We start from the raw sequence: 63,840 nt of genomic DNA, 5'->3' as shown, positions 1-63,840 counted from the left end.
AAGTTCAGAATGAGGGTGACACAAGCAACCAGGCAAGTGGAGAAGAAGCTGCATCTATAGCAAGATTTCAAGATCTATTTCAAAGATTGAATTTAGAAAACAATTGTGCATCTACTTCAGGACAACATAATGATGAAGCACCAGAATTTCATGATGCAGAAACTGATTTGATCATTGAAGAACCAGATCTCAATGAAACAAATCTTGACACAAATTTGTCTACAGATATGATTGTACAAACTCCTTATGTGGAAAAGAATCATCCTTCTGAAAAACATCATTGGAGATATGCATGAAATATTTACAAGAAGTCATTCTGAAATTGCAAACATCTATCTTTACTCCTGCTTTCTTTCCCAAATAGAGCCAAAGAACATTTCTCAAGCACTAAAAGACAATAGTTGGGTGGAAGCAATGCAAGAGGAACTGGCACAGTTCAGAGACCTACATGTGTGGGATCTTGTTGAGAGGCCAATTGACAGATATGCAATAGGAACCAAATGGGTTTTTAGAAACAAAAGGGATGAAAGGGGTTTGGTGATTAAGAATAAAGCTAGACTTGTAGCACTGGGATGTCTTCAAGAATAAGGAATAGACTTTGAGGAAGTCTTTTCACCTGTTGCAAGACTTGAAGCTATCAGGATTTTTCTTGCATATGCTGCCTCAAAGAACGTTAAAGTGTTCCAGCTTGATGTTAAGTCTGCATTTCTAAATGGAAAGATTGATGAAGAGGTGTATGTAGCTCAACCTCCAGGTTTTGAGGATCCAATGTATCCAAACAGGGTGTATAATCTAAAAAAAGCCCTTTATGGATTGCATCAGGCTCCTAGAGCTTGGTATGATGAGCTTTCAAATCATCTTCTTGAAAATGGTTTTAAAAGAAGAGCCATTGACAAGACACTCTTCTACAAAAGAAAGAGATCAGACTTGCTTCTGTTACAAGTGTATGTGGATGACATCATCTTTGGATCTACAAATGAACAAATGTGCATGGAGTTTGAAGGGGTAATGAACTCCAAGTACAGCATGAGTTCTATGGGAGAAATGAACTTCTTTCTTGGTTTACAAGTTCAATAGAAAGCTGAAGGGATATTCATTCACCAAAATAAATATGTGCAGGACATCTTGAACAAGTTCAACTGTCATGAGTACAAGACTGCTTCAACTCCAATGGACACCAAAGAAAAGATGATTGCAGATGAAAGGGGGAGCCTGTGGATGAACATGAATATAGAGCCAAAATTGGATCTCTGATATATCTGACTGCAACAAGACCAGATATCATGTTTGCTGTATGTGTGTGTGCAAGATTCCAGTCAAGTCCTAAAGTCTCCCACATGAATGTTGTTAAAAGAATATTCAGATATTTGAAGGGAAGACCTGATTTAGGGATTTGGTATCCAAAGAACCAATCTTTTGATCTGATTGCCTATATAGACAGTGATTATGATGGCTGTAACATGAGCAGAAAGTCAACCTCAGGAGGATGTCAATTTTTGGGTGAAAGGCTAGTGTCATGGCAATGCAAAAAGCAGACTATTGTCTCAATCTCTACTGCAGAAGCTGAATATGTTGCTTGCATCTGCCTGTTGTGCACAAGTTCTATGGATTCAAAATCAGATGCTAGACTATGGTTTGAATTTTCTGAACACCCCTATTCTTATTGATAATACTGCTGCATACTTTACTGTTAAGAATCCAGTTCAACATTCTAAGACTAAGTACATTGAAATCAGACATTACTTCATCAGAGATTGCAGTGAAAAAGGTTTAATTGAAATGCAAAGAGTTAATACAAGTGATAATTTGGCTGACCTATTCACCAAACCACTTGATAGAACCAGGTTCAACTTTCTTCTAAAAGCCCTGGGAATGATCAACTCTGATGAAATCTGATTAAGGATGTGTGCTTGGTTGTGTATCTCTATGTGCTAACTGATTACTTTATTTAGAGGTTTCACAAATTGAATGTTATGTGAATATGCTTGAGTATGATACTGATTATTCTACTGAATATGTTAACTGTTATGTGCCTTAACTGATTTAGTGTGCAAAGTTTTAACATGATTGATTTGATTGATATGTTTGCATGTTTATCAGTGGATGTGCATGTGTGATGTTAGGTTAAGTGTTATTGTTATGGTCTACTTGTTAGAACAAGCTTATCTGACATCATTGCTTAATTGCTTGAATATGTGTTTTATCTGATCTTCTGATGTTATTAAGATAGGTTAGACTTTGAATGTTAGTATTGTCTACTTTCTTGATGATATCAGGTTTGATTGAGATTTGATTATGTTACAACTGTTTATGTCAAAATGAGTCTTATATCAAAATTAAGTATTAAAAATAAAATTTTCCAATGAATTTTGCATAAATACTTTATTTTGATCAAAACATGAGCATGTTGTTAATGGTGAAGAGATATGATAAGATTATTCAGTTCAAGCTTTATAGAAGCTTAAAGGAAGGATTTTTAAAGAAAAGTCTCAAGTAGTTGTTTTTGCTGAAAATTATGTCATTTACCCAGTTGGAAGGACATGCACCTATGTATGTTTGGTCCTTAAATCTTTACAGATTCAAAGGATAGCCATTGACCTGAAAAACTGAATGCATTTGGGGCAATATGACCTGTTTCTTATTCCTTCACTTAAAACTATGTCAATAGCTCTGAAGTTGAAAAGGACATATATTCACATGTATGTTTGGTCCTGTTGACCACTTTTTGGTCAAACATGATAGCTATTTATCTGCCAATTATGAGATATTGGGGTGATTGAATATTAGGCTGTATTTAATATGAGAAATGATAGTACATTGACTACTTAGCCAATCATATGGATTTAATAGGCTAAAAAGACCTTAGTATAGTCATTAACATGTATGATTGCTTTCCCATGATGATGTAAAATCTAAGGTGATATAAACATAATGAATATGCTAATCTTTATGTGGAGATACATAGTTGTCTTTGCATGTCTCAAGATAAATCTCTCCACATGATAGGAGAAAAGTGATTACTCAGTCATACACAAGCCTGTTGTTATTTGGTCAACCAAAAATGAAACATCTTTAAATATGACAAAGAACATGTGTTAGAAAATTTGAGAAAATATCAAAAACAAGGGGAAGAATAAATAAATCAACCAAAAGTTGATAAGTGTTTTAAATATTTTATCAAACAAGAGGGTTACAACAAGAACTACAAAGATGCTGACAAAATCTGTCTCATCTTGAATGAAAGGCCTGTTATTTAACTGTAAGTCCAACGTTCAACCTCTATACATGTTTGAAAATCAAAAATACAAAAAGATCCAATAAGTTCTGTCATACAAAAACAATTTTTGACCAAATACAGGAGGTTGGAGTCAAATTGGGGTGATCTGGGGAAAGCCAAATAAGCTTTGAGAAGAGATATGAGGCATCATAGCACAGTGTTGACCATTAATGCATTATGCTTCTAAATGAACGTTAATCATATCACCAAAGAGACGAAATTCATGCTAAGTTTATACCTGCTGTTAACCTATCTATGTTGTCATAATAATGCTGAAAATGAAGTATTGAGAAAGCTACTTAGTCAATATGATCTCATTCTTGAGATCTTTTCAGAAAATGAAACAAACTGTTTTGAAGAGAATTACAACTGAAATTTGATCTCTAAATGCACCATTTGCTCTTAAACTATGATCTTTAATGAAAAATCGATTTTGACAAAGTGGTTTAAGTCAAAAAGTGTTGCATTTTGCCTTTAATAGGTTGAATATATAAGTTCGGGTAAGGTTTGATGTTTTATAACCTTTCCGAACACAAAACAGTTGAATATGTTTGAATATGTTATTTCAGGTAAGGTTTGATGTTTTATAACCTTTCCGAACACAAAACAGTTGAATATGTCTGAATATGTATTTTCGGGTAAGGTTTGATGCTTTATGACCTTTCCGAGCAAGCTTAGTCAACTTAGACTAAGTTTATTATTTTCGGGCATGCTTTAAAGTGTTTATACTTTCCGGGTAGAGTACACTGCTGTACTTATTTCCCGAGCAAGCTTGAAGTCTTGAGATGATTATGTGATATAGCTAGCTTTTAACAAGAAATTCTTGTTTCGAGCAAGCTTTGCATTTTAAATTCTGAGTGTTAGTTCAAGCAAACTTTGTGAACTTAGGATTAGTACACCAAGTAAGCTTTGTGATTTGTGTGAATATGTTGTAAGGAAAGATTTATTAACCTTTCCGGGCACACTTAGATATTATTATTTAAGTTTTTCATTTTCAGGTATAGTTTGACATGATGAAGTCTCTCGGGTAAACTAAACTGTTTAGATTAGTTCTTAGGCATACCTGATGATTGAATATGTGTATCCTAGCAAGCTTAGTGCTAACATAGGGTATTCGGGCAAGCTTTTTGAAATTTTAGACTATAGCACACTTAACTGTTTATGTGTTTTAATTTCATTCCTAGCATGCTCTGAGATATTTGTGTTTATGTTTTCTTTGAAATTACAAGTGTTTTCGGGCAAACTTTGTTTTCCGGTTACACTTTATATTTCGGGTACACTTCTGTTACCTCAATACACTTGGTAATTTCAAAACTTGACTTTCCGAGTACACTGTCTGTTAGAAGTCCTTTTACGGGCACACTTTGTACTCTAGGAAGGTTATTCGGGTATACTTTGCATAAGAAGGTTGTTCGGGCACGTTAAAACATTGTGAAGATTGCTCGGGCACACTATGCTTCCAAGTATACTTGATTGAATATTCTTTAGTATGATTAATTGAATATGATTCTTATTCTGATAAAGTTTATGCTAGATTAAGTCAATTAATTTGAATTCAAGAAATTTATATGGGGATCTTAATTGATTCCTAGTGAGAATGATTATTTGATATATTATACTTGATTATTTGCCTTGTGATTAATTTCTCAAGAAATCTAGTATTCGGGTAAGCTTTCTTCATAGTGTCTTGACTTTAAATTACTTAGCTTAACCAAATAAGGTTTGTGAAAGGGATCGGGCAAGCTTTGTGTTTTTAAATGAAAATTTTACCAAGCAAGGTTTGATTCTTATATTCGAGTAAGCTTTGTGTAAGTGGAAGTATACCGAGTAGACTTTGGATATATTAAAATTTTCCGAGTAAGGTTTGCTAAAAGGGTAAAGAAATGTTTTAATATATCAAGTGGATAATGTTACTGTGTGACAGCTAATAACTCACTAAATGACAAAAAACATTTAAAACCCACTTTCAGAAGGTATATAAGAGGGAGTTAGGCAAAATTTTCAAAATTACTTTTCCCTCTCTCTCCTTACACTGCAACTGCTTACTCGCAAAGAAACCTAAACCGACTTATCGCATTCAACTTTAATCCAAACCCTAACTTGATTTAGCCCTCTAATTCCGACTCGGTAAGCAATAGTAATGTGTTTTTCGATCACAATTAGACTATAATGGGCTTTGATTATGTATTTGATTACTAATACTCTGTTTATGTGTTTAGGTTATAAACTTGTCGAAGAACAGGTTCTTGATGATTTTCTCTCTCTTTCTTCTTCATTTTTATAACTTGAAATTACCTAAAGTTGAGAACTTTATGACTAATTTCACTTTGAATATGTTTATTTATGTGATTCAGATATGGCAGAAGATCAACCCAAATATGTCTTCGAACCAAAACATAACATGTGTGCACTGTTACAAGTCACACCTGACAATGAGCCGATGGCGAGGATGATAACATGGATGGCTCGGTCAAATGTCAGCTTTTCGTTGACTGAATGCCCTGTCATCTACATAAATCATTCATTGGATTTCTGGAGATCTACAAAACTCGTTGAGGACATCAATGGAAAGATAATCGAAGCAACCGTTGCAAGATAAGAAATACACATAACAGAGAGGTTGATAAGAAGATGTTTACGGTTAAATGATGATGATCATAATTCTATAAACTTCAGCACACCTCACTTGATGAAGATATTTGAAGAAACGATGGGGTATCAAGGAACTATACATGATGGATAGTTTCAAAAGGGAATGTTCCCTATGTTGTATAGGTTTCTTATCCATCATGTGATACATGGATTTGCCCCAAGGAAGGGATCATGGACCTTGATGAGTCATGATTTGGCAAATTCCACGGTTGGAATTATGTATGATCTACCCTTCAATTTTTCAAAGATGATATTTGAAGGATTAGTAGGAAACTTGAAGAAGGTAGAGAAGAACAGATTCTTACAATATCCAAGGTTCCTACAGATAATCTTCAATAGTGAACTCCAAGATCTACCCACTGTTGGAATTACACATCTACTGCAAAACCCTGACACATACAGAAGAATCAGAAATCCAGGTGTTTCTAATATGTATAACTCAAATGTCCCATTTGAGATCTTGCCATGGTTGTTGGACCATGACTTGAATGTGATGCCAGTGCCTGAGTTAAGCTCAGAGGAGGAAGGAGGAGATGATGTTGAAGATGATGATGATGGTTCTGATGATGATATTGATGGAGATGAAGGAGGGGCTGGAGGAGCCATGATTGCTGGTGCACCTGATCAGGGGGAGCAACTTGAGCAACCAGAACAACCTATTCCAACACCACCACAATTACAACCACACATTGACCAACTCATTATACCATCACCACCACAAACTCCACCACATCAAACCACTCAATCCCCACCTCAAACCCTAACCATAAGCCAACCAGAAACATCAACACATACATCCCCAACACCACAAACACCACCAACATATAGCCCAACTCACACAGATCCATTCATTCCAAGCCCACCTCATACACAATCACCACCACTATCCATATTTCAAACCCACACCACAAGGCAAGAACATCCTGAATATGAACAATTCACTACATCACCACCTACAACACCACCCACTGACACTGACCTATTGACCTTGTTAAAAGAAAATGCTGAACTGAAGAGAAGGAATGAGGAGGTGACAGAGGAGAATGTGATGTTGTTAGAGAAGTTGGTACAAGCAAATTTGAAAATTCAATCCCTGGAGCAGGAGGTTGAGAATACCTCAGCTGCCCCAAAACAGGGGGAGAATGAGAATATGCCAACTGCCTCTGGTGTAAACGTTGCTGAAACTGTAACAGTTGTGGAGACTGTAGACAGTTTATTATTGATTATGAATGTTTATGATGATGGAGAGGAGAGGAGAGCTGAGGACGATGAGTATGATGGTGATAGATCAGATGTTGGAGAACAAAACTATGATTATAATGATGAAATAGTGAATGTGGAGAGGGATGATGAGAATGTTGAGACAGAGGATAGGAATGAAAAGACAAATGTTGAAGAAAATGTAGCTGCTACTGATACAGCTACTAATGTCCTAACTGACTTTCAGACTGGAGTAGAGACTGAAGTAATGAATGAAGGGAATACTGCTGCTGAGGAGCCCATCACTCAAACTGAACAACCAGAAAGCTCCAAGAGGGCAGAGTATGACCCTGAGTTAGAAGCACTTGAGAAGGAGATTGATGACTATAGACAATCTGATGAAGATGAGGAAGAAAGGCTTAAAAGGATGGATAAAGGCAAAGAGAAGGTTACAGAAGAAGAGCCTGTTAAGGCATATCCAGAAAAGGATGTATTGTTTAGAGATGATGCTATTGTTGCTGCTGCTGCCTTAAGAGAACAAGAAAATATTATTAGAGAGACAATGGAGAGGGAGAAACTGGCCCAATCCTTGACTCCAGAAGAAATGGCAGAACAGGAAATCTTGATCAAACAAGCCAAACTTGCAAAAGAAATTATTGATGATGTGGTTGATCAAGAAGTAATTAAAACACTGATTATGATGAACAGAGCTGAGGAAGCTGACAATTCCTTAGCTATGGTGGTTAGCATGTTTCAACCACAGAGCCAACCTGAAAAGGAATCTGTAAAGGAGTGTGAATCTGAAGAAATGCCCCAAAGGAACCTGAAAGGGAACCTGAGAGGTCAACTGGTGAAACTGTAGAAGAAATAATGGCTAACATCACCAGAATCAGGATGGAAAGAGCCAAAAGATTTGAGCAAGTGTATACAAGAAAGAGGAAGTTTGATGAACAGAAAATGAATGATAAGAGGAAAACAAAGAGGGGGGAGATGGGATGAAAAGAATAACTGCTATATTGAAACTCCTGATGATGATGGTGATAATGATGGTAGCCCAATTAGGGCAATTCCACTGCAGACACTACAACCAGGTCAACAGATTCCAGGTGTTCCTGATGTGCTTGCTAGTTCTGAGCAAAATCCAGATCATCCACCCTCAGATGAGCCAAAGATAGATGCAGTAAATGTATCAACCGAAGAGGATGATGAAACTGATGATTCTGATGAAAACAATGATGATCAAGGGAAAGGAGGAGAAGCTGTAAATGTTGAATCTCCACAAGTTGAAATGACAGATGAGCAGAGAGCCAACATTGAGTTAAGCATGAGAGAAGCAAAAAGAAGTTATCCATTGGTTATGAAGTTGAGGAGATATGGCATAAGCTTTGAAACTTTGGCTGATCTTGATGATGATCAGTTGCAAAAGAGACTTGATAAGAGGAGAGATGGCCTCAAGAAAAAGATGGAAGAAAATAACAGGGAAAGCCAGAAATTCAGAGAATATCTCAGAAGGCACAATTGTTCAGAAAAAGATCTGACTCACTTCAACTTTGATCAACTTCAACATCTGTATAACAGTGAAAGAGAAAAAGTGATTGAGAAGTGTGTAAGAGAAAATAAGAAACTTGAGAAGATGGAAACTTTGAAGAAAAAGTATGGAGGTATGTGTGGATATTTGCTGGAAAGAGGATTAAAGCCTGAAATTTTTGAAAATCTGTCAAGAGAATCAGTGTTGGACCAGTACAATAAACTAAAAAGAAAAGAAAAACTGAAGAGGGTCCAAACAGAGAGCTCCACCAAACAATCTGAACTAACTGATGAACCTCAGGCAAAGAAGAGAAGAATTCAAACTATGAGGGAGAAATTAAAAGAATAAATCAGATCAGTTGAAACCCCTACCCCATAAGAAGAGAAACCAGAACCTGAAGATGAACCCATTATTCCTTTGGAAAATGAAGAAATGGTCAATATTCTGAGGAACATAATGATTAATCAAAGGGGTATGGATGAAGCCTCTTTTAATGCATTGGAGAATGAGAATTTGAAAAACCATTTCTATATGCAAAAGGCAGAGTGGGAGAAAGCTCTAAGGGAAGGAGAAAACCCTAGAAGCTTTGTAGATGGAAAGTTTGTACCTGCTGGTCTGTCAGACAGACCTGGTATGGCAAAGATGCTGCTTGATCTTAAGGAACTAGCAGGACTAGACATTGTTGATCTTGCCAACCTTCCACCAGAAATGTAGAGGCCATCTACATTAAAGTTTTCAACTTAAGGCCTGTAAAACCAAAGAAGTCTATCCCCTTTAGGCCTCCAATCTCAAGAAGACAACCACAAGGAGGAAGAGGTGAATCTAGTAGATCTGCACAACAAAGAACAATAAGACCACAATCTGATGTAGATCTTCCAAGAGAACTCTACTATGATTCTGTCACTGAATCTTTGAAGGTGATTATCGAAAGTAGACAATTGAGAGAAATTGTTGTTAGAAGTGACTTCCGTGAATATACTGAAGAACAATTGGAAAGGATGGCCACTCTCAACTTGAATGATTACAGAAACAGAAACAGAATGGCTGGAAGGCAGATGAATGATCTGTCAAAATTTTTGAAAGATGAAGCTAACAAAGGATTCAAATTCTTAAAGGAAAAGAGAAGCTGGAGATTGATTCAACTTCACAGGTCAAAGAGGACAGAAAAATTGAAAAGAATGGACATTGCTGAACGAGACTTTATGATGAATGTCAGAGACAGGAATCCATTGTCAAATATGAATACATGCATAAGTCTTGGAAGAAGAATGATCCGCCCCAACTACACAGTACAAAAGAATGGCATTATAGCTGAGATTGAGTACAAAGAAAATGCTGATTATTATGTACTGAGAAACTCAAATGGAAAAATACTGGGGATTATTAAGAAAGATGAAGACTTGACCTGCCTGCATGATGAGAATCTAATGGATATAAGAGATTTGGTCATACAAGAAAGTCATACTCATTACCGAATCCTTAATATCTTCAAAATGAAAGCTGCATCTGAGATAATCAATAGAAGACAAGCCGCCCATAATGCAAGAAAGAGACAAGACTAATAGAATAGGCTTTGTGATGTAATGTCTTCGGACAGCTTTTGAATATGTAATTTGTTTATGTTATTTGGATATGTAATTTTGAATTTTAATTGATGTGTATTTTGACTAAGTGTAAGTAACCTTAGAAATGTTTTGGGTCAGCTGAGGTGTTCCAATCTAGGGGGAGATTGTTGAGTCAAAGATTTGACCAAAACGAAGTATATGGAAGATTGGAATCTTCTCAACCTCCTCAGAATTCGCTAAGTATGAATCCGGGCACACCTTAGACCTCCGAGCAAGCTTTTACTTAGCCAGGTACAATATTTTGTCTATCGGGCAAGGTTATCTTCAAATAGTCTTCTTTAGTGGATATCCGAGCAGGGTTTGCAAATTAGTGCATTGCCGGGCAAGGTTCACTAGTTTATGTAAATCCGGGCAAGGTTCACTTTATCAAGCAAGTCTGTTCTTCATAGCCAAGTAAAGTTCACTTCCGAGTAAGCATTTGACTAAGCAAGTCCATGAAGCCAAGAGATTGGAAGACCGGGCAAGGTATTCATTAATAATAGTGGTCCGAACAAGCTTGATGATTTATTGGAATATCTTTAAGATTATATCGAGCAAGGTTCAACTCAAGCAAGGAACAGTGCTGCCGAGTACACTTTGCTAAATAAGTTATTTTATAGCAAGGAGTTGAATGGACCATTGAAGAACAAGGTTGCTCGTAAGGGTTTGTCGGGCAAAGTCTGGCAAAGTCAAGAAGACTGAAGTCTACCCGGTGAGTATTTTACTTGGTAAAATACTCTTCAAGTAAAGTCTAAGCGGAAACTGATCCCGGGCACACTTCTATGTTACCAAGTCGTGAAGGATGGCAGAGTACACAGCGTACTCGGAAAATGAAGATTGATGCAAAGCCTACCCGGAAGATTTTTTTTACACTTAGAATATTTTCTGACTATGTAATTTGAATATGTATTTACGTTTGGGGTTTCTAGAAGGAATGACAGCTGTCCTAGGATGACAGGCCTATAAATAGAATGTTTTAGGGCACGCCGCCTACAGAGAACGGACAAGGCAGACAGACACATTAATTAAGAAAAGAATATTGTGTGTGACGGCTGTCTTTGTACGGATAAACCCTCCTTCAAGAAACCCTAAATCGATTATCCAATTTGTATGATGAATGTTATATGAATAGAAATCTTTTGAGTGAATCTTGTTTGTGTTGGTTACCTTTTAATACTAATTAAGCAACCGTATGTTTGTTATTGATTCCGTCTTTAACAAACGGTCATCTTTCTAAATATAGCAACCCTTCATTAACTCCCTTGTCGACACATCTATTTGTGTGAGTTATGACATGATTAAGTAAGATCCAGCTGAAATCAGGGACCAGACAAGTGGTATCAGAGCTTGTTGCTGCTAATTTGAAAAGATCGTTGCCGATTGAAGATTTGAAGAAGAATGACGCAAGCAGACCACTATTTTTTTAGAGATGACATTAGTCACTAGAGGAACCACCTTGCTTCCCTCGAAACCAATCTGTATACTAATCTAATACATAGATCAAACGTACCGCTAAACAGACATATGAAGACCATGGATACTTCAATTTCAGTTAAAATTGAAAAGAGCAAATGGTACCTCATACTAGTACTAAACCAGTTCCGGAACAAATCGTACCGAAATGAGCATTATGGCACCGGTACCGATACTAGGTTTTTATGAGAATCGAGATTGGTACCGGTATCGGTATTTATTAGTAATTTTTTCCTACGTTACTGTAATTGTACTATTCCAGTACCGAACTAGGCATTTTTTGAACTTGGGATCGAAAAATTCGAGATTTATACACGTTTGGTACCAAACTCCTCCCTAAGTTAAAATAAAAATAAAGAAAAGAATGAAAACAAGAAAGAGGGGAAAAAAATCTAATAAAAAAGATGACATGCTATAATTTTAGGTTGACAAAATGTAATAGATTTCAGTTATTGATAAAACACCGGTCGAACCTATTATCCTTATTTACGCCCTCACTTTATTGGTAAATTAATACAGCTAGCTAGGTTGTTCACGTAAAATCGTTTAAATTTCTTTATGGACTCCATACTTTAAGAAGACATAATTGTGTCAGGAGGGACATATTTTCGGTTTGGAATTGTGTGTAAACAAGTAATAAATTATTATGCACGTTTTAAAATTTTGTATAATGCTCAGGTTATCTATTAAAAATAATAGAGGGAAAAAAGTTATTATCATTTCACGAGATAGTCGGGAAAGAAGTATGTGATAGCATTGTGTTAAAAGAAAATAATGCACTGGGAAAGCAGATAGTCTTTTTGATCTTTAAACTATTTCAGTCTTCTTTAGTTTAATTTCCAACTTTATAATTTGATTAAAAAAATATTAAATAAATAGAACTTTCTATATCATGGCCCCGCCATCCACTCAATCTCCTCTATATAAATCATCTACTGCATCATTTCTCATCACCACCATCAGCAGCAGCAGCATCATCATCATCAGTTCACTGTAACTGGTTGATTTTAGTGTCTGATTTCAAGAGCATAAGCTGTAAAAATGGTGGTTGCTGGTCAATACCATCACCTCTTGACTTTTGGATTTGGCCTTATGGGTACTCTCTCTCATTAATAATATCATATGTGTGTGTGTGTTTTACTTTTTCTTTCATTAATAATATTATATATAAATAAAAGCATGCATGATGCATGGAATATATAGAGGTTGCCAAGCAAGCATAATACTATGCATGTTTTGCAGGCAATATTGTCTCATTCCTGGTGTTTCTTTCACCACTGTAAGTTTTGAATCCTCTTTTCATCATAACTCATCTCTAATTAACCTAGGTTTAGATATCTATATATCTCTCTCTATGCACACACACTTAGTTCAAACATTTTTGCATTGAAAAAAACAGGCCGACGTTCTACAAAGTTTACAAAAAGAAATCAACTGAAGGGTTTCAATCGATACCTTATGTGGTGGGATTGTTTAGTGCCATGCTTTGGATCTACTACGCGTTGCTAAAGGGCCATGATGCCCTGCTTCTTATCACCATCAACTCTGTCGGCATTGTCATACAAACCTTTTATCTTTGTGTTTATGTCATCTATGCGCATAGGAAAGCCAGGGTAGGCGTTTGTGATTTGTAGATTTGTTGTCCTGTTTTGATCATTTGTGAATTTCTTTTAGCCCTAATTATTTGGAAGCATTATGTCATGTGCAGATGGAAAGCTTGAAGCTGATCACATTGTTCATATTTGTTGGATTTGGATTGATTGTTCTTCTAACTCAATTCCTTACAAAAGGAGATAAGCGTTGCGCGATTGTTGGATGGATTTGTCTTATATTTTCTCTTTGTGTTTTTGTCGCGCCTTTAGGTGTCGTGGTATGTATAAAAACAAACAAACAAACAAACATATCTACTAAAATTTCATTAATATTGACTATTGATAGGGTTTAAGACCAGGAGGTAGGATGGGAACAAATCTTTCCTCTATCTCCTAAAATAGAGGAAAAGATATTAAAGTACAACTAATGTTAAATTCAGGTTTTAGAAAATATATAGTATTAATACTATTAAAAATAATTTGAAATTTAATAGCACTCTAATAAAAGTATTTCAAATTTTAGATTACTATAGATTATAAACAGATTTAGGGCATGTGAATACATGCCTTAAACATCTTCTACAATTAGCAATAATATATACTTTGTAACAATTAATGAAATATAAACTATTTCTTAAATTTACTTTTTTTTCAGAGGCAAGTGATCAAGACCAAAAGTGTTGCGTACATGCCAATTCTTTTGTCTATCGCTCTTACGATTAGCGCTGTTATGTGGTTCTTTTATGGTCTACTTCTTGGGGACTTCAACATTGCGGTAATCAAGACTAAAATCTTGTGAAACTTTTCATATTTTTCTTCAAGTTTCTAGCGTTTGATTTCTTGTTATTAACAGATCCCAAATACGCTCGGATTCACCTTTGGTATCCTTCAAATCATATTGTATTTTGTTTACAAGAACAAGAAGCCAGTTATCGATGAAAAAATCACCGAATTCAAAGAAAAAATGAGCGAACTGGATGAACCGAGAGTTCCAGAAGGAAAGGGCCAAAACACAATCAATATGGTGTAGTCCAAGTGCGGCTAATCACACCACTGAAGTGGTAGTGTGATATTGATCGTAACTGATTTTGGTTTGATGTCAAAGTGTACCTTCTCTATAAATAATTGTGCACCTCTTGATTACATGTTTTTACCTTAATTTGGTCTCTCCTAGCTAGCTAACGTAACTCTTGTATTGGTTGCAGTATTGAATGTTGTATTGAATGTATTTTTATATAAATGAATTTGATTTCCTATACCTAATATCATATGTATTCTGCTTCCTTTTATTTAAAGAACTTTAAAAGAACCACTCGATCGTCTGATCATCCGACTTCATCCAATATGACAAGTTATAAGAACCTATTATCAAAAAACTTTTTGGACCATAACGGAGGAACCATTAAATCACAGCTTGTGCTAGCTAGCTAGGAAAATATAATTTGAACATGCAGTAATAGAGAGTAAACGATCGTCTGCTTACAGCTATAGCACACCACTAACCTACTAAGATTAGAAAATTGACCGACTAAATCCACTTGGAAAGTTCATCGGTAGTTATATACGCTTTAATGTATCAAAATTTAATTATTTTTATATACAAAGGTAATTATAGAGGTCGTTATAATTTAGAAATATGGGAGATGGAAGGATTAGGGGATGAGTGGATAGCGTCATTATTTTTGTGCCCACACACATGCAATAATTTATGTCGAGATAAAAAGGTTTCATGCATGAAAAAAGTAACAGGAAAAATAAATAAATAAATAAATAAAAGAAGTCGACGTAAGGTGACAAATTCCACTTACCTTAAGTGTCCAAATCTTCTTTAATTCCCTCGATCAGCTCTTTTTTAAAAACAGTTTTAAATAATTTTGTATTGATACTTGCTTTTTTTTTCCTAGCCCATTTTTTAAACACACGTTTTATAAATATAAGAGCCGCAAATCATCATGCTCGAATTGTGTTCAACGCCGTGTCGTGGTGCATATGACAAACCTACTTAAATTAATTAGTAGTTTGAATGAATCTTTTTAATGTGATATTATGCTTACGATTGAGCTGAGTTTGATGTTGTATATTTGTCATGTTTAAAAAGACATGTTAAAAATTGACATTTACGAATCGGAGATCCTAGAGGGAAAGATGAGTGTACATGAGAAGAAAAGCAAGTGCAAGAGCAATATGTGGTGTGATGGAAACACAGAAGCACATGAGTTCCTTCAGATTAATGAACGGTTTGAGTTACCGAATGAAGTAAATAGTAGTGATCCTCTTTACCCAGTTGCAAATACCAATACAACCAGGCAAATGACTAATGAGGAGAATGAAGTCTTTGAAGAAGAACTATTTGAAGAGGAAGAATTTGAAGATGATGATGATGATGATGATGATGATGATGATGATGATGATGATGATGTTGATGATGATGTTGATGATGATCATGATCAAATGGATTGTTCTGATCACTCTTCAGATGAAGACGCATGATTGTTAGGAACATTGTTTGTTGTCATACACTTTAAATACTTGCTATTATATCATGTGGTATGTCCCCTTTAAATTATTTTCGATCATAGGTTGTCACTTATAATATGTATCTGATCATTCATATCTATTAAATGCAAGGTGTATACATCATGTTCGGTATGCACGGTGATAGCATTTGCTTGGATGGTGTGGCAGGTGTTTAAAAATACCAGGTTTGATTCTTATGACATATTTTTTTGAAGGCATTTGTATGAAAGATGACAAATAATCCTATAAAACAACAAAAGAATCAACATTGTAGTTATGCAAATAATCAAAAAATGATTAAAACATAAAAGTCAAACATAAAAGTTTGACCAGTAAGTCAAATACGTAAAAACTTAATATTCCTGAAAAACACTTCTGCATTCCTACCAGCTACCACTTTAATAAAATTCCAGTTATGCCCTCCTGATGTTTGACTTTCTTATTTTGACTCTGCATCCCACTTTGACCAGTAAGTCATTTATGTTTCTGTTGTATTTTTTTAAAACATCCCCGCAAAACTTGTTAATTGTAATACAAATAAATTTAAAAGCAGAGTGCTGAAGGTTGGATTTGAATGTCAATAACTGGTTTTATGCTTTAGAATAAAATATTCTATGGTTTTATAAATCGTTAGTTGACTTATGATATATCTTTATTAATTATTTATTCACTGTTTACTAACTACTCCGTATTATATGTGTTATGACATATTTAAGGTACACAAAGTTAGAGCTGAAATGGAAAATGAATTGGAAGATGAACGAAAGTCTGAAGAGTTTATAAGGAAATTTCAGTCACTCGGTGATTAGTATATGTAGTTTTGTAATTAAAAGATATTATGACTTGTGTTATATTGTAAAAAGTTTTAAATATATGTTATTGTATTTGTGTTTAAATTTCTAAAGGAGGTTTTGATCTTTTATACAATTTCTAGTAAATATTCTCTTGCTTTATTTGGTTTCCTCTTTACATTTTTATACTAAGGTATTATACAATTTCTAGTAAATATTCTCTTGCTTTATTTGGTTTTCTCTTTACATTTTTATACTATGGTATACAGAGGACAGAGAAAACTAAATTAAGAAATAATATGTTTTGTAGGAAATGCATTGCAAACTTGAAAAAAAATAATTGTATGTTTAAAGATTTTATTATGATAACAATATGATTGATATAATAATTATATATAAAAACTAAAATAATATGTTTTGTTGGAAATACGATACAAACTTGAAAAAAAAATTATATGTTTATAGTTTTTTTTTTTAACGACCAACTAAATAACGTCGGGTACTCCTTACGCGACCCCATTGGCTAAAGGTAGCCCGAGCCGGCCACGAACACTATGGACGGAGCCCCTAGCGGTCCACCTATCGAGGGATTCCCCGGATAAAACCCGACCCCCACGCCCGCCAAACGACACGACAGCGAGGAGCCGGTAAAACCGGGTGAGATCAGGACTCGGACTCGAACCCTGGCAAACCAGGGTCATCCTTCATATCTCTCATATAAATTGGTGGCAGTGAGCTTTGAACCCTTTACCTCTCACTTGTTAAGTGAGTGCTCTACCATTAAGCCACATTCAATAATAATTTGTATGATGACTATATAATAATAATAATAATAATAATAATAATAATAAAATACAAAGGAGATTCTCTATGCAAAGCGAAGGAAGAAGTACGTGGCATGGTGGCATTTTGGTAATTATGCTAAATAATAATGTAACTATTATTACAATAAAGTTATTAATAGTTAATAAATAGAACTTCTTGCTGAACAGACGACGGTTCACTTACACCCCTATGTGTAGGTTTACGTGTATGTATATGTCTTACTAATAATAGCTTTATTTTAAATACAATAATGATTATTCAAATAATAAAGTTATTAATAATTAGTAGTAAAGGGAATTAAGAAAACTGAGAATTGTAATTAGTGATACAATGGTTTGGTGGTGGAACAAGATGCATCCTTTCAAATAGTAGTTTTTACCAATTTGACTCCATGTGGTTTCTCGGGGAAGGGGGTATTATGACGTCCAATTGTGTCACAGTTGTTTCCAAGCATGCAATTTGCATCCGCCTTCCCCTCTCTTCTCTCTCTAATTGTAAAACATCACCACACCACGACCATCATCATCAATCATCACCTCCACCTTAACCTCTATCTCCATCTCTACCTCTACCACCAATTCCCATCAATTTTACCAATTTGAAAGAAATCGAAATCTTCCTTTACATCTCCACCACCCTTACCTCAAATGACATCTGTAGGCTCAATTTGCGACCTATTAGTTAGGGCTTTTGATCAGTAAGTAAAAAACGTGTTGAATGGCATATTAACTACATGGAATCGTGTTCGATTTGCGACTAGCGTTAGTCTATCTAATCACTTTAAAATTGGTCAACAATTGCTTTAATATGCTACCACAATCACCACTTTCGAGCCTCTAGATGAGAACTTGTTCTCCAATAATACTAATTTCAACTCGAATCTCAAGACGATGACGTTGGGCTACCAGAGGAATTACATGGCCCCTTACTGATCAACAGAAGGTCTTGACGAGTCAAACCTTGTGGCAAACTCCATAGGCGGTCTAGCCCAACTATCAAACCCACGTTTTTTTCGCTTAAGTCTCTAATTTCGCTCGGTTAGACTTTTAGTTAAAGATTCGCAACATTTAAAACTTTTCATATATAAGTATACTCATTTTCTAGCTGTCGCCGGTAATATAGCTCAACATTTTTTCATTTAATGTTTTTATTACGTTTTCGTGTGTGTGTGTATTATATAGGGGGGAATCTTGTAATGGTTTTTGGCATTCATAAATTTAATAAAAATCGTCCATCTTCAAGAAATAGCTTTCTCTTTACAATTATTTGTTTCCGCCCAACATTAGTTACCAGAGCTCGAGCTCGACTCATCTTAAGCTCCTTTTCTAAAGTCCGATTTCGACTCTTGTGTTATTTTTTCAAACTCTCGGGCTAGGCACATTTATTATATATTTAATTAATTTATATACATGTTAAAATATTTTTATATATGATGAGGAAAACCTTTATTGAGCTTAGTTGTGTAACGTGAAATTAATACATATAAATCCAAAATAATTTAGCTCAAAAATACAAAAGACTTAGTAAGACTTGAAAAGCCTAAACGGATTTCTCAATCAAGGCTTGACATTAGTAAAGCTCAACTCGTTTCAAGATTTTTTATCGTTCCAAGCAAGTATCTTGAGAGCGGCTCAGCTCGAGCTCAAAAACCTCAGCTCTTTTCAAAATTTTTATCGAACCGAGCTCAAGTGGCTCGTGAGCTGTCCAACTCATTTCCAGCTTCTATTGATCCAAGCTCAAGTAGACCGTGAGCGCCTCAACTCGTTTAAGACTTTTTATCGATCAGAGCTCAAGTCGCTCGCGAGTAGCTCTGCTCAGCAACAAAGCAAAGCTCAGCCAGTTTGGAGCATTGTTCCTGCCTAAAGTTGCCCGTGAGCAACTTGACTTGTTTACATCCTTTAAATATAAAATACATACAACATAATTCCGGAACGAGGACAAAACACGGTTTAGTCAAAACATATAGCTTAACACGGATCAAATAAAAAGAATAACAACAATATAAACATAAACATATAACTTAACATAAAAATAGTCAATTTAATTAACATATGTACTATGTAGTACATATATAATAATTAGTATATATTTTAACATAAAAGCAATTAATGTATCATGTAACGAATTGGGGTATTGGATGTAAACAAAATTCAATCTAAGTTTTTGACATCGCCGCTCATTTTATGGTTTAATTAATTTTTCAAGCACCTAAATACCACGATCGACGCAACACAACACTCTTTCGTAGGAATAGGGATTAAACTTCCAAGCACGATCCATTAAACGGTTTTAGATCCATAAGTTCAACATGTATATGCTTGTTGTTAATTTTAGTCCGCACCTGCATCTCCTTTTCTACCTCTTTCGAGTTTCTATCTCAGGTAATGGATAATAACTCACTTCTGAATCAATTTCATATGAATATATTATTTTAATCATATTTCTACATTGTTGGTTTTTCAATGTGGGCTTCTATGTTTGTTGATTGCTTAATGGTTTAGGGGTTTTTGGATATTGAATTAGGTTTGCTAATATGTTTTATACATTAGTTAACAAGGTCTGCTCGCCAGGTGTTTGATAATATGTCCAATGAATTTAGTCATTAATTTTTTTCAAAAGCTATGATTTATGTTTCTTACACTAGTTAACAACATATGCATGCTAGGTGTTTGTTTATATGTTTCAATGAATTTAGCCATTAGTTTTTTCAAAAAGCTATGATTTTGAATGTGAATACGTTAATAGAGCATGCTTCTTACATTAGTTAACAGTAGTTTCAGAATTGTAGTCTTAGTTTAAAAATGCTTATCCCATGTAATTTAAAATAAAATTTGGGATGTTACAACTATTTGGTAAGGTAACTTTCTAATGATACATTATGCTTACGTTTTCAGTTTACGTATACAATGAAGATCATTACAGTCACCCCTTAATCAATTATTCATCTTTATTCTCGTTCTTACGTTTGTTCCATTAAATGCAGGGTGTATAAAACATGGTCAGATGTCGTGGTGGGGGATACAACAGGTCCGGTAGTAGTCATCATGATGTTGCATCAGGGAGGCACGCCACCAATCGTGGTGGGGCATCCCACAGACCCGGTACTGTTAGTAGTGATGATGGGGATGTTGTACGCACATACTCATCAGGGATGTACATCGTCCATCGTGGTGGGAGATCCCACAGGCCCAATGTTGTTAGTAATGATGATGTTGATGCTGTGTGTACATACACATCAGGGAGACATGTCATCCATCGTGGTGGATCATCTAGTGGCAGTCCTCGTACCACTGTTGCTGTTGCTGGACATACATATACTTCAGGGAGACACGTCGTTGATCATTCGGGCCGAGCTGATGTCATGGATGATATGGATAGGGAATTGCATCCCAATGAATTACATCACGAATTAGACGTGATCGATGATAATGACGACGGCGATGATGCTGACAATGAGGATCTTGGTGATGACGTGCTTCGTGACACCTCTCAGAGGCCATTGATTGAAAAATTGGGAAAAAGTATGTCTTAATTTTAAGTTTTAATTCAGGTTGTTTATTAATGCTATTAATATATATATCTTTGGTTATTTCAATATTGTAGGTTTGCGAATGGTGATGTTCATAGGAGTATTAGGCGAATACTAGAGGAGTTTTTTGATAAACCTTGGGCCACATTCAAACATGTCCCAAGAGAGGTCGTGAACCAAATGTTTGCCAGATTTAAGGTATTATACATGGCTGTCCCTAAGACTTCTTGAAAATTTGGAGGCCCGGGACGGGAAACAGTGGGCCCCTAAATCATATTTATTGGGTTGTAATTGTTTAATAGGCCAAATTAAATCACAATTTAATGAATTTAATAAACATATTGGCTTTTTTAAACTAGTTATAGTATTTTATCTTAAGAAAAGTTACATATATACAATATAAAACAGTTAACACGGGTTATAATTTACAAACAAGTTTTGTGTTTTGAGGTTTAATAAGAATTGGGCTCAGGTAATAAGACCACTTAATGAAAACAAAGGGTTTGCATATTATGTATATAGATATATTAATTAGGTAAATACATTTCGGGCCTAAAAATTAATTGTGCCTGGGACGGTCGCCCACCCATGGGTCGGGCCTGGTAATATATCAATTAAATGTTTCTACATCTTATAGTTTGTTTTATTTTAGCCTTTTTAACTTTACTTTGTTATAGACCCTTTGGAGGTGGGATCTAGAAGCAGACAGAAGCATATATGAAGCGTTCTGTAACGTGTTGAAGGATCGCTTTAGAGGCATCATGCGGGAGAGAAGACAAGAGTCTAAAAAGAAGGCGAGGAAGGCGGGACATATTATTGGAAATAAAGAAGACAAATTTGACATAATTTGTGAATTCCCCCCCCCCCCCCCCCCCCAAGGCGATGTCTCGTGACATATGGCGTAGTTTGTGTTTGGTAAGCGAGTTAGTGTGTTATTCTTTTCTTTTGTTATATCTTATTGCCCTTAATATTGTGCATATCTTTACTATAGGATTGGAGCTTGGAAAATTGGCAAAACAAGTCTGCTGGTGGGAGAATAACCATGCCAATGCTGACAACGGAGACTATATATCTCGGCACACATCTGGATCTATGGGATTTGAAGAGCGTCGAATCTACTTGGTAAACTAATCATATTTATTAATTTTAGTAAATAAATTGGAATGGATAAATTTTAGTTTTTGTTAACATTTATTTTATTACCTTTTTATATGTAGGAAAAAAAATATGGTCGCAAAATTACATGGTTGGAAATGTTCTTTGATACCCACCTTACCAAGGAATGCAAAACAAGATTTTGGGCAGGAGAGCTAGACATTCATGACTGGGAAGAGTTTGAATTTTGCACGGACCGATCAAAAGAAACATATGTAAATTATCTTTATAATTATGATATAATTATTTTATCAACTTTTAGTTCAGTAACGATCACAATGTTTTGATGAATTGTAGGCAGATTATATGAGAAATATGATTGAGTTGTACGGTTCCGACCTCAGTCAGCATACAGCGGGTGATCTAGATGTGTGGGCGAAGGTGCAGCCACCAGGAGGAAGTAGGAGCCGAATATCCGGGATAGGATCTTCAGATCCCCATTTTGTTGTAACTAGGACGCCATCTACATCTTGTGGGTCTACATCATATATTGTTGCCCAAAGATCGCAAAAAGAGGTATTGTTTTTAACATTGTTTATTGTTGTTATTATTATTAGGGGTATAAGTATTAGTATATTTGTTTGGATCGAAAACCGGTGTCCATGGCAGTCTGGTTAGGCTTATATTACCCATTTTCAGATAAACCGGTGGGATTTTGGTGGGATAGTTGAAAGATATATTTGTTTTACTTTTATAGATGTAGGGATTTAAAGTTCATTTTTCACTTACTAATAATTCATGACAAAATCATACCAAAGATCAAACAAGTTTATTTAAAGGGCAATTTATAGAACAAAATTTGACATTCACGATTGGCGCTACAGTGGATGGTAATCAGTATGTGGTTGACGGAACACGTCAATAGTGATTGTCACCTTTTGTTCCCATAAATTACCCTTTAAATAAACTTGTTTGATCTTTGGTACAATATTGTCATGCATTGCTAGTATGTGAAAAATGCTAAAATTTAATTCCTTACATCTATAGTTGTTATACATGTAAATGTAGCCATCAGGTATAAATTATATATTTGTTGTGATAATTGAATAAGGAATTGATGTTTCACTACTTTTAACAAATTGTATACACTTAGTAATAAAAGATATTGACTTTAAATTAAGTATATTGAAGTTGTAGGTTTGGAAGTTGACTATGGACTATTTTTTAGTCTCATTAGTGATATTGTTTGGCTGTAAAGTGTTTTGCTTTATAGTAACCTGAACACAAATATATAAACTTCAACATAGGTATATGTTTACAGAAATTTCATTTATCGATATTGTTTGAAATGTTTTGATTTATGGTGTTGTAAAGTGTGTACAAACTCACAACAAATAACCAAGTCAACTCTAGTTGTATGCTTTAGAATAAAGTATTTTAGTCATTTAATAATTGTTGCTTCACTAATGAAATCTGTTTGCAAATTATGTGTAGATTGTTACTAACTATTGTGTATGTGTTAACAAATTTTTAGATTCAAGAAGTTCGAGCACAAATGGAAAATAAAATGGAAAATGACCGGAAGGCAAGAGGAGACTTGGAACAACGAGTGAGGGAAATGGAAAATGAGCGTATGAAAAATGAAGAAGGGATGCAAAAATTTGAAGAGTTTGTTAGAAATTAGTCTCATGCAAATTAGTAATTGTGATTTTGCAATCAAACTTTCTTAAGACTAGTGCTATATTGTGAACCTTTTATTTTAAGTTATCGTATTTGTGGTTGATTTTGTAAAACATGTTTTAAATTATATTTAACTTATTTCGTTTTGCATATTTAGCATAAAGGATCTTGATTTAGTTGTTTCATTTTTTAGAATTTAATTTTTGGGATGTATAGAAAACTAAAAGTATAACTAATATTATATGCATATTCTAAAAATAACTTATAATAACTTGTAATCATGAATTCTCACTTATAATAACTTATCAAACATATATTTTCATGTAAATTAATCACAACTAACGCAGGTAGATCAAGATCAACTTTCGAGATGGATATACAAAACATTTAGAAATATTTGTACAAAGTGTCAATTAAGTTTTCATGTATAAAAATTCATTTTTTTGATTCTAGATAAACTTTAGTAAAAGAATAAAGTTTAACATGTTACGAGCGTTATTAACTGTAACATCCAGTCCCTCATATCATCAACATTGTCCGCTTTGCCCACGAAGATCTCCCAGATTTGTTTTGGTTGTCCCAGTGAAGACTTCCCATGAGGTCACCCATCCTAGTATGACTTCCACCTAAGCATGCTTAATTGTGAAAATCTCCTCCCGTCCACTATCATTAAGCCCAAAACGTGTTAATAATTTAAAATGCATGACATTTACTTATGAACTAAGGATTTCTCTTGTCCACGACAGATGTGGGATTTGTCTAAGGTGTACATCACAGCACCACCGGGGACCCGTCGTCTCTAATGAGGTTTGCCCCACCATCTCGAGCGGCAAAGGAGTGGCTCTGACACCACTCGTAAAATCCGGCACCTCGCTCCACCAATATTGTCCATTTTGCCCACGAAGAGCTCACATATTTGTTTGTGTTGCCCATATGGAGACTTACTTGAAGGTCACTCGTCCTAATACTACTTCCACTTGAGCACACTTAACTATGGAGCTCTTCTCTCATCCATTATCATCATGCCCAGAACGCGTTGGTAATTTAAGAGGCATGACATTTACTTATGAACCAATGATCTCTCTTGTCCACGATCGATGCGAGATTTGCCTAAGATGTTACATTAATAATATTTTCAAATGTTTTTAATTTAAATAAAATTGGGGCTCTTTTCGTAAATAAAACGATTTATAAATATAAGTTGTCGGGTTACATTTAAGTTTAGTTCTCATAAACTCTGTACCCAACCACAATATATGCTTTGAGAAGATCCCTAAACTCAAAATCAAATCACATCAAATTCAATAAAAGTTAATATACCCAATAACTCTATTATATGTTTTACACATTTGATCCTTCTCACTAGTCACTAGGGGTGTCCATCGAATCGAACAACGAATTTGCAAGTTAATCGAATCAAATAATCCGAATAATTTATTTTTTGATAGTATTCGAATTCGTATTCGTATTCGAATAAAAAAGCTGAATTATTCGATTCGAATTCATATTCGTATTGTATGTCATATTCGAAATTCGATCCAATTAGTATTTGAAACTCGAATACGAACCGAAGTCGAATAAATTCTATTTGATTAATGTTCACTTATGTTAAAATTTCAAAATACAAAATCATAATTGTAATACACATAAATTATAGTTTAAAGTTGCTACAATATCATATGATAATAAGTTCAAAATTCAAATATAAATAGTATAGAATAAAAAAATAATGATATGTTGTATTTGGTTTAATATTTTGTAATGGATATTTATTATTTATGGATATGACCGAAACAAAAATATTATATATATATATATATATATATATAGAAAAGAGTTCAAATAAAAAATAATTGTTTTGTGAGAAGTGTGAGAAAATTTTAAAATAAAGCAAACCACCTAAATAGAAAACTATATGTAAATAAGAAACTATACGGTTTTTAGACACTATTAATCTCAACCGCTAGATCCTACATTCAAGGGTCTAGATCACTTCTTATGTTTCTCACAAAATTATTGTTTTTTACATTAACCCTACCATATATATATATATATATATAAGAGGGTTCAAATAAAAAACAATAGTTTTGTGAGAAGTGTGAGAATGTTTTAAAATAAAAAAAACCACCTAAATAAGAAACTATACCATGTAAATAGGAAACTATACGGTTTTTAAAAACTACTAATCTCAACCACTAGATCCAAGATCCAAGGGTCTAGATCTCTTCTTATGCTTCTCACAAAACTATTGTTTTTTACATTAACCCTACCCTATATATATATATGTATATATAGGTATTGGATCATTTCATAAGTTTTTTTACAACGAGAAGTGCGAGAAGTGAATGTGTAACTCCATTGATCCCTAATTTCATTCTCTTTCTTATGTGTAGGTGCGTTGTGTAGGTGCATATGTATGTGTGTAGGTAGGTATGTTTGTATATGTGTACGTATGTTTGTATATGTGTATGTATGTTTGTATGTGTGTAGGTACATAGGTTTGAATGTGGCTCGGTACATTTATATGTTTTTAGGTAGGTTTAAATGTGTAATTAAGACATAAATACAACCAACCCACATATATGTTTGGAACATCATATGAAATGGAGTGAAATTAAGGATTAATGGAGTTATATCTTCACTTCTCGCACTTCTCACTGTAATATCACTTCTCGCAAGATCCATCCTCTATATATATATGTGTGTGTGTGTTGTGTGTGTAATAAATTGAATTCGAATTTCGAATCGAACGAATAATAAATCATAAATTCGTATTCAATTACTATACTCGAATACGAATTTTTTAAAAACGAATTCGAATCGAAGCGAATTTCAAATGTTTCTAATTCGAATCAAATTCTGAACAACCCTACTAGTCACTACAAATTAGAGTATTACACCGACAAGCATATGTGTCACGTATTTGTCGAAGAAGACACGAATCCTCATGAATTTATGGAAAACCAAACGTTTCTAAAGACTTCACCATCATATCAACGTTCACGCGCTTATATATTACTGGCGAAACATTACCACCTTCGAAAGATTACCTATGGTTATTTTGAACCCACAACTTTCGTCTTTGTTAATACAAGGGTTTATGGTCCACTCTCGTAATAATCTGTCGGTGATTAAGGAAGGGCATCGACGGATTTTAGAACATTAGTTTTGTTTATATTATATATGTCGATGATACACTCGTTCCCACAAATGAAATCGATCATCGACTTTTTCGTTGATTGATACTTGATAGTATCTTCTTTCGGTAATGCATTATTTGATGCCAGTTATATGTTCATTTAGTTTATGATTAATTTCCTTATTAATTAACTCACTACATTTTATATATAAAATAATAACAAAATGGTTTGGTTAAAACTTGGTTTTAAAATGTTGTATAAAATTAAATTTTCTGTTTTTGAATACTGAAATGGGGTTAACATACGGTGGGATAAAAGGTGCAAAGTCAATTTCATGAAATTGGAAGGTAAAAAAAACTAACTTTACACATCAACCTGTTACATGTGGAGATGAATTTGCAACTTGTACGTAAGTTGTGGATCCCAAAAACTTTAATAGATCTTTTTTATTTTATTCTGTTCTAAGATATTTCTTCAAAATATAATACTTAGGCTATGTGTAGTGGAGGGGCTACAATTAAGGGCGAATTGTGACACGTGACGCCCAATCAGCATGGAGTGGAAATTTGTTTTTGGGGTGTAATGGTGTAGAGGCTACAAGTTGGGCCCACAGTGTGTTATTTTATTATTTTCTTTTTATAACTAAACTAATTAAATAATAACCAATTTATTTAAATAATTAAATAAAAATGCATTAAAATTAAAAAGAAATACAAAAAAAAAAAACATACCTAAAAAAATACATAACTAAAAATATTAAAAAACATAACTAAAGAGAAGAATAAAAAAACATAACTAAAAAAAAGAAACTAATATTTGTAATATTCGCGCATTTTTTCACATTGGCGTTGCATCATTAATGCGGCATCCTCGTGAAACCCCTCCGCTTTGAGGGATTCGTAGTCCTCTTTCATTTGTTTTAATTCGAACGTCTGGTTCAGCTTTTCTTGTTGTTTGTTGGATGCTCGAATGTCGGCTCCAATTACGGTGGCATTTGTTTCCAAACGACCGACCAACTCGTTTATTTCAACGGGCTCCGTATTGAATCGTGTTGACGACGAACCTTCCCCCTTATTTTTCCTCGATCTCCCGCGTGGTCGAGGCAACTCCTCTACCTCATATTCGTCGGGTATATTCAAATCATCGGCTAAATTGACCGTGTCGTCGAGGAAGAAGCTACGAGCATCGGAGGGTGTGTTTGGTGTGCTCGGATTTGTCGAAGACGATGTGTAGGTCCGGGGACTCCTTTGTTCCATAGCCCTGGGGCTATTTACAACTATCCAATTAAGAATTCTCAGATGTACTAGTACTAGCAGTGCATCAAAGATGCAGTCATCGATTCTACCGAGAGGCCACAATTGCTGCGAGCAAACATATTAATGACGAGGAACGCGTTTTTGTTATGCTACTAATACTTGTACTTGCTCTGCTATTCTGCCCCATCCTGGCTGAGGAAGAGTTACGGGCGCGTAAAACAAAAAAATACGCTGATGGGGGACGGGCATACCATACTATGTGTAATGCTTCACTCATTTACGATAAATAATAAATAAAAAGTCCATTCCATTTCGACAAAAGACCCACACCCAAGTTCCATAGCCCGCTATCCCGATCTTGAAGGCCGGGATGAGCCGACTCGTCCGGCGGCCGGAACGGTTGGTACCACATTCCATTTCGAGCAACGACGTAGCTTTTCCCAAGAACTCAAATACTTGAACGGTTTCCCGGGGCCGCTCAACAGTGTGACCCTGAGCTCGAAAGTCGCTTATAATGTCGACGTCGTTATTTCCGCTACGCCAGCCGGACCCCTTCAACCGGTTAATTATCCCGGAAATTTTTTGACAATCAGCGTTAAGCCCCTTCCAGTGGGCTTGAACCGCTTCTTTTCCCCGGTAGTCTTCGGGTTTACCGGTTATCGCGAGCCAAGCTTCAAATACTTTCTTCCAAAACACCCGGGTGGCTTGAAAGTTAGCTACAAATTAAATTTATTTGTAACAATTAGTATATATTTTAATAAACACTAAATACATTTTTAATAAATACTTAATATTAAAAAACTTACCGACGTCGGGATTCTCCGAAATGTTAATCCAAGCCCTTGCAAGGGCCACCTCCTCCTCCTCCTCCTCCTCCTCCTCGTTCCAATGCTTGTATGGATCACGTTGCGCCATCGTCTCCCCCGGTTGTTTTTTTTTTGTGTTTACGGGTCGGCTTCTTGCTTGAACCGGAGGCCCGTGACGTTTGCGTATCCGGTACCGACTCCGGTGGTGTAGACCCGAACGCCGGCATTGTGTTTTGGGGGCTGAGAAAGTTGGCGTACATGTTTAGGTTCGGGTCGGAAAGTTGATACGGATAGCTCGGTTGGTTCGGTTGGCTCGGTTGGTTCCATTGTAAGTTCGGTTGGTTCGGTTGACTTGATTGCGAACCATACGTTTGACCGAAAGTAGGGAATTGGTAGTTCGGTTGGTTCGGTTGGCTCGATTGCGAACCATACGTTTGACCAAAAAGAGGGAATTGGTAGTTCTGTTGGTTCGGTTGGCTCGATTGCGAACCATACGCTTGACCGAATCCAGGGAGTTGGTAGTTCGGTTGGTTCGGGTTGTTTCTAGGATTTATTTTGTTTATTTTTTGTAAGAAATTGGGTATGATTTGTGTATAAAATGGATATAAAATGGAGAAGAAGGGTGTATATTTATACATATATATATATATATATATATTGTTTAATTTTTTTTTAAATTTGACCGTTTCACAACGGTCCTTTTGTAAGGCCCCGAACCCGGTAGCCCTACTTTAGCGTCGGATTTACTCATAAACACAGTTCTTCAAATCAGAGTTTATTAAAACTTTTCGCGGAATATAAAACATCAATCATTTGTTACAAAACATTAAATCTTTTCTTTGATACCATAACACAAAACTTTATATTTAAAACATCTTTACTTCTTTCTTCAGATGCCAGCCGTTCAATCCATGCCGTGTGTCATCCTCATGCTAACTCTATAATCAGCTCACCTGCGTGCATACTAAAAGTTAGCTACGCTGAGTGAGTTCTAGTTAATCAAGCAACTGATCATACAACCACTTCATACACTATATATACGTATCCGAAGACACATAGTCCACTGTCTAACATGCCACTGCTTAACCACTTAATTACCCCTACAGCTTAGCCACTTAATTACAAAGGCACGTATAGGCTTTCCCTATCACGCACTCACGCTATGCCACTTAATAACGAAGGCACGCATAGGCTTTCCCTATCACGCACTCACGCTATGCCACTTAATAACGAAGGCACGCATAGGCTTTCCCTATCACGCACTCACGCTATGCCACTTAATAACGAAGGCACGCATAGGCTTTCCCTATCACGCACTCACGCTATGCCACTTAATAACGAAGGCACGCATAGGCTTTCCCTATCACGCACTCACGCTATGCCACTTAATAACGAAGGCACGCATAGGCTTTCCCTATCACGCACTCACGCTATGCCACTTAATAACGAAGGCACGCATAGGCTTTCCCTATCACGCACTCACGCTATGCCACTTAATAACGAAGGCACGCATAGGCTTTCCCTATCACGCACTCACGCTATGCCACTTAATAACGAAGGCACGCATAGGCTTTCCCTATCACGCACTCACGCTATGCCACTTAATAACGAAGGCACGCATAGGCTTTCCCTATCACGCACTCACGCTATGCCACTTAATAACGAAGGCACGCATAGGCTTTCCCTATCACGCACTCACGCTATGCCACTTAATAACGAAGGCACGCATAGGCTTTCCCTATCACGCCCTCACGCTATGCCACTAACACCCCTTACTAGACTCCTGCTACTTCTAACACACTCTACCTGCTACTTCTAACACACTCTACCTCAACCTGCCTTGGTCACACTCATATTAGTTTAGTATTTACGTAGTGAACAAGTCACATCACAACATTCATACCCACTATCAACCACTTGGCAATCACTATCCTTGGCGATACGTGCAATATCCGAAGATCGTTCACGTACCGACCAGCATTATAAATATATACCTCATATAACATCTATAGCATACACTTACCACTTAAAGTAAGTGTATTCACACTTCACATCGAGTATTATTAGGGCTCGGTACCCTTTTCGTAACCATACAACCATACATTATCATTTCTTTCTTCTACTATCTCTATCATGTTCATACACATAAACATACATAACATACTTACCTTACACATAGCGTTACAACCTGACAGTACGTGCAATATCCGAAGATCGTTCACGTACCATCAAGCAATCATTCATACATATCATATCATTCACATAAGGCATACACTTATCTCTTAGGATAAGCGTATTAACAAACATATTGAGTATGCACACAGCCCCGAAAACATAACACATAAATGGGGCTAGAAACTCACCTGAATTCTGCTTCTTTTTCTGATAGCTGTAAATCCCTTCCTTAACTGAGCTCGGCCGACTGTACAAGTTACACGTATCAATACTCGTCTGATCTAATCTGGTGGCCTAGTATTAGCTTACTTTAACTTATCGCTTTTAATTTATCTCATAAACGAACTTCACTTCAGGCGAAGTTAACCTTAGGCGAACTTGGCTTCAGGCGAAGTTAAACCTTAGGCGAACTTGTCTTCAGGCGAAGTTAAACCTTAGGCGAACTTGGCTTCAGGCGAAGTTAAACCTTAGGCGAACTTGGCTTCAGGCGAAGTTATCCTTAGGCGAACTTGGCTTCAGGCGAAGTTAAACCTTAGGCGAAGTTACGCTTGAAGGCGAAGTTACGCTTGAAGGCGAAGTTCATCAGGCGAACTTAATCTTGCAGGCGAAGTTATCGCGCTGCAGATCTGTTTGCCCATAACTCCTTCGTTTCTTAGCCAAATAACTCGATTTTGGTACCCACGGAATCGTATGATCGGCGCCTACAAACCCCAACCATCAAATCGGCCTAAAATCGACGTTTTAGGGGTCCGATTTGGGCAGTTTGGGTTTCGGGTCCGGTTAACCCATCCAATCCTAACCATTTTCAGTAATATAAGCTTTGTTGGATTTGTTCTTACCTTACCAACTCCGATCTACCAACAAAATCTCGGGTCTCGGCTCCGAATCTTGATCGGTTAGAATGTGTGTGTGTTTTGAGTGTGTGAAGAAAGAAGGTGGAAATGAAAGATTGGGTTTGGGATGGGATATTTATATCCCTCTAAGCCCACGGACCCGAGGCCCATTCTCACTTAACCCATCTTACGCAATCTAAGCCCAACTCCCTCCTTACTTGACATTAAATAATTAACAACGTGAAAACACTAAACATAACTTTCTTTATTTATAATTAAAATTTTGGGATGTTACACCTTTAAATATAATATTATTATTATTCTTCTCCATCGGCGACAAATATATGCCGCCCCCGCCCCTTTTCGCCCAATTATCGCCGGGGGGCGGTGTTCTTCCCAATTATCGCCCCAATTCGCCCAACATTGCCGCCCACTACACTCGCCCTTAGTGGTACATCTAAAAGAAACTAATTGTTTTATCAGTTATACTTTTAAAGTCAGTGTCATATAATAATAAGGCTGTTATTTTATCCTTAACCCGAAACCCAACCCGAATAGCTATTAACATGACCCGAAAGTACTTGTACTTATGAAACCCGAACCCGAATCTTACAAACTCGAGTGCAACCCGAACTAATACGAGTCGAGTACCAAGTACTTTTTTATGGGTTTCGGGTATACCCGAGAAACCCGAATAACCCATTTGACTAAGTCTTTAATTCAATTATATTATATCCTACCTTGGCATATTCAACTCATTGCTAGTGATATGTGAAATTATATTAGTTTTAAAATATCAAGTGGCTCAGAGAAAATTTTTACATTACATCATATTGTTATATAGTATGTTTTAAAAACGTCATATATAAATATTACTCAATTTCTCTTATATATAAAAAAGGAACTACGTTGCTATCCTAAAACTGTATGTATATTTAATAAGAAAAACAAATCATTTTTTATCTGTGTTAAGGTAACTGGTCTTTAATCGGTGTTAAAAGAACTAATTGTTAAAAGACTCTGTATTTTGGGTTATATGGTTTGTTGTTTGCTTATGTAAGTTATATTTTAAATATTATATATTTGCTAGTATTTTAGAATATATATACACTTTTAGTTTTTTAGGTCAAACACTCGAAACCCGATTAACCCGTACTTATAAAACCCGAATCCGAATACCCCGAACCTGAGTAACCCGGGAGAGATTAGGATCGAGTATGAGTACTTAAAATAAAATTTTTAAATCCGAGAAACCCGAATATAATAATATTATGCATGCTTCATTGTATTAGTGTCACCCTTCAAAATATTATGGTTGGTGCAAAATTTGTTTAGATTTTGGTTACAGAAAGATATAATAATAATAATAATAATAATAATAATAATAATAATAATAATAATAATAATATTTTAACACGTTTAAGAGTTATGATTTTGTCATGAATATCCATATTTTCATACACATGCATGCGTACATGTAGTGTATATTGCGAAATATAGGTAGGTTTCTTTACCATTTTCATGATGAAATATGCAACTTGTAAGCTAGTTACCATGCAAAACGACCACTCACATCCACCAGCCCCCACCAACATACTTCTATATACTTCTATATTTCTTGGTTTTAAGAAGCGTGAAGCGCACAAAAACGATAGGGTCAATAGATGAGGTGCAAAGAGCAAAAGCGAGCGAGCTTTTCATGCGCGTGGCGCAAACTGCTAACGCAATTTTTGTTATGTATACCATATATTTTTAGCATCAACCCAAAATATAGCTTTAAACAACATTTACGTATGATGTAAAAACATCTGGATGCAAAAAAAAAAAAGTTATCGTGTACGCGTACGTAGCGCGCGCTTTTTGCGCCTCAATTGTGCTTCCTATACTAAAAATTGTTATAATATGAACAGATCAAAGTAAATAATATATATATATATATATATGTGAGAGAGAGAGAGAGAGAGAGAGAGAGAGAGAGTAAATGGGTTGACCTTTTGTGAACATGAATTTAAAGTGTTGTGATGTCATTATCATGTATTTGTGGCGAGGCGCTTGTATGACTCCGTGACGAGCAAATCAACTCCGCTCTCGGGGGACTTGGTGACTTGCTCGGTGCCCTTCGGTTCATAAGCTACAATTTAACAAAAAAAACATTTATAGTAAATATTGATATACTAAAATATATTTTAACATATAAACAAGAATATAATCTTATTGTTTCCAAGACCATTGAACGATTTGATGAACCAACGTCTTAACCTTATCAACTTCACTTTTTTATGTTACATTGTAGACATAAACATCTTTATATTAATCAACAATGTCATCCACGGGAACCTTGACACAATCTACCATTTCCATTATTGGCTTAAAATGTAAAACCGCACACATGGTCGGCCATGCCATACCGGCCTTCGGCCATCTTCACTTGTGAGTCACCCACATTTATAGCAACTCACATCGGTTTGGCTCTGCAAAACCATTCAACATTTTTTATATATATATATATATATATATATATATATATATATATATATATATATATATATATATATATATATTCCCATGATAGGTGGATAGTTGACCGGTCCATCACACGTGTCCACTTGTTGTACCGAGATATTTGGACCACAAGCCTTAATCTCTTGTACGATATGAGATAAAAAAAATGATAGTGAAAAACACATCTCTAGTTCACAAATATAACATAAATTTCTTTTCCCCATTTATTAAGTCGTTCTACGACAATAACTTTTGAGTGAATGTTGTTAAGAAACAAATATAGCTTTGCGATTGTATTTCGGACGCTAACTATTGGGTAAAAATCTATGAATTTTTATAGGAATCATATGTGTCATCAAAACATGACAATCATGAGATTTCATGTCAAGCAATTTACGGTCTTTCAATGACACAAATATTTTAATGTTTGAAGAATATGTTGATAGAACCTTAATATCATGTAAACATTGACAAAGTTGCCTTCTTTATTCTAGTGTTGTATTTATAACAAGCAAGTGGTAGATGAATATGGTCACCTATTTGTTTCGGGGCAAGACTAACCATCCATCTTTTTCACACCTCAATAAACTCTTTTCTTAATCTTAAAAGCATCAACAAGTAATTTTAACAATTTCATGCATTTTATAGTTTTTATTTTGATTTTAGTTGAATATTCATAATTTGTTATTAATGACCATGAAACTTTTATAATAAAAATATTATATTTTGGTTTAAGAATCATTATAATCATGGATATCCAAGATAAACACTTTGAGTTTCTAAATTTGGATCAAATCTAGTAATTTTGCAAATAAAGCATGAATATTTATCTAAATCTTATTATCCATTGATCATCATAAACTTTTAGACGCTTTCTTTTAAATATAATGATTTATACAAAATTGTTTAATTTAAATATTTTCTTAAAATAGTATTAATATACTTGATATCTTTAAATAATTAACTGAGTAAATTAATTATTGTTTTTTCTTCAACGTAAATCGGTATGTATAATTTCTTCAAAATAATTCATGAAAAACCTTACACTAATTAATTAGTAAATTAATATATTAGGTTACTCGAAAAAAACATTTAATCATAAATTGTTTTAATATTATTATTTAACCTTGTATTAATAAGTTACAATTATTCATTTACAAATCATTATTCAACTAATAAATATCTAATTTATTTATATAAACTTTAATTCATCTTAGTTATATTCATTTTAAATAAAAAATCTTTAAGTCCCAATTTGTCGTAGTATCTTTTCATTTAGACTCGTTATTAAAATATAGCATACGTATTTACTTGTTTAGAATAATCCGTTCTGATTCTCCGCCTCTTTTATTCGACTCGTTCAACTATCATCATCATTTTCAAGGTGAGTGTCATAATCCCTGTTTTCATAATTTTAACATTTTTTTGGGTGTAGCACGTTACAATGTTCTCGTTTGTTTATACTCTTTGGTTACCAACCAATTCGCAACAATGGTGTGCATGTTAATAATAGTTTTTTCGTATGTTTATGATGACTATACGTGAATATCTGCAATGTGTTTACTATTTTTTTGGTAACTTCTCGCAATTCAAACTCAAATATGGAGGGTCCAATGGCACGTAACTGCGCAACCTATTTTTCAACTTCAGTTGAAAACGAATGGTGATATCATTATCATTCTTATGGTGGTTGGGCATCATTATCATTCTCATTCCTATGCGGCGTACTATGGCGACCAATTATGTTCCCTAAAGTTGACCCCATCTAAACTAAGCTCAAAGCATATGTTTCTCGCCTCCTTCCCAGATTCTTGAAACTTGTAATCAATGATTTGCCACTGAGGGAATCCACCATATGTCTTAGTTTTCCGTCAATTACATGTTCTTCTGAATGCGAACGTAATAATTTTACTTCTTTTTCCTTTGAAAATAACCTTTTAAGTCTCGGTATAATATGGAGATACAACAACAGTTTAGCTGGCGGTCATTTTTTTATCACCTCATCGTCAACTGTAACATCCTAAAATTTTAATGATGAATAAAGGAAGTTATGTTTAGTGATTTCGCGTAATTAATTAATATCGGGTAAGGAGCGGGTCTTGGACTTGGATTAATTGAGATGGGTTAAATGAGAATGGGATTTCAGGGATATAAATACCCCCAAAACCCCAAAATACCTTCATTTCCATCATTTTTCCTAAAAAACACTCCATAGCATACACACCACCTACAACCGCCGGCGGCAGCCGAGGAGAGGGAGAGCGAGGTCCGAGAAAGAGAGAGCGGTTGGTTGTGATTAAGCAAGTAAACGAGATCCAAACAAGCCCAAAAAGGTATGATTCTTGATCTTTGAAGTTTAAAGATCCAAGCTTTTTAGTGTATAAACGACCGAAAATGGCCGGGTAGCGTAGTGGGTGATATTGAACCATAGCAAGGGTGTTAAAATCGCTCGAAATGCCGATCAGAAGCTAAAACAGCGGCTGTCTGGGCAACTTCGCCTTCATCTGGGCAACTTCGCCTTCATCTGGGCAACTTCGCCTTCAAAGCAACGAACTTCGCCTGCAAGCTAAGTTCGCCTGATGAACTTCGCCTGCAAGCTAAGTTCGCCTGATGGCAACTTCGCTGTAAAGCTAAGTTCGCCTAGCTGGTAACTTCGCCTGAGGCCAAGCTCGCCTGATGATAACTTCGCCTGAGGCCAAGTTCGCCTGATGACAACTTCGCCTGAAGCCAAGTTCGCCTGATGGCAACTTCGCTGTAAAGCTAAGTTCGCCTAGCTGGTAACTTCGCCTAAAGCTAAGTTCGCCTAAGGTTAACTTCGCCTAAAGTCAAGTTCGATTAGAAAATAAATTAAAAATCTAATGAAAAATGTGTTAAGACAGTTAATGGAAATAAAATTTTTCCAAGCTGACCTGGCAGCTCGACCCCAGCCAGGGGCTCTGCCCCTTGGACCCTGCTAGGGGCTGCCGCCCCTAGACCCCGCTGCCAGGGGCGCTGCCCCCCGGACCCCCGTTCGTTGTGGGTCATATAAAGATAGAAATACATTATAAGTAGTGATAGTTAAATTGATATGTATACTTGTTATACAGTCAGCCGTGCACAACTGAAGAAAGGGATTACGATCAACGGAGAACGTAACCGTGTTCAGGTGAGTTTCTAGCCCCATTCCTTGTTATGTTTTCGGGGCTGTGTGCATACTTGATGTGTTGTTAATACATTTATCCTAAGTGATAAGTGTATGCCCTATGTGATATATGTGATATGTATGAATGATTGCTTGATGGTACGTGAACGATCTTCGGATATTGCACGTACTGTCAGGTTGTAATGTTAAGTATAAGGTAAATATGATATGTATGCTCATGCGTATAAATGTGATAAAGTTAATAAAAGAAGGAAATAATGATGTATGGTTGTATGGTTACGAAAAGGGTACCGAGCCCAAATAATACTCGAGGTATGATGTATGGTTGTATGGTAACGAAGAGGGAATCAAACCCTTCTAATATTCGAAAACTAGGGACCAGACCCTTATAATATCTGTGATGATAGGGACCAGACCCTTATAATATCTGTGATGTTAGGGAATCGAACCCTTCTAATATTCGAAAACTAGGGACCAGACCCTTATAATATCTGTGATGATAGGGACCAGACCCTTATAATATCTGTGATGGTAGGGAATCGAACCCTTCTAATATTCGAAAACTAGGGACCAGACCCTTATAATATCTGTGATGATAGGGAGCAGACCCTTATAATATCTGTGATGGTAGGGAATCGAACCCTTCTAATATTCGAAAACTAGGGACCAGACCCTTATAATATCTGTGAGGTTATAGGGCGAAAGGCTCTTTAAGAAGTATGATTTTGTATGTAAGGAAAGCATGAAGGTAAAAATGAACGTATGATTATGAATGTAAAGAAAGTATGAAAGTAAAAATGAAAGTAAAAGCACTTAGGTGTATATGAAAGAAAGTTAAGAGATTAAGTATGAAGCGTAAGAATGTATTGTATGATTATGTGATTAACTAGAACTCACTCAGCGTAGCTGACTTTTAGTATGCACGCAGGTGAGTAGGATGAGGCAGCTCGCTTGAGGAGACACATGGCACTGAACAAGAATCTGGCATCTGAAGACTTATGATGTTTTAATTTTAATGCTTTAATGTTGAAAGACAAAGGATGTTTTGAGACAAGTTATGAATTATGTAAAGTTTTATGAAAGTTTTATATTCCGCGTAAATGTTTTAATTAACTCTGATATTTAGAACTGTGTTTATGAGTAAATCCAACACAAAAGTAGGATTACCGGTAACGGGGCCTTACATCAACATCACCTGAATCGTTTATATGTTTATAGCTTGATGCACCGCACACAACACAGATACGTACATTTTCATACTTATTTCCATACTATATACAATCATTTTGGCACGCATGTATTCTTTTAACTTCAATCCCATCAAACACATCAACTTCTTTGCTTAGTATGTTGAAATTGGTAATTAATTGTCTCCAGAAGGCCTGTAATGCAAAAACACTAACAGTTCGGTGAAACTGTAACATCCTACTTCTGATATAATAAATAAAAGAGTTTTATTTAATTAATGGTGTGTTATTATTTTGTTAAGTTAAATAAAAATAATAGAGAGTGTGTAACATCCGACGTTTTGAAAATAATAAATAAAGAAAATTTTATTATTTAGTTACACGTTATTAATCGTCGTCAATTAAATAATAAAAGAATATAAAGGATGGTAGGCTTAAGTGAGTGGATTTAGAGTAAATCATGGACTTAGTGTGCTAATAGTCCTAAGGTCCATGGGCTTGGGGTATATATACCTAAACACCCTTAAAATCCTAACCACTTTCCATTTTACTAACACACGCACTCAAAACACACACACAATACTCTCTTCCATTTCGGATCCAAATCCGAAGATGAACCGAAGTTGTTTGTGTTTGAGCATCGCCACAAGCAAGAAAAATATCCAGATTCGGCTACAAATCAGTTCGTCGAAGGTAAGTTTCATAACGAAAATCTTGTTTGTTTAAGTTCGGCTCATATAGGAGATTCAAGATCTAGCTAAATCGGTCTTGAAATTGATAAAGGTTCAAACTTTATTCAAAACAAGCTACATCTTGGTTAAGTGTAACGGATAATCATAATAATAATAATAATAATAATAATAATAATAATAATAATAATAATAATACGAAAATAACTCAGTGTAGAAAAAGAAAGAGAAAGAAATAATAATATAATAACGGTACATATGAATGAAGGAGCACGAAAACAACTCAGCTAGAAAAAGAAGGAAGGAAAATGGAGAAAGAAAGAAATGAGGGAAGCTGGGAAAGGATTGAATTGTAGAAGAACTGAAATATAATTAATATGAATGGATGTTTAAACATCAAGATAAGTTGGTTGAATGGTTAAGACGCATATATGTTGGTGAGAGGACCCCGGTTCAAATCTTACTTATGGGTCGATTGTATTGGATTGGATTTGGTCCCAGATTATATTAAAGTCTGTTGGGCCTGTTATAGCCTAGGGCAGTTAAAGATTAAGCATATTCCTTGACGGGTGGTTCATGGGACAACCTTTAAGTGGTTTAAGAACAATAATAATCATGTGTTTAATGAGTTTATCTTGTTGAATTAGTTGACTATGGTTACTCATATAATTGCAGGTAGGAGAAGATAGAAAATGTAATTACGAGAACGTGGGCGAAAACGGTGAAGAAAACGGACTTTAAACGAGAAAGTTATGACGAAAACAAGGAGGCCATGTTAAAGGCCACCGTAGCTTACGGTAGCCACCGTAAGCTACGGTGGAATCTGAAGAAAAATCCATCGTATGGTAGTTTAAAACCACCGTAGGGAATTTGGAAGCCACCGTAAGCTACGGTGGCCACCGTAGCTTACGGTGGGCCTGACGCTGAAACTCGTAACAGCCTTATAAACTCGTTTTAGAGACGCCTTTTGAGATCCTAATCATATCATTTCACCTTAGAGCAACCAAGAGGCGATTTTGGAGTGCAAGAACAATATTTTGAGTGTGGTAATCATTAAAGACTCGTTTTTGATTTATTTGCAAACTATAATCGAAGGAATGATGAACCGAATCATGCTCGGCTAAACTCCTTATTTTCCCTCGGATTGTAAGGTTTATTGATGAATGTTTTTTTGAATGTTTTGTTGAATGTTTATGCAATTTCTGAGATAATAATTGATCTTATTGATTTTATTATTATGGTGTTTATGTATTGGTTGATAGATTGTTAGTTTATCGAATTTGTGTTCTAAACCATCAGTTCTTGGTGCTTTAAGTAATCGAGATTAATCGGGAGGGATTCGGGGTTGGATAAACTAATTGGTTTTTAAGTGATTACCTTGCGTTTTATAATCCAAGTACTTGATCCTCAATTATCGCAATCGTTTACATAAACACGAACTTTATTTATTGTTCATCTCAGTTAAACATTAACTTTGACATTCATAGAAACCTGAAACCGAGGGAAGGCATATTGTCTCATATTGATTAAACTCGTTTATTGTTTTAGCTATTTTTGTTAATCAAAACCAACAACCAAATCTTTGAATTTACTTTTTGCACTTAGTTTAATATAGTTTAATTATAAAACTACTTAGTTATACATTTTCCACAAACTCCCTGTGTTCGATATCCGCTTACCGCTATCTAATTAGTTGTATTCGGTTTATTTTTGAGTGAGTCTTCGACCTCACGTCATTCCCTAAATAGCCCAAAGCTAGTCCAACATAATAAACCAAACTAATACTAAATAAATGAAAGAAAAGCATACCTTCGTTAATCAAGGCAACCACGTTAGATCCGCTAAACTAAACAAATGAGAGTAGCTTATAAAGTAGGTTTAACTAACTAAGTTACAAACTTTGTTAGTTCTGTTAGTTAGTTTCACGAATAATTAACATATATAATGTGAGAACTATTTTGAAATTGAGAACTTTAAGAACCATTTTAGACCACAAAAAACACTCTTCTTAAGAAAAAATTAAAAAAATTATAAAACAAAAAAAACTCGAAAATAAAAAAAAGTAAAAAAACCAAAAATTTTTATTTTTCATCCCGGTTTTATAAAAAAATAAATAAATAATTGAAAAAAAATATTGGTTAACAAAATTATACACATATGTATAATACTTATTTTTTTAATTTTATACATGTTTTTTTATACACATGTACAATTTAAGGTAAATGATAAAGTACATGTGTACATAATTACGTAACTAGAGATTAAATGAAACTATACACATGTGTATAATAGAAAGTTTTTTTTTATGAAATATAAGAATTTTTACTTTTTTAAAATTTTTGTTTTTTTTTTGTTTTAAGATTTTTTAAAATATATTTTTAGAGGCTTTTTTAGTGGTCCAAAATGTTTCTCAAAGTTCTCAATTTTCAAATGGTTCTCTTAGGATCCTTACCCTATATATATATATATATATATATATATATATATATATATATATATATATATATATATATATATATATATATATATATATATGTGGTAAACAGTTTGCCGTGCACAATTAAGGAAGGGGATTATTATTTGCTCTGAACATAACGAGATCCAGGTGAGTTTCTAGCCTCTTTCTCTGTTTATGTTTTCGAGGACGTGTGCCTACTCAATGTGGTAGTTTTATATTATATATTGTTTGATTAGTAATATATTTGGCATGTAGAATGTAGAATGCGTACACTTACTAAATTAATTATGTTGGTGCGTTATATATATTTATTATATGTGCGGTACGCGTAAGCAGGTGTATGTACGGTATGCGGACTCTACGTCTGACATAGTAACTTAGGATGACAAATCCCTCTAACTTCTATTGGACATAGATGTGGCATGTGATAGCGTAGTTAAGGACGGTGGACCTTATACGTGTTATAGATGTGGTAGAATAGGGGAGGACTTCGGACCTCGTACGTGCTATGATATAGGTGTCGGCATAGGAAAGGATTGTGGACCTTATACGTGTTGTAAATGTAATGTGGTAGCGTAGGGGAGGACTGCAGACCTCGTACGTGCTATGATATAGGTGACAACATAGGGAAGGACGACAAACCTTGTACGTGATGTTAATGTAGGATGGCATAGAGAAGGACCGCGAACCTTGTATGTACCATGAATGGGGAACACATGTAAGGACGGCAGACCTTGTACGTGTTCATGACCTTGAGTATAGTTATAGACGGCGGACTATGAGCATACTCTTGGTTGGTTAAGGTAAGTTTTGAACGTGAATCTGCTATGTATGTATGGTTTGAATGTTAATAATGTTTCTATATATAAATATGAACGTGGAACAGGTTAAGAATGATATGTGTATCTTCGGATAAGAATGTGTATGAATATGTAAGAATGACTTGTTGCCTGTTAAAACTGGAACTCACTTAGCGTAGTTGACTTTAGTATGCACGCAGGTAATTTATTACAGAAAGAAATGGAGCTTGGAGTGCACGCACGACTATCCACACGGTGTTGGCATCCAAAGAGTCATTTTAGGAAGAAAGTATTATGTATATGTAACAATATTCCGCGAAAGATTTAATAAACTATGCTATTTAGAACTGTGTTAAAGTGTAAATCCAACCGTTATTTAGGTTCCCGTGTTGGGGGGCCTTACAGAGTAGGCTTGGACAATAAAAGATGGATTAAGGGAAGGGTTATGGGCCTCAAGGTCCATGGGCTTGTCCTATATAGACCCTTAAAACCTTTAGTTCACCACCTTCGCCTCCATAACACACACAAACACTCTCCTACCCTTCAGACCATATCCTAAGTGAAGAAGGGGTAGATTTCGGCTTGATTCGCCATCAAACAACTAGAGACACACCTAGATTCACAAGTTGAAACCGAGCCAAAGGAAAACCGAACCACAAAGGAAAGTTTTATGTAAAAGGTTAACTTTTTTAGGTCGGTTTGATACTAAGGAAAATCGGTCCTTGAGATGTAAGAAAAAAAATAAACTTTATGATAAACGCGTTAGCGAATGCGATTTGGGGCAAACGGGTGACGTTTGGACCGAGTTAAACTAAGAAAACAAAGTTTTTATAACCCAGAACTTGTTTCATATGTAAGACGGGCATAACGGGTCGTAAGAAGATGTTAGAATGGAAAGACATGGAAAAACGAATCGAAACGAGTTCTTGAGAAAACTCGATTCGTCAGGAAGTTAAAATGAATCGAATCGAGAAATGAAACGATTTGAATGGAATAAACTCGATACGAATGGTTCAGCAAATCGATTCGAATGGTTATAAACTTGATTTGAATGGTTTAAAAACTCGATTCGAATGCTTCATAAACTTGATTCGAATGGATTAGAAACTCGATTCGAATGGTTCAGAAACTCAATTCGAATGGAATAGACTTGACTCGGAGTTATGGAAAGTCAGTTTTCTGACTCAGAATTCGAATGCCCTTTGGACCCTGCTAGGGGTGGTCGCCCGTAAAGCCCCGCTGTCAGGGGCGCTGCCCCCGGACCACTATTAGATAGGGGTTTCATTAACCTAAAAGTATGATATAGTCAGAAGTAGATAATTAATACTTATAATTATTACACAGTTAGCCATGCACAACTAAAGAGGGGTATTACAGTCAACTCAGAGAGGAACAGGACACAGGTGAGTTTCTATCCCCATTTTCTTGTTATGTTTTTGGGGCTGTTTGCATACTCAATGTGATTAGTTAATATCCTACCTTAAGTGGTAAGTGTATGCTATATGTATGTTTAATGATGATATATGAATGCTATGGAAAGAATTTTGGGTATATGTTTAGACGTATAGTAATATATCTGTATCTAAATGTATGTATGATTGTATGATTATGAAGGGTTGCATACCCTAATAATATATGTAAACTTTAAGGTTTGCAGACCCTAATAATATCTACAAAGGCTAAAGGGTTGCAGCCCCTAATAATATATGCGGAGGTTGAAGGGTGCAGACTCTAATAATATATGTGAAGGTTATAGGGCGAAAGGCTCTTTAAAACGTAAGGTTAGATATGTATGAATTATGAAAGTTAAAGCAAGAAAGTATCAAAGAACGAATGTATGTATGTATGTATGTATGTATGTATGTATGTATGTATGTATGTATGTATGCATGCATGCATGTTTGTATGCATGTATGTATGCGTGCATGCATGTCTGTATGTATGTATGTATGTATGTATGAATGAATAAAAGGTAAACAGGTTAAGAATGTAATATGTATCTTTGGGTATGTATATATATATAAGTATGTGAATGTAATGTATGTTGCATGAATAACTAGAACTCACTCAGTGTAGCTGACTTTTAGTGTGTACGCAGGTGAGTAGGATGAAACAAATAGCTTGAAGAGGGACACATGGCAGAAGAATAAAGAAGTTGGCATCTGAAGAATGGAAATTATAATATTTTGTGATACTGAACTTAAAGACATGTTTGTTTAACTTTTAGTACTTTTGTATTGAATGGTTGATGATGTACAAGTAATTTATACATCTTTTCAGTGCTAAAATATCTCCAAACAAGCATAATTTCGGTAATTATATTAGAATAAATAATCACTAATGTTTAAAATTTCTATCTATTGGAAAATATAGCCCTAATGAATAAAACAAGCTGAAATACAGAGAAAAACATAGATAAACGGTGAAAATTATCTAGACACGCCCCATGGTGAATCAAGACATAGCCATGCCTAGAGCATATAAAGTAAAGACAAATTTCAGGAAGTCAAGACATGACCATGTTAACTAAGACATACCCATGTTATCAAAGGCATGAGGAAAAAACAAAATAGAATATTCTGAAGCATAACACGGTTATGCCTTCCCAAAACACGACCGTTAATTCAGAAACAAGAGTAAAAGACAAATAGTAAGAGTTTGGACTGTTGTGGAACTCAGCACAGTTGTGCCTTGCTTAGCACGACCGTGTTACCCTTGAGTTGTACGATCTGACATGACAATTAATGCAGTAGGACAAAATTGGCGACAAGGCTGTGCTAAGCAAGGCACGACCATGCCTTGAGGGTATGATCAACTTATAAATTGAATGCCCATCTCCTTCATTTAATGGACTTGAACACCCCTTAATACTCTCCAACCACTTTCTTTCACCACTATTAATAAGGGAATCAAACCCATCCATCCAACACTTGAAAATTGAAGAGATTAAGATTTTAGGAGAAGTCATTAGCATCAAAGATTAGTCATCTAAATTGGTTAGATAGTTTCAATTTGATCATGTTTGTATCTATTACTTTCGTAACTATCATCATGTCTATTAGTGGCTAAAATTCCATAGTATCATCTTGATTTATAATGAATCTTAATTAAAGTTTGATAATGCTAGTAAAACATGTGATAGGTTTTTAATAACTAATGGTTGTGTTGCAATTATCACTTGATGAGGAATGTTAAAATACTCTTAAAAGATACCCCAAGTGCTAAGCGTGACGATAAAGCGAGGAATTTCTAGTCTTGCGAAGCCTTGGTTAACCTTAAAATAGACAACAAGACCCGAACTTGATGATAAGTCGAGAAATTGCTATTCTTGTGAGGACTTGGTTGATAAATTAAGAATCCTTAAAATCAACCCTCAAACGCTGAGCTTGACGATAAGTCGGGGAACTGCCACTCTTGTGAGAGTTTGGGGAATAACTTAAGAAACGTTTATAGAGCCACCAAGATTCCGAGTTTGATGATAAGTCAAGAAATCGCCATTTTTGTAAACGCTTAGTTGGGGAAAAAAACATGAATCTTAATATTGACGTGGACCAAATGAAATACTAATAGTGATTAAGCATTTTAGAATGAGAATTATCAACAATGTTGTGGAAACGGATTGTTGATGTCCATTGACTAAGATCGGTTAATTACTCGTTAAGTGAGTATGCAACATAACCAATCTAAAGCAACCCTTAAGTGATTATTACATGAGTTCTATAACTGTTCAAGAGTTGTGCGGGTTAAGACTTGGTAATTCAAGGTTAATCCTTTAAGACTCAACTAATCATAATGGGTATTTTAGGCATAATATAAGAGTTATTTTATTAAAGTATCAAGGATAATTCACTTAGTACTTTAAGGGATTGTCTCATCTTTAAAGTAAGTTAACTTATCTTTATTTAAAATCACTTGCTTACATAAAATGATGTTTTAGTCAAAGGGGTCAAGTGTCATCTATTTCTTCAATTATCATGGAATAACATGACTAACTATGTTTTTCTCACATTTAATTATCATGGCAAGGTCAAGATCACATGTTTACTAATTAACTATCAAACCTAGTTAAGAGGAGTTTTAACCAAGTGATATTTTTTTATCTTTGATTTTTTTTCCACAATATAATATAAAAACCTAAAAATATTGTCTTTTAATTTATTTCTACTAGAACTTATTTACTAAGAACCAAAACTAAAACAAAAATGATTTTTACTTCCGGTTATAAAAATACAATGATTTAGTAGTAAAACTTTATAAGTGTGTTTGTGGATCGATACTTGGTTCTTATATATACTTTACTACATATAAGATAGGTAAACTTGCCTATATTATGTGTGGTTTAGTTAAGATAATAATCATTTTTATAAATTAAAAAACAAAATTGTGTGAACAAAGCTTTGAAAAAATTAACACCTTTTTCTACTACTTCCACACTGCATCTGTTGACTTTATTTATTCCGCCAAAAGTTTTAATTACCTATGATATTTAGAACTGTGTTTATGAGTAAATCCAATGCTAAAGTAGGGCACTGGGCTCGGGGCCTTACAGAAACTTTTATCGATCCATCTGTTTTTTTGACTTTAAGTTAAACAATTTCAATACTGTATCAAGTTTCTTAAAATTAGAATTGGGTTATAACGATTTTTCTGCATCTTCAAATAGGTGTTGTGAATTTTTCAATTTTGGCGTCACCATTGTTAGTGATGTGGGCCCAACTACAAAAGATCGGGCCATGATGTTTCCGGAGGCCCAGGATCGCGCTTCTAGAGGTGTTGCACGAAAATGGGCATAACTTGGGTTACAAGCCTCCGTTTCAAGCGTGCTACTAGTCAAAACGATCGTTGGAACGTTGGCCACATTATAGTAACCGGCCGTAGTGGGTTATCCAGTTTATTTTTCCAAAATAAGCCTTCTAGATACACTTTTGGGCCACTTTTATATTTTTTGTCTAGTTTTTGGGTTTTTCTTTTGGGTGGTTGTTGGGCCTATGGTTGTTTTTGTTGGCCCAAGCCCATTTTGGATGTTTTATTAATATGTTAAGTTACTTGTGACTTATCATTGATCAAATAATAATAAAAAAATGAATTGCATTTTTGAATTCTAGCCCTTTGGGTCGAACTTGGGGGGTTTGGGGAAGGATCATCACGGGTATTCAAAGAATCAATGTGATTTGCCTTCGTTTACTTTAGTACGCTGCATCAATTAGTATCTATGTCATGTAACATTTCATTTATGTTGTCATTGGGATCATTTTAAAGGTTATCATCGCCTTTGGGTTCATTTGAATTTTCATCATCACCATCAAGGTTTTATGGGTCATGGTTGTATGTATTATCATTAGTGGTCGATGACGTGCTAAAATCACCTAGTGATTCCCAGTTCCTTGACCAACAATGATATCTAAGCTTAAAACCATTTTCGAACGAATGTGCCTCTATTTCATTGGTATAATACAATATTTATGGTTCTGACATTTGGAACAAGGACAATAAATCGACTGACTTACTTTATTGGCGCGATGTGCTTTGATAACCCTAAGAAACTTTTAACACCCTACGAATAAATTTCAAATTTGCAAAGCTTTATACGTCTAATAATCATATTCCATCTGAAAATTAAAATAAATGAACAAGTTATGTAAATTTATGTAAACCGGTGATCTAAGGTGGTAAATCCTAACCCACTTTTTTAATATTCTATCTAATATGTATACATCTTAACGTGTTTAACAATTTATAAAAAAATCGGCAGCATTTCCCCTTAACTCCCCAAGTATGCGTATAAAACGCGAAACCCGATGGAGTAAGAGAAAAGACTATCGTTTTTTTCTAAAATTGTCAGCACATTAAAATGTATACACGCCCTAATGAGATAGAATATTCAAAAGACAGTCCCAAAGGGAACAATTCAAAAGTTATCTCTATTAGATAAATTTTAGACGGGTATTCTCTAAAAGGTTGTAAAACCGTGAAAATTTTGAGTTCAAAACATTAAGGTTCAAAATAAAAATTCTGATTTTCCTGACCCATCGCGATACGCGATGGATTAGAAGAGAGACCCATCGCGTATCACGATGGGTTGTCTGACACATGAGGCACGTGGCGTGCCACGTGTCCACACGTGGCACAACCTCCGTCACGTAGCAGCACGTCCGCCACATGTCGCCACGTGTCAACACGTGGCGCAACGCTTGCCACATGGCGCCACGTGATAACGCAGCCAGCCTACGTCGCGATACGCGACGGGCTAGCCAAGGAAGCCATCGCGTATCGCGATGGGGAAATGCTTTTGCCTATAAATAGTAAGCTCCGGGTTCAAACCAAATCACACCAAATTTCACACACATTACTCTCTCTCTAGCATCTCTCTAAACCTAAGAAACATACCCTCGATCCACCTCGAAGTTCGTGCCCCGAATTCTTGATTTTTCGTGCCGATTACCTCGATAATCGTGCCATCTCCCGACAACGTACCGAAGAAGAAGGTGTTACAATCCCGACGTCCCAACGATCCGTTTCTTAAGTTGAGTCAACGTGAGAAGAAGTGTTGGTGCAACTCGATAAGCGTGCCAAGGTGGAGTGTTAATCAAGGAGTGTTGAAAAAGAAAGAGACGTCGAAGTGCTGCTCGATTGTCTAGGGTTTGACAAGCCAAGTAAAGGTAGGCATAATGCCCAAATAAAATAATAATAAAATATTGAAGAGGCTTAAAACCCAAAGTTGAGAAAATACTCGGTACTTCGATAAAATAAAAGAAATATATAACAAAGAAAAGAAAAAAATAAATATAAATTTATATACATATGTATATGTGTGTGAATATATATAATTCTTTGTTATAAATATTATTTAATTAATAATTAGTATTCTTAAATAATAAAGAAAAGAAAGAAATATGTTTCTTATAGAAGAAGAAACGTAGGGTTTAACTAAAATAAGATTAACTATAGGTTATCTTATAAAGAAAAGAATGAAAGATATTTTTAAACTAAAGGTTTGAAAAAAGATATTAATTTTTAACTAAAGGTTTTAAATTAAAGAAAATCGAGGTGGCGATTACAAACAAGACTAAAGATCTTAAGCCGGATTGTATATCCGACTAACAATAGGTTATACTCGTACTATAGGTGCGAGATAGCAACGGGAAAGACCCTCGGATGGTGTTTGAAGCCGATCCAAATTGAAAAGGTGAATGCGCCCCAAACTTTACAAACTTGATTTAAAAACAAGTCAAATGTGTTATGTGAAAAGATTTACATGAGACTACTTGTCTCTAAAACATTTATAAACAAGAGTAAACACCTAGCCTTCAGGCTGTAGTATACGTTTGTCTGGATCCTTACATATGTGGTAAAATGCAGTGGGCACATCGCACCATGCTTGGTTATAGTACGCTCGCCTGCGGGGAGTAATGACCATGTGTATATCTATGGTACCTAAGTAATGTCGAATGCTGCGGTGTTTGCTGAGGTGCTATGAGTAGAGACTTGAGTTTATAAATTGTATTGTTTTATAGCTTGATTATTCCTAAGCCACGATGGGCCGGACCTAAGTTATGTCTCGAGGGGTATTCAAGTAGAGAAAAATATTTTAGCGTCGGCATATTCACCAGCATTCGTTGCTGGCGTATTTTGTAACATTTTGCAGGTAATCAAGACTAGGGCTTGTGAAAACGAAGTGCTCAAGAATCTGATGGCTCGGATATTTTGTTAAACTTAAATATTAATGAATGGTGGTTTTGTAAAACTATAAACAAGTAAACTTAAATGAGACTTTTGTCATCTTTTGTAATGTAAATACTTACAACTTTAATCCACATGTTTTATAAAACTTCCGCTATTTAATCGTAACTCTGATTTATTTTCAATTGTGGTACCAACTGTTGGTCGCACTCCTAGGCCTTAGATGGGGGTGTGACAAGTTGGTATCAGAGCCATCGATCTTAGCGAATTAGGTATTACAAGATAATACCTGAGCTACGATCCAAGCATAGGAAAAATATTTTCTATTACTTGTTTATTTGAATAGGGATAAGATTGGTTGGTAACCTTTTCTTTCCCTCTCCTCACTCTAAACCACCCACAAACATTAGATGTCATTCAACAAAATGATGAAGATCTATGTGCGAAAAGCAAAGAAGGATGGAATCGCCGAACCACTCCCAAAGATACTATGAAACGTTTTTCAATCAAGACGTAGAACACGACCGAACCAAGCCAATATACTTTCTCGGAACCGAACATTTTCCAATAAACTTACCCGATAGTCCACCCGTGCAAGGAAGAGATCCCCTAAGACACTAAATCTACCACACACCAACCATACCGATGTATCACCCGGCCAATATACCGACATATCATTCATCCGAAGTGCAACATATCAACCAACGGAGATCCCACCATACTACCCGTAAGAAGTTCCAACATACGTGTCGCCAAATCCTCATCCATCATACTTTTTCCTCGCCAACAATCAAGTAAAGGAGGAGCCCAAGTCTGACTCATCGGATTGGATGCAGTGCTACTCAAACCAACGAAGATGGCATACCGGAACCTCTGCCATTGATTCAATTGATTCTAATCCCAAAAACAATGAAGGACCCTCCTGCAAGCCCAAAATGAGGGTGACGATGCCATATGAAAGCCTCCACGTATCACCCATGAAAGAATCAAATCACGAGGAAGAAGAAGAACCAGAAAAAGAAGAAGAGGACGATCCGGAAGAAGAATCCGAGAAAGAATCGGAGGAAGAATACCCCCGACAATCCCAATGAAGTAACAACACCGATGGAGGAATCGTTCTCCCACCAGAACCCAAGTTATGGATCCGTTGATCCTTACATGCAATTTCTCCAAGAACTTAAAGGCAAAGCGTCATCAAGCCTCGCACCATATCAAGGCGTAATTCCATCAATTAAAGAACAAGCCAACGAAATTTGCGAGCAAAACGAAGCTGCCGAGGCATTCTTCAACTATCCCTCTGATGTGACCGCATCTCTGCATCCATACCCAAGAAACCATTATGATGTCATGATGATGGGTTACCGCGACCCACCTCCAAAGTATGGATACCCCAATGAGATACCGCAATCACAAGAGGAACACTTGGACCGAGCCTTGCACGAAACTGATGACCTTAAAAAGAAAATTGTTGTGGATAAAAAGAAAAAGAAGAATATAAGAGACAAGCTTCTTCGAAAATTTAACAAGTTAACCAAGGTGGTAAAGAAGTTTATGAGAGATTGAAGAGATAATGGTGAAGGATGTGGAAGTTGTATGTGTTAATGTAATCTTTGTGTAACGTGTTATATGTTTAATAAGGATAGGTCTATATATATATCAAGTAAATGATATATATATATATATAATTTTGTAAAAATAAAAAATATATATATCATGTTATGATATATATATATTGTGAAATAAATAAAACTTGTGTTTTAAGAAAAGAAATTTGTTAAATTTCAGATAAAAAGAAAAAAAGAAAAGATAAAATGTCTCAACAAAGTAACAACTTTGAGGCTTCCTGAAAAGAAGCTGATAAAAGAAAACAAAAGGGGAAAAACCCCGAGAAAGAACAAGAAGAACCAATTCCTGACAAATACATGAAACAAATACAACAAATAGTGAAAGAAGCTGTTAGGGCCGAAACCGAATCCAGATCTCAATCTAGGAAATCAAAACATTCCCAATCTGTTGAACCCTCTCATAAGTTCGTTAAATCTCGACCAAAACCATCCCATGTGGAGGAAAGTGTTCATGAGTCTAATAATGATGATGGTGTTAGAAGGGAATTTAAGAAACTTAATATTGGTGGTTGTTCGTTTAAAGACTTTACGTATTTCGGTCCTAAAGAATTCATGGAGATAAAGGAGCTATCACGACTGTACGATGGCTCGAAGAAATGGAGTCAATAGTAATCATAAGCAAGTGTTCTGATCAGGAGAAGATTCAATACTCAGCTCAGATGTTCAAAGGAGAAGCGCTGGAGTGGTGGAACACAATGATAATGAGCAAAGGTCGACAAACGTTGTATTATCTTTCGTGGAATGAGTTCAAAGATATGTTAATGGAGAAGTTTTGTCCAATGAACAAGACTGGCCAGATCCAAACCAAATTCTTAAACCATAAGGTCGTAGGAACAAACATTCGCGAGTACAATACCAAGTTCCATGAATACTGACGCCTGGTTCCCCAGCTGGTTACACCTGAATCCAGCAAAGTTACACGTTATATGTGGGGATTACCACGAGAAATTCGAGACATGGTGAGATCTCACTTGCCACAAATCGCCGATTCCGCAATGGAATTGGTTGCTTATTTGATGGGCGGTATGATCCGCAACAAGGAAGAAGACAAGAAGGTCGTAACAACATACCATTCACGGAAAGGAGGAAACACCCGTTTCAAGGGTAAAAGTGTTGATCAACGTAAGTCTAGCTTCGAACCCAACATTCCACAATGCAAAATTTGTAGGAAACACCATATGGGCCAATGCCATTTCACTCTATCTTCTACGGCAAATGTCTGTGAATCGTGTCATAGACCTGGCCACGCTACGGCCGATTGCTGGATGAAAAAGATGACGTGTTACAATTGTAAGGAAATGGGACATTTAAGCTTTGAGTGCCCCAATAACAAACCCGCGACTGGTGGTGCAGGTGGAAGTGGTCAGAAGAGTGAACCCAAGAAAAATAACGTAAGAGTCTTCGTTCTCGATACAAAGAAAGCGGCCGACATGCCGGAAACCATTACCGGTACGTTCCTAGTCAACGATGCTTATGCTAGAGTTTTGTTTGATTCGGGTGCCAATTTAAGTTTTATAGATTATAACTTTTGTATTCTATTAAACGGACCTTTGACAAAACTCTAAACGTCGAGACCGCTAGTGGTGAAATTATTAAAATCTCCGAAGCTCTAGAAAACAGAAAAATCTTATTAGTTGGTTATGTTCTGCCTATTCAATTATTTCCTATGACTCTTGCTGGTTTTGATATTGTACTAGGTATGGATTGGTTATCCGACAATCATGCTCGTATCCTTTGCAATATAAAAACTGTCGAACTTCGAGCCCCTAATAAACGAACCATTCGAATAGAAGGGGATAAAGACGCTGGCCAAGTTAGCCTAATCTCCATGATAAGGGCTAACAAATGTTTAAATCAAGGATGCTTAGCATTCATGGCTTACGTCACCGAAGAATCTAAACCCAAAGAAATCAAAGATGTATCAGTTGTTTCCGAATATCCCGATGTTTTTCTCGATAAAATTCCTGGAATCCCTCCCGATCGCAAAGTAGAGTTTAGGATCGATCTTATTCCTGGTACTGCTCCGATCGCCAAAGCACCATATCGCCTAGCGCCAACCGAAATGAAGGAATTAAAGAAACAACTCGATGAGCTTCTCGAGAAAGGTTTCATACGACCAAGTTCATCACCATGGGGAGCACCGATACTTTTGTCAAGAAGAAGGATGGATCTATGAGGATGTGTATTGACTACCGAGCTCTCAAAAAAGTCACAATCAAAAATCGTTATCCACTCCCTCGAATCGATGATCTCTTTGACCAACTCCAAGGCGCAAGCTTCTTTTAATAAATCGATCTTCGTTCTGGTTATCATTAACTCAAAGTTCAATCCGAAGATATCCCGAAAACCGCTTTCCGAACGAGGTACGGCCATTATGAGTTCACGGTCATGCCATTTGGTCTCACTAATGCACCAGCCGTGATCATGGACATGATGAATCGAATCTGTAAACCTTACATGGATAAATTTGTTATCGTATTCATCGACGACATACTTATTTATTCTAAGTCTAAGGTTGATCATGAACTTCACCTCCAAACCTTACTTGAAATACTAAGAGCCGAGAAGTTGTACGCCAAGTTCTCGAAATGTGAATTCTGGCTTCTTCTCGAAATTTGAATTCTGGCTTCCCGAAGTACAATTCCTTGGACACATCATAAACGTAAACGGTATTCAAGTCGATCCCGCTAAGATTGAAGCTATCTCTAAGTGGGAGATTCCAAAGTCGCCAACCAAGATCTGAAGTTTCTTAGGATTGGTCGGCTATTATCGAAGGTTCATCGAAAATTTCTCTCGAATAGCTGTTCCCCGAACTTCGTTAACCCGCAAAAACATCAAGTATGAATAGGGAACCAAACAACAAGAAGCGTTTAATATACTTAAACAAAAACTCACCCAAGCACCTATGCTGGCCTTACTAGAAGAAACTGAGGATTTTGTAGTATTTAGTGATGCAACTCATTCCGGTTTGGGATGCGTACTAATGCAACGCAAGAAAGTAATCGCTTATGCCTCTCGTCAACTCAAGGTGCACGAAAAGAATTACACAACTCACGATCTAGAGTTAGGCGCCATAATCTTTGCATTAAATATATGGAGGCACTAACTTTATGGAGTCAAATTTATCATGCACACCGATCATAAAAGTTTGAAACACATATTCGAGCAAAAAGAACTCAACATGCGTCAAAGGCGTAGGATGGAAACTTTAAATGACTACGACTGTGAAATCGTTTATCATGAAGGGAAGGCCAATGTAGTTGTCGACGCCCTAAGTCGTAAAGAACATGAAAAACCAAAAAGAGTCCTTGCGATAAGACTAGAACTCCAAATTGATCTTATCAAACAAATCAAATCCACTCAAACTCAAGTGATCAATGAAAACAAGATATCCGACGAAAAACGTAACCAGGCACCATTGACTCGCTAGTTAAAGGTGACAATGGTATCCTTAGAATGGGAAACCAAATTTAAGTACCAGTCGTTGGGGACTTGCGTGAAAAGATTATGAATGAAGCTCACAAATCCAAGTACATGATGCACCCCGGTAGTGACAAAATATACCAAAATCTCAAACCAAACTACCGGTGGAATGGGATTAAAACAGACATCGCTTCGCATGTAGTGAAATTCTAACTTGTTTGAAGTTCAAGGCTGAACACCAAAAGCCTTCGGTATTGCTTCAGCAACCCGAACTTCCCGTGTTGAAGTGGGAGTTAATAACCATGGATTTCATCACAAAACTCCTAAAAACAACTCGACAAGATAATGCTATATGGGTTATCTTGGATCGATTAACAAAGTCCGCACACTTTATACCCATAAATGAGTCTTACTCAATGGATAGACTAGCGTGAATCTATGTGAACAACATCGTTGTTTTGCGAGTACCGCTATCTATAATCTCTGATCGAGACAGTCGTTTTACGTCTCATTTCTGGAAAAGCTTCCAACAAGCACTCGGTACAAAGCTAAAACTTAGCACTGCCTATCATCCTCAAACTGATGGGCCGAGCGAAAGGACAATTCAAACGTTGGAAGACATGCTTCGCGCTTGTGTGATAGATTTAGGTGGAAGTTGGGTTGACCACTTACCCCTAATGGAATTCTCGTAAAACAATAGTTATCACACAAGTATTCAAACCACACCATTCGAGGCGTTATATGGTCGAAAATGTAGAGCGCCCATGTGCTGGTCTGAAACCCGAGACAATCAATTGTCTGGACCCGAAATTGTCCAAGAATCCACCGAAAAAGTTCTACAAATCCAAGAACGACTTAAGACGGCATGTGATCGCCAAAAAAGTTACGCTGATGTCCGTCGTGTTTGATCCCCTGATTTACACTCGTTCTAATCAATAACTTAGATCTGATCCAGATCTATATGTTGATATTAATTAAACGGATCTAACTCTTTTATACCTTAGTTTGATTGTTATGTAATATATATTATCAATAATATTAATCGTGAAGCTTGAGGGAGAGAGAGAATACTTTAACCTTTCTGAATATAATTAGTTCTCTCCAAAAACTTCTCTCTGGTACAAGTGAACAGTGGTTCACTATATATAGAAGACGATCTGGTTCGCTAACATCCCCTAGCGAACCAGCTTCCCCTTCGTTAACTAAATTAACTTAACGAACCACCCCCTGATTCGTTAACATCCCCTAACGTATCAGGAGGGAATACATTATAACGTTCTAGTTCGCTAACATTCCTAGCGAACTAGACTTAACCTTAATGAACTAGTCTTAGTTCGCTGACATTCCCTAGCGAACTAGACTGAACATAGCGAATTAGATAAATAAACATTAAATATTACATTAAAATAATCAAATAAACATTAGGGATAATTACAAAGACTCGAGACACAAAACCGTGCACTAACAGACACCCCCTCGTCTTGAGCTCTTTGTCTTTAACTTATTTGAAACGCTTTGTCTGCCAATATCTGCAACTATGAATCCCATGTTCATGGCATACACGAACAACTCGTTGGAATTGCATAGCCAGGTCGTAATCTTCTTGGCGTTCAAACAAAATTTGCTTCCTGTGTAGCACGTCATTGTCTGACTCTGATAAATTAACCAACCACATCGGATCGATTATCTTGATGAGCTCAGTCTGTAGTCCTCGACCACGAACAATAACGGCCTCGCCAGTACGATTGTCATAGTACCAACGGTTGAAAGACAGATAAATATCTTGCGGCATTGTCTTCACAGGAACTCTTTTCATTGTCTTTGGTGGCTTCACTTTCAAAACAAGTTTCTTCCAGCCGGTCCTTGGATCAATCTCATCAGTACGTTTACATCTTAGGACCTGGGACTTGAAGAACTTGAAGCCATGATTGACCTCGAACAGTAAGTGTTGATGAAACCACTCAGCAGTTCGGTTGCCCCCACGATTGATAAATGGACGTCTCGCGAGGGTGCGTACATCCCAACGCGGTAATGTTAACACATCCATCATCCTCTCGTAATATTGCACACCTTTTTCCCATTTCACAATACATACCTTAAGGTCTGAATCATAAAGCCAGGAGACAATATCACCATGTACCTTAGAAACAGTCTTGAAGGTAGTCTTCTGATTTGCCTCAATCCAAGCAGCAGCGGCATCCTTTCTTTCTTTATCTACATACCGAAAAGCACTGATGATCTTACCCACTTTCTGGCGTTTGAACCATCTTTCAATGTCATCATCAGTCACTTCTTTGAGTGAAGGAACCGTTCGCTGCACAATCTTCTCCAAATCATCCTCAGTTTCTTTAATTACGTCTTCATGAAATACCGGAGCACCTTGATCAACATTTGCGTGTTGATACAAGTCCGGGTACTCTTCAGCAGTAACATCCTCCATTTCAATCTCCTCGTTCTCATAAATAAAGTCTGTATTCATAAATACTGGATCATCTTCCATTTCGTTCTCATTGATCACTTCGACATCGGGCTCAGTCTCTAATGCAGTCAGCTGATCATCATTTAGCCCAAGTAGAATCGAGATCTGCTCCCTTGTCAAAGATCTAACCACAGACTCACCGATCTGTATCTCATCTTTGTTCACCATACTTTTAACTATCCCCAATTCATCAATAAATATTACCGTGTTAGCCTCAATCATCTCTATCGGCTTGGCCGCTGTTGGATCTTGAAATGAAATTATCTGTTTGTTTGAATCATCAGCGCCACTCACACCAGCACCAGAGGATGAACCATGTGATTGTTTAGGCTCACCTCCTGCATCAGACTCGTCAGGATCATCATCATCATTTTTGAGTTTCTTGAGGGCATCTTCTTTACAAGTTAATTGTAAAATTAACTCATCTTGTTCTTTTAATTTCACCCCCTGAGACTCAACAATCGCACGCAACGACTTGGTCTCCTTTTGACAGAACGAAATGTAACTCATCATTTTTCTTTGATTCTCCATGAGTCGTTCTTGATTGAGTCGGTCAGCTGCCATTTGATTTTCATATAAGTGTAACAGATTAAGCAGCATTTCTGTTTGACGTCCAGGTGACAAATTGTATACTGATGGATGAACTGGTTGAATAGGTCCCTGAGGTCGAGTGATTCTCATGAAAGAGACATCACTAGGCAGAGGCGGAGGAAAAGTAGTTGTTGGAAGAGGAGGAGGTCCCATTGTAGTGGTGGAAGAAACAGTTGACAACACAGCAGGAGGCCTCGGCATCTCGGTCAACGCCGTTTGAGGAATCAAGCCGAGCCTCTCATGTGACACCATCGTCGTTGTTAATGTGAGCATCGGGGTGCTAGTAGTTAGCGGCACCGCCGAGCTTTGAGTAGTTTATTGACGAGGTGGTGGTGATCCAATAATTACACCAGCCCCAGAGGATACACGGGGCTTCTTAGGTGGCTCATCAGTAGCTACAGCCTTGCCTTTTCTTTTTCGTTCTTGCTGAGCTTTCATGGTGGCAGCTAGAGCAGCATCGACTGCATCTTGTTGTTCTTTCAGAGCTCGCTCACCAGCTCCAGCATCACCATCACCATTATTATCATCATCATCACCTCCATCATTGTTCCCACCTTCTCCCCCTTCACGCTCAGAATCCGAATCATCATGGATCCAGCGCTCATTAGGAGGACATACATAATCTGGATTGATTATATAACCAATCATCCTTTTGTCCTGTGGCTTATCCTTCCGATAAATCAACATCCGATGTACCGTTTCAGCTTTCATATGTTCCATATCAAGAACATCGTTCACCAACGATCGATCAATCACCAAATCCGGTATCAAATCTTGAATAATTAATTGTAGAAAGCGTGGATACATCAAGAACTTCTTTGACGGTAGATTTTGTTGAACTTGCTCTTTCAAATGATCAAAGATGAGTTCTGAATAGTTGAATGGCTTGTTCAGGATTAAAGCAACAAATGCCGATTGTAAGCTCAGTCTACATTCATCGAAACCACCGCGACGTCCACTCAAGCAATGAAGCAAGACATGCAGCAAATACTTGTAAGGTGGACATAAACCGTTCTTGTTCAACATGGACCGACGAATATCACCCCCATAACTTAATCTTGTGAATAGACCCCGAACCAGCGTCCTGTCAAATTCACTTGGGTAATCATCACTATCGTCAAATTTTAGTACCCGACGAATGACCTCAACATCGATCGTGATCGGAAGCTGATTAATTGTAGCTTGAACCCAATTACTTTCCTCAACATACACTGCCGTGTTCCAGAATTGCCTGATTATACTAAGATACACCTTAGGTTTAGCAGTGATTGCATAATGTATCTTTGAACGGCGTAAGAAATTCAACATCGCTCCGAACGTCTTTAAATAAGCCACATCATGATCGACATAAGCACAGATGTTGTGCTTCTTATCGAACGGTAATAAGACCATTTCAGCTTGTTGTGGTGGTTGTACTTGTGGTTGTTCTTGACGAGGTTGTTCCTGTGGTTGTTCTTATTCAGCCATGATTTACTGTATAAATAAAACGTATATGAGAATAGATATCACCATATATATTCAAAAGATAAATGTATTTAATCTAGTTACGCGTATTAGACAATTTAAATCCTTTAATTAAATCAATTGAATATACAAATTTTTTATTTTTTTTATGTATGTCATTCGTTAAGAATCACACTGATTCGTTATACAAAGATAACGAATCAGGCGATTCGCTATCAAGTAAATAATTTAACGAACTGGACCTAGCGAATCACTAATTAAGTTAACGAACTAAACTCTAGTTTGTTATATTTTAAACGAATCAAACTCTGATTCGTGTGACGTCTTATTCGCTAAGCTAGTTCGTATGAAATCTTAACGAATTGGACACGAAACAGTTCCAATTCGCTAAGACTAACGAATGGTCAAAAATTATGACTTTTTCTTTGACTTCACAAAGTCAAGGTCAAAATTAACATGAACAATAGTCAATTATCTTAATCCAGATTCAATTCGGCCATAACCATCGTTGAACCAACATGACAATCAACTCGTTGAGTTCGGAAACACATTAGTGAGTGTAGGTGAATGAGATTGAGACTCATTACCTATATTTACTAAGGATCAACGAACCAACAGTACCATCAAGAACACACAACCATGATTAACCCAGCAAACAATAATCAAAAAATGATTAGAGTCCACCAAGGGTATCGGAAAGGGATTCCGATCAACATTGTATCAAAATCAGACAATTAAAAACATAAATTATACACAAACGGTTTCAAAGGTTCAAAACCCTTAAACCTCTGAAATAACATAATTTAACAGTTAAATAAATGTCATCTTTGACGAAAATGATATCGCCAAACACATGTATACCTTAGAAACTCAAATTAATCTTTGAAATGTTCAAACACAAAGATCGAAAATATCAGAGAGAATTTGAATAGTTTCTGAAATATGAAGAAAAAAGACGAACAGTGGAATCCTATTCGTTATCTTGTCTTATATAGCTAAACACGAAACCCTAGGTACAGCTTGCATGAATCAGGTGATTCGTTTAACTTTAAAGTTAGCGAATTAGCCCATTCGCTAAGTCAATTCGTTACCTTATGTTAGCGAATCACAATGTGATTCGTTAAATTAAAGATAGCGAATCAAGACATGATTCGTTAAATATGTATAACGAAGGGATGATTCGTTACAGAGTGCGGAAGCGAATTAGGTTAGCGAACCAGAAGCTAGTTCGCTAAAGAATCATCTAGTTCATTAACCATACATAACGAATTGGATTTTAGCGAATTAAACCCTTTTATTTAATTTTAAATTAAATAAATAAATGAATAAATTAATGAAATAAATCAATAAGTTAAATTATCGAGAAACCCTTATATCCCGACAACCTAATACGTTAAAATTGTTTCAGATTACCGAAACTTAACTTAAAAATTATTTAAAAATTTTAGTATAAAGAAAACGAAAATATTTTTGGTATTTTGTAAAAATTAAAGAATTAAAGAATGTATTTACAGAAGAATATCCGAACTAATAACAAATAGACAATCTTTTTGTATATTTCAACGAGTTTACCAAAAGCAGTACATATTTTTGTAATTTTGTCGAGTTTGAGCAGAGAATCATATTGACAAAATTGCCCTTCTATCACAGTTTTATATTTCAGCGATATTATGACTGGCGATAAGTCGGTCATTGGTATTGTTGTCCACATAAATCTAATAACACACATTCAAGTATTTTTGTGATATGATTAAATAGTTCAATTAGAGCACAGAATATCAGAGATTATCAGCCTCTAATCTCGGTTCAAGCGTAATTTGATTTTTGCAAAATCACCCCAACTTGACTTAAACCATTATATTGTTGATCAAAACTTTTGATACCAATTGAGAAATTTTGAGCAATGCATCAAGTTTCTTTTACTGTGAGTGAGTATGCACGAGTCCATCTGTCGGCTTACATACATTGTATCCCCTGAGGTCCGTTTCTTAATGGTATTAAGATGCACGAAAGGGAGGAACAATTGTATGACTAACAGCGGATTTTGATCAAGTCAGTAATGTAAATTGTACGAGGTACAGCGGTGATCAAGTTTAATGACTTCGGGTTTGCTCTAGAAAGCGAGTGAAATATTCATGCATATGAATACCCAGATGATTAAGCCGCATAAAGACTCACAATGTCCAGAATTTTAACGCTTGTTATTTGCTTTATTTGATTTTTTGGTGATCAACACATATAAGGCTTGAGTATGACTGGTTATTACATTTCTGCCATCCACACCAAGACTTTTGCTAGAGACTAACACCCCTTTCAATTTGGCGCTTCTTTATGTTTATATCACATACTTTACTCTACTTGGTTGTTTTAAGACCTACCAATGCACCAATGCAATTAAGCACATAGTCTTTTAAGCTTACTTCTTGCTGAACTTGGGGTCAAGACAATCAACGTACTATCATTTTCTCTTTTTGCTTCAAAAACTCAAAATTTGAGGAGCATAAAAACAAAATAAAGATAAATTTAATCGCCCCAGTTAACTTAAGTTAATAAATAAATGACTGACCATCAATTCTCAAGTGAATCATAGGACCAAGACATGCAAGTATGCTTCACAAACTTAAATAACTGACATAATTTTCAGCGAGAAAATAATCTAAAAATCTTTTTGGTTTTTCTCTGTACAAACTTTAAAACACAATATTTTTGTCTTTTTCGGATTTTTCTGTACAAAACATAAAGCACATTCTTTTTGGTTTTTCAAAATTTTAAAATGTTTTTGGTTTTTCTAGATATTTAAAGGGAAAACATTAAAGAACAGAAATCACAATATTTTTGAATTTTGAAAATTTTTAATGTTTTTGGATTTTATCTATACAAACGAAATCACATTCTTTTTGTATTTTCTATACTTTTCACCCCTAAAATCTAAAACATAAAAAAAAAATAAGACTAAATCTATAAAGCAATTAAAAGATAATTATCCTAATTGTAGGATCTCAGCAAGTGTCTTCAATCCATTTAAACCAAGCAAAAAAGTAAAACGTGTTTTATCAAACGCTTTGGTAAATAGATCGGCCTTTTGAAAATCAGTGTGTACTTTCTCAAGATCAATTAACTTCTTTTCATAACAATCCCGTATAAAATGATATCGAATCTCGATATGTTTCGTTTTAGAATGTTGTACGGGATTCTTGGTGATACTTATAGCAGCAGAATTATCAATCAAGATGGGAGTAGTAAGAAACTTCAAACCGTAGTCGCGAAGATGTTGTTGTATCCACAGAACCTGGGAACAGCAACTCGAGGCTGCAACATATTCAGCTTCGGCGGTTGAAGTAGAGACCGTAGTCTGCTTCTTACACTGCCAGGAAACAAGCCGGTTTCCTAAGAATTGACATCCTGCAGTCGTTGATTTGAAGTTGATCTTGCATCCCCCATAATCTGAGTCTGAGTAGGTGGTAAAATCGAAAGAATTATCTTTGGGGTACCATAACCCGATGTTAGGATTTCCCCGTAGATATTGCAAAATACGCTTGACCGCTGCCAGGTGAGTCACTCGGGGACTAGCTTGGTACCTAGCACACACACAAACAGCAAACATTATGTCGGGTCGAGAAGCAGTTAAATACATTAGAGAACCAATCATAGCACGATAAAGGGTCGGATCAACGGTATCCTCCAATTTATCCGGTGATAAATTGTGACCCACTGGAAGAGGAGTTGAAGGGATTTTTCCGGCAGTTATCTTGAATCGGCTCAAGACGTCGTTCACATATTTAGTCTGATGAATGAAGATTCCCTTATCATATTGATGAACCTGCAGC

General features: G+C 35.9%; 2 protein-coding genes across 3 annotated transcripts; both read left to right on the top strand.

The window, feature by feature from the left end:
• The first annotated feature begins 12,661 nt into the window (after positions 1–12,661).
• LOC143559937 (bidirectional sugar transporter SWEET14-like) lies at positions 12,662–14,589 on the top strand. Its single transcript, XM_077048358.1, has 6 exons — positions 12,662–12,830; positions 12,977–13,013; positions 13,134–13,347; positions 13,443–13,604; positions 13,982–14,101; positions 14,180–14,589. Exons 1-6 carry the CDS (start codon positions 12,776–12,778, stop codon positions 14,354–14,356), a joined length of 765 nt encoding a protein of 254 aa, XP_076904473.1. The 5' UTR covers positions 12,662–12,775; the 3' UTR covers positions 14,357–14,589.
• A 2,902-nt stretch (positions 14,590–17,491) lies between these two features.
• LOC143559940 (uncharacterized) lies at positions 17,492–23,968 on the top strand. Of its 2 annotated transcripts, XM_077048361.1 has the most exons (5): positions 17,492–17,852; positions 21,909–22,110; positions 22,206–22,358; positions 22,441–22,659; positions 23,618–23,968. In XM_077048361.1, exons 2-5 carry the CDS (start codon positions 22,081–22,083, stop codon positions 23,765–23,767), a joined length of 552 nt encoding a protein of 183 aa, XP_076904476.1. In that variant the 5' UTR covers positions 17,492–17,852; positions 21,909–22,080; the 3' UTR covers positions 23,768–23,968. The 2 variants fall into 2 exon arrangements, with proteins under 2 accessions (XP_076904476.1, XP_076904475.1); XM_077048360.1 differs by lacking the exon at positions 17,492–17,852 and having other exon boundaries at positions 21,871–22,110.
• Positions 23,969–63,840: the final 39,872 nt, after the last annotated feature.

The sequence above is a fragment of the Bidens hawaiensis genome, unplaced genomic scaffold, assembly GCF_021521415.1.
Source record: "Bidens hawaiensis isolate Kalapana, Puna unplaced genomic scaffold, B.hawaiensis_p1.1 tig00020125_1, whole genome shotgun sequence".
Taxonomy (NCBI): Eukaryota; Viridiplantae; Streptophyta; class Magnoliopsida; order Asterales; family Asteraceae; genus Bidens; species Bidens hawaiensis.
The sequence above is the reverse complement of the archived record's forward strand: the minus strand, read 5'-3'. Positions and strand labels throughout refer to the sequence as shown.

What these genes read in the sequence shown, in the direction of transcription:
- LOC143559937 (XM_077048358.1), top strand. Translation starts at nt 12,776, where the DNA reads ATGGTGGTTGCTGGTCAATACCATCACCTCTTGACTTTTGGATTTGGC. An exon ending in CTGGTGTTTCTTTCACCACT is followed by an intron (nt 13,014 to 13,133) that starts GTAAGTTTTGAA and finishes TGAAAAAAACAG; the next exon opens with GCCGACGTTCTACAAAGTTT. An exon ending in TCGCGCCTTTAGGTGTCGTG is followed by an intron (nt 13,605 to 13,981) that starts GTATGTATAAAA and finishes CTTTTTTTTCAG; the next exon opens with AGGCAAGTGATCAAGACCAA.
- LOC143559940 (XM_077048360.1), top strand. Translation starts at nt 21,871, where the DNA reads ATGTCTCGTGACATATGGCGTAGTTTGTGTTTGGTAAGCGAGTTAGTG. An exon ending in ACCGATCAAAAGAAACATAT is followed by an intron (nt 22,359 to 22,440) that starts GTAAATTATCTT and finishes GATGAATTGTAG; the next exon opens with GCAGATTATATGAGAAATAT. An exon ending in CCCAAAGATCGCAAAAAGAG is followed by an intron (nt 22,660 to 23,617) that starts GTATTGTTTTTA and finishes ACAAATTTTTAG; the next exon opens with ATTCAAGAAGTTCGAGCACA.